Consider the following 72089-nt stretch of genomic DNA (forward strand, 5'->3'; position numbering starts at 1 on the left):
TACATGAGAAACTTTTTTCATATGATTGTAATTACCAACATAACCAGTCTTTTAGAGTATAGCATTATTCCCCGGCTGTCATGTTGCCTAAGGTGATTTGTTAAAAAGAGAGAGAGAAAGAGTGCTATAGATGAATGAACCATAAGAATTCCATAGGCAGTAACTTGGAATTGGACAGTGATTTGATTTGACAGCACAGTCTCAAGTCCACTCACTTGGCTCAGCTCAGGTATCAGTAATTGGAGGAGAGCAGAGAACAGTGTAACCAATTCAGACTCCTCATGGCTGGTCAGTTCTAAGATCATGACAAGTGATGTGTATTTAAGTCCTTGTGGAGAGGGAGCAAGAAATGAGAGGAGCCCAGTGGTGGGAAAAGTCAACTGAAACTCCCAGTTATAAGTGCAAGCTGAGGGCAAGGGGGGTGGTGGGGAAGGAAAGAGATTGTACACAACTATTGATGATGCAGTCAGAAGTTCTCATTTCTATTTCAATAGTCAGTATTTTACATATTTGCTTTATTAGTTAGATATACAACTAATTTTCCTGCACACGGACTCAGGTACTAGTATCTCTAATCCATGAACTCTAGCTCCACTGAGTTCTTGGTTAAATACTATGATCTGGAATGGTTTGCTTTTTGCCACTAGCTACCACCTGTTGATGCTGTACCTACTGGATGGTCTCATGGTACTTCTACACTTGTCCTAATAAAGCATAGATTTTCTACTCTCTTTTGGACACTAAATATGGGGGTCAATGCCTCCCTTCCAAATAGGCCAAATTAATTTCTCAACCCAAGCAAACTTCATTATTTTCTTTCTGTCCTTTCATGTGGGCCTATGAAAGAAAAACTATGAAGTGTTCCTATGGGCTTTGGTTGAGGAATCATTGGACAGAACACAGACTGAGTGCCTAATACATAGCCACTTCTTCAAATATATATATTAATAAACGTATTGACACATTTATTTGACAAAGTCAAGCTGCTAAGTTACTCGAACACGCACACAGAACATGTGGTTGTGATAGCAACAATCTCCATGCGTCAAGATGCAACAGGAAGCAATCTGCTACCATTTCCCCCAAATTCATTGAGAATGGGCTAAATAGCATCTTTTTTTTTTTTCAAATGGGAAATAAAGTTTATTTAGAATATTGTAAGGCCCCAAATGTCCATAAATGGGAGATTGGTTAAATTAGCTATAGTACACCCAAACAATAACAAAAATAGGAAGATGCACTGGCACAGATGTTTATGTACAAAATATTGTAGAGTGAAGAAAACAAATTGCACACTAGGGTATACAGAATGACACAATATCAAAAAGTAAGTGTCACTTTTTCCATGGTGGTATTCTGAGGGAATCCTTTTTTAAAAAACAAATTCTATTGGGTGTTTGGAAAAGTCATGGCATATTTTTCTGGTTTTCTATGCAAAAATGCTTCATGACTTTATTTATTTATATTTAAATTTATTTATTTACATTCATTCTCTGTACATCATCACAACATACCAAATGAGGTTTACCATCCAGAGTACACTGTATATTGGCTCAATCAAGCATGAACATACATGTTATTGTCAATAAATAATTTTCCATTTCTTCTTTCTTGTATGTTTTGCTTTTTTTTCCCCACCCTTGATTCCCTTTCTCTTACCCTCTGCCATTTCCCACTCTCCTCCCACACCGTCTCTGGTATCTATGTTTGCGTTCTATACTTCCCCCCTCCTCACATTCTATTGAGTCATTAAAGATTTTAATTAATCTAAATATTTTCATAGCAAGCACAGCTGATATATACATGGACTTGGACTTGTATTCATGGAAATGTATATATCAGCTAAATAGCTTCTAATAATAACCACTTTCTCAGCCTGCCTATGGGGAGGAAAGAGTATGTAGAAAGAACCAGGCATTTCACCTCTGGGCCACATGACTATATACATGACTAGGATTCGTGTTACTTGATATATGGACTTAACTTTCCCATCATCATATTAGTTGTCTGAGAACATTAAAATATTAAAAAAAATTATAAACTGGAAAACTGTAACTATTGTAATTTATTTTTATGAAATAAAATAGAAAGTATAGTCTTGATAATTCCATTAAATGTCACCAAGGAGATGATACTTCTTTGTTTTCGAGGGTATCCGTAAAAAGATGGAAGGTAAATTGGTATAAGAAAATAATAGGTGTTTATTCTGGAGTGATTTTTGCTACAGGGTGCAGATGTTCACCAAAGAGACAGAGAAAGAGAGACAGAAAGCAAGATATCCATCCTCCAGGGTCAACAGCCACACTACAATCTCTTCTCTTCTATTCTCCTCTTGGGATTTTGGACATACACGCACATGCCCAGCATGAGCTTTCAAGCCTCCAGGTCTGGGACTTGAATCATGGCTGGTTACATGTGAGTCTAGCACTTTAAACATTACACCACCTTTCAGTCCCAACAATAGGTGTTTATTAAATTGAGAAAATTGAATTAGATAACATTCAAGAGAGGTCACAATTCAATTACATATTTTGAAAATTACTGATGTTAAACTTGAGTAATCTAGCTGATAATCTCAATTTGGTCACTTATTAATCTGTAATCTTGAAATGTCCTTTAGTCTTTCCTTAACTTCCCTGTGTTTCAATTTTTCATTTATAAAATTAACATGACTAAATCAAACCTAAGATACATTCTAGTTTAGGAATTCCATGATTATTGATTAAGACCCTGTTATATTCTTATAAATTATTTGGAATTTTTTGTCTGTACGATTAAGCTAGAACTTTAAATAGATACCTGTTCCTCCTCCTTTGTCTAATTTTTAACATGTAATCTAATTATCATATGATTTTAATTTGTTGGATTTGAATACATTAAGCCAAATTATTTCACAATAAAGCTGGCTGTATTAAATTTAATTCTGATAGTAATATTAGGGGCCTATTATATGCTAATCAGCCCTGTCTGTGAAAATGGAGTCATATATCTGTGCCTTACTCAGGAATAGTATTTTTCTCTGTGATAGATAACATGATCTATTGATGAAGTGAGTTAGAAACATTCTGGGTTTCAGTGAGAGTGGTTTAAGAAGAATATGTAATCTATGTATGGAACATCTTCCCTTATTTCCTACCAAAGTGAAACTGGATGGTGATGGTGGTATTTGGAGCTATGGAAAAACATGTGCTCTCTGATAAAAAATGGAGCAGGAACTTATCATAAAAACCCATTTATACTGGCACCTGGATCATAGTAATTTTTGTCCATGACCCTTTACTATTTGTTGGGTTGATTAGTTGACAAAAGGAGGGTGTTCTAAACAACCAGATGGAAAATCACAAGCTTGATGAAACCTGAGAATTATCTGAACAGATGTCATTTGCACCAAGGTAACGGAACCAAAAATCGATTGAAATTCTCCAAACCACAAAACTGCCATCTATATATTATAGGGTAGAGGTGAAAGATTTTTTAAATGTATATAATTATATATATATATATGTATATCAGTTTATGCATTTATATTACATATATATATTACATGGAATATATATATATATATATGTGTGTGTGTGTGTATGTGTGTATATGTGTGTGTATGTGTATGTCTGTGTATGTTAGTCTAACAATTATACTAATTCCATGCTAATGATTCTAGGTCTAACAATGAGAAATCACCATTAAACCCAGTAAGTCAAACAAAACAGTAATATATCCAGTTGTGCTTCTTTTGGTCTTTACTTTAGTTAGATGATCATCCATAAATTATGTTCCCTCTTATAATCTTTTTGAGTTTCCTCTGTCCTGAGTTTTTTTTTTTTTTTTTTTTTTTTTTTTTTTAAAAAAAAGTTTTTTCCTTGGCTTAAAGAAAAGCTTATCTCATGTCAAAGGAATAGAAAGTAGGTTTTTTCAGTATATCCATATTTTTCCCCAAATAGATATAAATGCATTACTGCCATCTAGTTAAGAGCGAATCAATTTGGGGAAGGGGGGGAAGGATCCAAAGGGCAATAACCCTCTGGAACTATTAATAGCAGCTATCTACTATGTAGCATTGCTAAGGGTCAGGCGGTAAACCAAATGCTTTAAGTATGTTAGCTTCCTTAATCCTTATAACCTTGTGAGTCATCATAAAATTATCACTCCTGTTTTACAAATAAAAATATGAGCCTACAGAAGTTAACTTCAAGGTCACATAGTGGGGGTTCATGTCTTCATCACTGGCCTTTGTCCCTTTCCCATTCTTTTCCGTAAGGTAAAGTACTTAAGGCAGGCTAGAAGATGACCTTGTCAGGTCCCTGTAATCTAAGTGAGGAATTTCCTCTTGACTTAAAACCAATTTCTTCTTTGTGTTCTACAAGAAGGAGAGTAGGGGTCAGTAGGTGCCATACTGGTTGTGGCATTGGACACCCACATGGCCAGTTGTGATTTGAGTCTCAGGCTCCATGGCTTGAAACTCACACCAGGCATGCATGCATGCGTGCCCCAAATCCCAAGAGGATAATGGAGAAGAAGAGATTATGGCATGACTATTTTTTTCTGAGGGGCGATTTCTCACTTTCTCTCTCTGTCTCTGGTAAGAGCATGCGCCCTATAGCAAAAATCTCTAAAATTAAAAAAAGAAGGAAAATAAACATTGGCAGAGTACACCTGTTGATTGAAATTGTTTGGGATGTTGCAATTATCTTCAAAATAAAGAAGCAGCAGCATACGCCAAACTTCCTTTCAGGTTTATCTTCACCATGAGTGGGCTGATGTCACCTTTCTTGAATTCCACCGTTTCATTAACAATCCTTGTTTTCCTCTGAGTATTGGAATAAGATTTACATTGTTCACAGAAGTGATTCTCAAAGTTGTCATGAGGAAGTACCAAGCTAAGACCAGGAGCACTCACTGGAGTTCAGATCGGGTACTTCATTCATTTTCATCTGTTTCCTGGAGTCACTCTGAGCCCTTGAAACTGATACTGATCTGGAAGTTCCCGATGTTCTGAACACCCAAACCACAGAGAAAGTCACGAACTGGTGTTATGGCATTACCCTAGTGGGATTTTCATTTGACACTGTAATGAGTAAGTTGAAATTCAATAACTTGAAAAGATCTCAATAAAGATGAAGAATTATAGGACTGGAAAGGGTATGCTCATTCTCACTTCAGAATCTGCAGAGGGAGTTATTCGGCATCATTGATTCCTTAACTATATCTTAATGTTTAACAATTTTTTTTATAGTGATGCCTCCAGAGGCTTACTTCCAAGCAAACAATATGTATTTTCAATTTTAATTCTCAGTGGAATGTTTACTTTGGCATAATATTTTTGAAGCTATGCTACTTTATATAATTGTACCCATGGGTGAAATGACCAGAATTTATGGGGGGGGGAATAAGAATATACTTCTGATTTATGAATTTCTTTCTTTCTTTTTTTTTTTTTTTTTTGGAGAGGTTTTTGGATATAGGGCGTGTGCGTTTGCCAGATAGACAGAGAGATAGAGAGACAGAAAGCGAGAAATCACCCCCCAGGGGGGATGGCCACGCCGCAATCCTTTCTCCTTCATTAAAAAGAATATACTTCTGATTTTTGAATTTTTTTTTTTTTTTTTTTTTTTTTTTTTTGGAGAGGTTTTTGGATATAGGGCGTGTGCGTTTGCCAGATAGACAGAGAGATAGAGAGACAGAAAGCGAGAAATCACCCCCCAGGGGGGATGGCCACGCCGCAATCCTTTCTCCTTCATTCTCCTCTTGGGATCTTGGGCATGCACACACACGTGCCCGGCGGAGTTTAAGCCACCGGGTCTGGGACTCGAACCGTGGTCTACTACATGGGAGTCCAGTGACATAGCCATTACGCTAACTGCTGGTCCCTTATGAGTTTATTTCTAAATAAATACAATTTAGTGATCCTTTAATTAATTAATTTATTAAAAATCATATGAAGTTGCATTAAAAAAAAAATGGCCATAGAAAATCTGTTTTCATGGTCCTGGAGTATCTTTCCTAATCATAGAACAAAAATGTCACCTTCTTGAAAAACTTTAAAGGCTCAACAATCTCAATATCCTAACATTAAGAAAGAGAAAAGGAAAGAAAGAAGGAAGCAAGGGCCTGATTATTACTCATATGTAATGAACACATTACACATTTAATATTGACATTATAAGTTCAGGTAGTTAAATGAGTTCAGATAGATGTGATATTATTTTTAACATTGATTTTAATATCTGAAAATCCATGTATCAACTTTACTTTAAAAATACAAAGGATTCTTATATAGTAGCTCATTAACACACATGACAGACACCTACAAATTGATGTCTTTGCAAATTCTGCCGATGATCTGCCATCTGTTTTTCAGGATCATCAGTGTGGACTGTCAGGAATCCAAAGGCTAAATTTTGTCCCAGCTACCAGTTAGTTGGTGTAATCTGGTTTTACTCTAAATGCTTTTATTTTCTTTTTAAATCCAATGCCTTAACCATGACACCACCTGCTAGCCCCTGTACTTTTTAGAGAAAGATTTTTGCTGTAGGGTGTGTGCATGTTCACCAGAGAGAAAGAGAGACAGAAAACAGGAAATTACCCCCAAGAAGGGATGGATACACCGCAATCCGTTCTCTTCTTAGGATTTTGGGCACACACGCACACATGCCCAGCATGAGTTTAAAGCTGCCAATTCCAGGACTTGAACAGCAGTCGACTACATGGGATTCCAGTGACATAACCATTTTGTCTACTGCTGGTCCCTTTAAGTGCTTTTCTATTTTGTTCTAGACTTCCTTGAAGTACTTTGGACAATGGTATCACAAGAAGGTGGGTTCCACAAATCATCAGTACAAACTAAAAAGCTGAGTAGGAAAAAAACTGCTCTGTGTTAGAAAACTGTCCTCCTTCTCCCTCTCCTTCTTGTCTTGTCTTCTCCTGCCCAGTAATTCCTTCTAAACTTTCCAAACTCCTGATGGAGGCCTAGATAGAATTGTAGAACACACACATCAGTGTAACAGCAGCCAGTGAGGTGAGAATCTCTATCCCTTTACAAAGAAACATTTATAATAAGATGAGGAAATTATGGGTACAATTGTGTTAAACTGTAAGTCGGAGCTGTTTCCAGAGCAATCTTTGGTTCTTCTTATTCCCCCTAGATGGCCAATTTCATTTGGTTCACCAGGGAGCAGAATTTATGAAGCATTAGAAATTAGAGGCACGGAGTCCCATACAACCTACTGCTCCCTAGTTTTAAATTTCCAAAACTTCTTCATCGGCACTTGAGTCAATGAAAAGAATGAGTAGATCATCGGTAATAGAACATACCTATAGTATGAATATATCTGGACAAGACATTTTGTGACTCATACACATGGAATATTTCATTTCTCCATTGAGAAAGTATAAAGCCTAAAATAGCTATTTGTCCTGTATTAGTGACTTAAGAGAGGGTTATGCACCTTTGATAAGTCATTCCATTCCCCTTCTTTCCAGGCAAAAATGTGTGTTTCCATAATGCATCATTGAAGGCTCTGTGATCACTTGCATAGTTACAGGCTTGGATGACTTACTGACACATCTCTCTTTGCCCCATCACACTGTGAACTTTTCAAGGCTTTGTCTCCATGATCTTGAAACTCACCACCTACCCTCCTCTGACTCTCTGACTCTTCATGGTAATGAAATAAATCAGGCATTTGATGTGTGATTTTAAAGTAAATATTAAAGCAAATGAATAAAGAATCTTTGGTTGTCCATGTGAATTAATGCCCTATTTCTACAGAAAAACATGGCAGACGTTATTTTGCAACTATCTTTTGTCAGAAAGCAGGTAGGCACCATGAGATGTGAATTACTTCCTCAGTATGACCCTATTTCATCTTCATAGCATAAGGAAAGCTTCTTGTTTGCAGAAGGCAAACCTCCTGCCTGGGACTGCATTTTCTAGCTTGCCATCTGTTTGCTTTTTATTTTTAAAGAATTATTTAATTTTATTTATTTATTCATTCATTCATTTTACTTTGACCAGAGAGATAGAGAGAAGAAAAAAATGAGAAAGCAAGCCACCAGGTCCAGGACTCGAACCATGGTCAGCTATGCATGAGTGTCTAGCACCTCAACCACCATGTCACCTGCTGGCCCCACCATCTGTTTCTTAATGAATCCCTTCACATAGAAATACAGTTTCATACTTTGGTTGCACTTCTACAAGAGAATCCCCATTTTCTAGCCTGTTAAAAATGATCTTTATTCTTTATTGATCATATTCGAAATTAATGTTTTAAAGACCTATTAAGTTGATTTTGGGACTCAAACAGAAAAAAGAGAATGAAATTGAAATCAATGGTTATTCGTGGTGATTAGATACCTGTTTATAATTTTATTTATTTATTTTATGAGAGGTTTTTTCGCTATAGGGCGCGTGCGCTCGCCAGACAGACAGAGACAGAGAGACAGAAAGCGAGAAATCACCCCCCAGGGGGGATGGTCACGCCGCAATCCCTTCTCCTCCATTCTCCTCTCAGGATCTTGGGCACGCACGCACACGCGCCCAGCGTGAGTTTTAAGCCACCGGGTCCGGGACGCAAACCGTGGTCGACTACATGGGAGTCCAGCGACATAGCCATTATGCTAACTGCTGGTTCCCTATAATTTTTAAGATTTTAAAAAAATTAAATAAAAACTAAATTTTCTATAGAATTCACGTTGATATATCCTGGATAAAGTTTCCTATTACAACCACGATTTGTGTCAGAAATAAAATGGCTAAATTGTATACTGTGAATGTGCAAAGTCAATCGCTTCCATTTTTATAGGAATGCCAAGGGAAGATAATGCTGCAAAGGTCTGAGGGTTTATGGCAAGAGGGGAAAGTTTATGGATCCAGTTTCAAAGTGTTCCCCTATGAATATAGCATCCAGAATCAAGAAAGCTACCTCTAGGGAAGGAACAGGCTTCTAAAGGATTGGCTAAGAAAGAGAAACAAAGCTCAAAAATGAAATTGCCCCAGGGACCAGCAGATAGCAAAATGGTACGTCACTGGACTCCTACATAGTTGACTATGGTTCGAGTCCCGGACCTGGTGACTTTAAACTCATATCAGTCACATGTATATGACCAAGATCCCAAGAGGAGAATGGAGGAGAAGGGATGGCATCATGGCTACTCCCCCTGGGGGGGGGGTTATTTCTCACTTTCTACCTGTTTCTCTCTGTCTCTCCAGGGAGTACATGCTCCCTCTTTCTGTAAAAAAAAAAAAAAAAAAAAAAAAAAAAAAAAAAAAGATAAAAGTAAAAGAAATAGATCCTATGTCTTTGAGGCTTAGGTAATAATAGCTGAGTGTTTTTACATGTCTTTGGTAAGTTTGGGTGGAAGGATATTATGAAGCTGTATTTTCAATTTTCTCCAAATGCAAAAGAAAATGTAATCACTGACTTGTAAAACAGGGTTACAGTACTGCCAAGAGCTGTGAGAGTAATGTAAAAAGAGGTTAGCTTCTGTACATGACCCAGCAATTCCAGCAGTGTAACTTAGCATTGGTAAATCTCCTAATAGCTGAAGAAATTTGCCTCTGGTCAGGAAAAGGCAGCACTTGACAGATGCACTCCTGCTGATGTGCTGTATTGAGCCAAAAAAATTCCAAGAATTTGCTCAGGTAAATGGGTCTCCCAGATTTAGAGAAAGCAATGGATCACAGAGCTTAACACTCCAGAAACTTTTTGAAAAGGAAAACGCACTTCTAGAGTTAAGAGAGGCAAACTACCTGAGCTCTGTTCTTACCAGCACAATAACATCACCAAGTTTTCTGCAGATAAGAATTAAAAGGACAAAAGATATTATCTGAACTACTTCAGAGGAATTAGATTCTGCACACTTGAAAACCATAATAGTAATGGTAAATTCACAAAAGAGAACTAAACAAAGCAGCTCCACAGACCTCATTTACTGAAGTTGGCAGATTATCCTCTGACTCTTTAAATGTAACTCCATTCATTTTCTTTAAATCCCTCTTGAAAAGTGTATTTGTGACAGAGGAGATAAAACGTTAACATTGGGGGAGGCTTCAGCCTTCACGGGAAGGGAGAAGATTCACACGCAATCAGAAAATTAACACAAATCACAGGAAGAGTCTCTTCATTAAATTGAATTTGAACTTTTAATTCAAGTATATCTAGGTTGTAAATTAATCATTTAAACTTGGCTTGAAGTTTGAGGTAGACTTTCTGGTTCTTTTTGATGAGAAAATTTATTTAGTATGCTGTAATGATACACTGATTGATTGTAAAGAAAATTTTTAAATAAATTTTAAAAAATAACAAAATGGTCATAACACATGAATTAAAAATACTTAAAAGTTCTTATTTTTCAACTACATTGTGATCATTGTGATTAGGATTTTTTTTTTTTTTGAGAGAGAGATTTTTGCTATAGGGCGTGTGCACTTGCCGAAGAGACAGACAGAACATGAGAAATCACTGCACCCCAGGGGAAGGATGGCCACATCACAATCCCTCCCTTCCTTGCTCATGGAAGAAAGAAAGAAATAAATTTTAATTACAGTGTAGCTCAACTTGAAGTAAATTAATATAAAAATAATGAATAATCAGAAATAATTCTTATTAATATCCATTTTGAAGATCCTATCATAGGCAAAATACTTATGACAGAAGCATCTAGAACAAAGCCCATAACACTAACTTAATATAATAGGTAGAAAAGGAAATCTTTTCTATTATTATTACAAAATGCTGAAGTTTAAAGCTTTTACTTACCTGTTCCCAGGCTTAAAACTTCTTACTTAGCTCTTTCTTTAAGCTTCTCTGGTTACCTCTGACTCAGGCCAAACAAAGCACTTTTCCTACTCCGGCTAATCTCTGTTATCTCCTTTTATCAGAATCTTGGTCTGCTATTCAGTCCAGCTGGTCTCCTAGGACACTCAGATATCTGGGAAATTCTGAAGCCAATATTATGCTGACACAATGTTGAGCAAACTTTCTTCCCTTCAGCCAAATCATCAAATATTTGAGGAGAAACTCACATGAGATGGAAGCTTTTAAAAAAATTTTTTTAAATATAAAGTTCAGAGCATCTTGTAACTTCATCATTGGCTTGCTCTGGAGATTCACACCCCTATTGCCAACATGGCCTGGGGACAATTGTGTAACTTCCAGAGATCTTACTGTCCATTTTAAGTGGCCTCTGAGCCTTTGCTTGGCTTACAAGTTGAGGTATGTGTACTTTACAGGGTCCCAGAGTCATGAAGAATCATAGCCTATATTTTTGATACCCTCAAGCCTCTCACATTCAAATCTCATAAAGCTCATTATCAGTCTGTAATTCTAGAAAAGTCTCATTCATTATTCTGTGCTTGGGTTCATCATCATCTCTTCTAGAAGACTTACCCCGTAGTATAGTTTTTCCTCATATGATTTTATGTGGAGACTTCAAAAGTTTGTGGGGAAATGGATTGAAATTACAAGCATATTTTGCTGTAAAATCTTTGAACTCCGTGAATAGATTTTCTTCATGACATACATTTTCTGCGAGCTTTTAGAAGATGCCTTGTGGGCCAGCTGTTTGTTCTTATGATATTTTACTTTCACATCTGTCCTGTTGCAATGGAATGAAATCTTTACAGGTTAGTCTCTCCTCAGAGGCTAGATGATCCACACTGATACAATGCATAACTTCAGCTTTCTCAAACCCTGCATGAAACCTAATAGATAGAGTCTCTGGTATATAAGAAGTCAAGACACAATTTTTCTGGAGTTATCAAATGCATCTAAATGCTAATTTATCATTAAATCACTCTGCTTAAAGTAAAGAGGTCATTCATTTGTGGTATCCACTTGACATATATTTATTGTACACCTACTGTGAGTTACAAGCTCTTCTAGGCTCTGGTGATCTATCTAAAAAAGAAAAAAATAATAATAATTTGCTCTGTGGAGGATTACATTTTAGAGGGGAGAGATAAATAACACAAGAAAAACGAAAGTATGGTACGAGTGAAAAATTGTATTAGAGAAGCAGGAAAGGGAAGTGCCAGATGTGGAGAGGAAGGCAGCCACACTAAGTAGGATAGTCACTAGACTGCACTGATAATAACATCCTAGAAAAAGGAGAAGAGGAGGAGGAATGGGAAAGAAAGGAAGAAAGGGATAGTTAAAGGAAAGGAGAAAGAAGAGAAGGAAAGGAGAGGAGGAGGAAGGGGAAGATTACCCTTTCCATTACTTAGAGAATTATCACTGGTGGGATTTCACAAGCTGTTTCAAATATAGTATTCCTTTTCTCAAGCGAAGCCAAGGAATTCTGTTGTAAAACTTTAATCAGTCTTCCCCCAGTTTTCAAAAACAGGATTCAACATTAATAAAATCAAATTTGTTAGTGAAACTATCTTATTTTTAGTATAATTTCCTTTTTTTTCTCGATATAAAATCTGAAGCCAAGTTTCTGTTTTTCATTGAGTCTTTCCAAGTTCATTTTCATGAATTATTACCTTACATCAAAATAGACAATAATTTTTATCTCTCTATTAGCATTAACCAATTAAAAGAAATATTTTGGGAAAAATAATGTATCACAATCATAAAGATATAACATCTGTATTTTTCCAACTATTAAATGTATGTGACACATCAGAGCATATAGAATGTGGGTTCTTAGAGGCAGGATCTGACCTGACTTTGGACCTCAATAATCAGGGAGAAATGATCCAATCTGTGAGTGCCTCAGTTTCAACACTGTCAAAAGGAAATAATGACAAACCTTCCTTTAATAGTCCTGAGAGCTAAACGTGTTCATGTCCATACATGTAAAGAATTTAGAGTGTTAACTTGCGTAGAATTAGTTTGCAATAGATGCTGTGGGTTTGTTTTGTTTGTTTTTGTTTTTCTTTGTTTTTGCCATAGGGCCTGTGCACTCGCTGTAGAGAGATGAAAACAGAGAGAGATGAGAGTGAGAAATCACCCCCCAGGGGGAATGGCCACACCCCAATTCCCTTTCCTCTCAGGATTTTGGGCACATACACACAGACACCTAGTGTTTCAAGTTGCCAGGTCTGAGATTTGAACTGTGGGATACAGTGCCTTAACCACCATGCCATGTGCTGGCTCTGAAGCCATCTATTTTTAATGCAGAAAGTCACAAGAATTAGTTGCAAAATCTAAAAGAGGAATTAATAGAATGAGGACACATATATGACCCGGTATGGGAAAAATGCTATTATTAGAGGTGTCAGTTCTCCAGGTATTCTGCATTATTTACTCATTTAAAAAACTAATTATTGATTTAATTGTATTTAGTATTATTATTTAATTTGCTACAGAGCATGTACACTCACTAGAGAGAGATAGAGAGGGAGGGACAGTGAGAAAGCAAGACGCCAGGTCCAGAACTTGAACTGTGGTCGACCAGATGGGAATCCAGCACCTTGACCACCAAGCCACCTACTCGCCCCAGGCATCATTTACTTACAATTCAATTTCAGATAACTATCCATTTAGAAAATCAGCAACACGACTAAAACATTCAAATTGAAGAATAATTATGTATGAGAACTTCTAAGAAAGAATAGAAAATTTGAGTAATGCAGGTAAACTGTATTACTGGGTATTGAAGTATTATGAAAACACAATAATTAAGTTACTAATGAAGGAGCCATAATGTATCAGCAGATAAATTCATGAACTAGATTTACCAGAAGCATATCTTAAAAAGTATGATAGCAAAATATTTTATAAATATCATACCACAAATAATGAGGAAAGGATGTACTATTCCACAGAAATTAATGGATTAATTGCCTAGCTATTAGGAAAATAAATCAGTTTAGAGATTGTCTCTAAGCCATATACCAAAATAACATTCATGAAATTTTTTCATATTAAATCATAATAAAATCCCCCCCAAAATAGTTGTAAAAATATATTTGATTACCAGGTATATAATGACTATTTTATTAATGAGAGAATGTTGTCTTCATGATCATTGTTATAGGTAGTATTATTGAATATTTTCTGTGTTTCAGGCAATATGTCAGGCATTTTTTGTTTATTTGTTTAGTATTTGCTGAAGGGCATGTACACTAGCTGGAAAGAGACAGAGAGAAAGAAAAGAGAATGAGAGAAAGTGAGAAATCACCCCTTAAAGGGGAGGGCCATGTGGCAATCCCTCCTCTTCCTTTCTCCTCTCAGTATTTCGGGCAAGCACACACATGTGCCTGATGTGTTTTTCAAGTCATTGGGTCTGAGACTTGAACTGTGAAGTCTGCCATGTGGAATCCAGTCACCTGAACCACCACACCATCTGGCTGGCCCATGTAAAGCTTTTATAAGTTGTGTAAAAACATGGGACCAACTCCATTTTGTGAGGACTAATGCCCTTCATTTGTCCTGCCCCTGCTATCGTTGATTAAGATAAAGACCTAGTTTACTCACAGACACAGCTGGCCTTCGCTCAGAGTAGATGGAGGATTTGCAAGTCCAAGGGACAATCACAGATCCAAATCAAGTGCAGCCCCTATGCTTTCCCTTTAAAAACTCCAGCTCACTTTTTTAAGAAAATTATTTTATTATTATTATTTATACATTCAATCACTATACATTATTTAGTTTGTAGAGAATATCTACCCAACATGAAATAAACCTCAGACCAGTACAGTTGAGAAGACTATACACATCATCATCAACAGGTAATAAACCATGTCTGTGTCTCCCAGATGTGTTACTTCACTGTTTTTCTCCCTAATATCCTTTCCTACACTCCTCTCCTCAACTCACTTTAAAGCAGAGTGAAGTGAAGAAGAATGTTGCCTGCTTCAAGGCAGTGCAGAGTTGAAGCTGCAAATGGTCTAGGTAACTGTCCACCTGACACTGCCCATCCACAGGTTATCCTCTAATAAGCACTTGTTAAGGGTTTCACGGAGTGGCTTGCTTTGGTTTTTGGTCTCCAAGTTTCATCCTTCAGCACAAGTTTTTCTCATAGGACCTGCAAAGGAATGATATGGTGTAGCTGCTCCTACTGACAACTCTTAGAAACGTGGAAGTTGAAGCACTGGGAGTTTTAGTACCACTGAAGTCACACAGCCACAAAGTGACAGAATTACTGTGTGGATCTAGATAGTTTGATTCAGAAACCATGCTCTTAATTTTTTTTTTAACCACCTTAATCTGTTACTGCACTGCTAACAAAAATATCTGAGATTGGGTGGTGTGGAAAGAAATCAGGATTTAATGACTTGCAATGGAGAGAGAGAGAGCAAACTATCCACAGCTCTCTTTTTTATAGCAACCACCTCTCATGAGAATTAAACAACTTCTCGCGAGAGCTAGAACTCACTGGGTCTCGTGACACAACATCAATCTGTTCATGAGAGTGCTGTCTCAATGCAATCACCATAAAACAATCACCACCCACGAGGGCCTCAACACCTCCCAACATCAAATTCCAAATGAAACTTTGGGGAACAAAATGTTATCCAAACCATAACATCACTAAAATATATATATAGGAAAGCGAAAGGTAAAATATAATTGGAAAGCAAAAGGTAAAATGGTAGGGGAAAAAAACAAAACAAGTATATGGGACTAGATACAAGCAGAAACTTCGGAAGTACAAAAGGATAATAAAAATGAAACGATGTTAAACTTCTGTACTCAGCCACATGCACACAAATCTAAAACACTGAGATACCCCTGCAAAAATATACACATATATAAAGTCTGTGCTGATTCTTTGTCTTCCTTGACAAATTTACACTTCTTTTCCTTTACAAAAGATCATACCTAGACCTAGTAAAATTTTGGTAAGGGTAATCAGGCATTATCAAACTGCTTTTCACATACAGACAAACCCAGTACACTGAGAAAGCTTTTCAAATAAATAAATAAATATTATGAAGTTTTCTGGTTTGTTTGTTTTCCTTTATAAAGGATCATTCTTAGATGTTGGGGAAGGATCATTTAGGCATTGCCAAACTGCTTTTCAAAAACGACACAGTAGTTTATGCTCTCAAGTGGCAAAAGAAGTCTTAAAAATATTTGTAACTTTTGAACTAGAAAGTCCTGGGACCAACAGATTGTGTAAAGGTTATGTCGCTGGATTCCCACATAGTTTACTACAGTTAGAGCCCCAGATCAGGAAGCTTAAACTCACGCCAGATGCATGCCCGTGCGTGCCCAAGATCCTTAAAGGAGAATGGAGGAGAAGGGATTGCAGCATGGCCATCTCCCCTGGGGGGTGATTTCTCACTTTCTGTCTCTGTTTTTCTGGCAAGCTCACGCACCTTATAGCACAAAAAACGTCTCTTAAGGAAAAAAAAAATTCCTGAATCTAGTTAACGGATATTTTGAAAATGCGAAGTGTTAATCACAGAGACGTTTGTTAAAATTGTTATTAAGATAAAATATTTTTGGAATAATTTAAATGTCCAGCAATCAGAAAATGGTTTAGTTAATGAAAGGATATCCATCAGAGATTATATGAATATAAATACTATAGCCCAGGGGTCAGCAAACTGTGGCCTGGGACTAAAGTCCACTCACTATATGTTTATTTATTTTTCCTGCTTTTGTGAATAAATTTTTATTGGAACGCAACCCCACTCCTCCTTTACATGAGGCCCATGGTTGTTTTCACAATACAAAGGCAGAGCTGAGCAGTTGTTGCCGAGATTGTGTGACTTGCGGTCTACATTATATATTATTTGGTTCTTTACAGAAAAATTTTGCTGATCCCTATTATAGCTACTCAATTAAGTCATGTATATAGGGATTATTGAAAGGCAAGATCGAGTGTAAAATTTGTCATCTACTTTCTTTTCTGGGTATAACAGTTTATTTATCCAGTCATCTTTCTTTTTCACTCCTTTAAAATTAATATTTAATCACTGTACTTCTGTACAGCATACAAACTGATTTTTCCAAGCATGAACACAGGGCATATTAGTCAAATAATGTACATGGTAATCACCATGTGCATTATTGTGAACATATAACATTTCTTTTTTAAAAAAGAGTTATTGTAGTTAACTTTACTTATTTATTTATTTATTTACTTTTAATTTGACCAGGGAGGCACAGAATGAGAAGGAGAGAGAAAGAGAGAAAGGGAAAGTGAGAAAACAAGCCACCAGGTCTGGGACTCGAACCACAGTTGGCCATGTGGGAGTCCAACCCCTTTAACCACCATACCACCTATCAGCTCCCAGATAGTTTTTCTTAAATGAGATAGAAGCAGATATTTATTTTGATCTAGTACCATAATTATTTACCATTAATGATGCTAACAGTATTAAATGTATGATACCAGAACAGTGCCTTGATACTTCACTGTAGTCAGTCTTACAGCAGAGTAAATGACTTTAGGCTCATTTAAGCTGAAATATCTTTTTTTTTTCTTTTTTTGTTTTTTTGCGAATTCTTTCCTAGTACTAGTTATTTCTACAATGTGCATCATATCTTTCTGCCTCTTCACAGCCAGTGCTGCACAAACATTGATCCATGATAATTTACGAAAATATAAGTCTCCCAAGTTCAGCAAGCCCACTGCCGATAATGATGTCATCCGTCTTACACTTAAAGGGCAACTTTCACCCCCAGCTGACTTCCTGATCCAAGAACCATTCTTTTTCACAATGCATCAAAAATCTGAAATCAGCTGACTGACCTATTGAGTCACCAATGACTAGAAAATTAGGTCACTGTACTACTATGTCTGTTTTTAGAATGTTAAGAAATTGCAAAGATGTGTGTAGACTGTCCCTAGCTGCCCTGCCTTTGAAAACAAACAGTGCTTTTCAGTGAATAAGTTATTAGGAAGGAGCTGACAGCACAGTGATCTGCATTTTTATCTCAGTTGTTTTTGTCTGGTTTAAAATCATTAGCACCTGACAGTAGTTCCAATGCTAACACAATGAGAAAGGGCAATTCTCCCAGATGAGGTTCCTGTCCAATAGGAGACAATCTGTGTGGACACACTATCTTAGGAACAAAGAGATTTGCAAATTTTCAGAGCATACCCTAGTGCCTTAACAGACAGAATGGCTAATAAGGCTTTTGTGATAGAAATTATGTAATAACAGAACTTCTTAAAAGTGACAACTATTATTTTTTTAATTTAGAGAATAAGTTTAGAATAAAGTGGCTAAATTCAAGAGTTTCTATTGAAAGATTACCTGTTTCAAAAATTCCCTGGTTCAAAAGCTGTCTGTGGAATTTACAATTGCTTTCATTAACTAAACTATAAAATAGAAAATCAAAATTGGCTATGAATTCAGATAATTCTGATACAAAATTTAGCCATTGTACTTTTTTTTTTTTTAATGGAAACATCACTTTTATTGACAGTTTAGGACCACAACGACAGTTTCAAAGAATAGAAATAAGACAATCCCAACACAAGAGAATATAAACTGCATCGACAAGTCGATACTCTCTTTTCACTCTTAGCCTCTCCCTCAACATTGTCTGCTCCAACATCCTCACAATTCTTCTCAAGGGCAGCTGTGTCCTCTTGGGCCTCAGAAAACTTTCCTTCATCCATTCCTCAACCATGTATCAGTGAACAAAGGCATATTTGGCAACCATCAGGTCTAACTGTGGTCCAGGCCTCAGCAAGGGCTGTGGTATTCAGGCATATAGCCCAATGAACCGTGGCCAGGTCTCCACTCAGCACCACAGTGGGAAGCTGGTAACTAATGTCAACCTTGAAGCAAATAGGGCACCCATGTACAAACTGCTTGGGGTGCTTGGTCTTGATGGTGGCAATGGCAACACAGCACTGACATCTTTGGGAACCACATCACCACAGTACAACAGGCAGCAAGCCATGTATTTAAAGGATCACATTTCACCGTCTGGTTGGAGGGCTCAAAGCAAGCTTTGGTGACCTCTGCTATAGTAAGCTGTTCATAGTAGGCTTTCTGATGATGAGGGACAGAACTAGATGCAGGGATAGGGCACCAGGTTGATCTGGAATTCTGTCAGATCAACATTCAAAGCTCCATCGAATCTGAGGGAAGCAGTGATACTTGAGATTAGTGTAGGCTGGGCATTCAATGTCAAGGTTTCTACAACAGTTGTCATAGATGGCCTTATTGCCTACCACGAAGACACAGTCAAAGTGCTCCAGGGTGGTATAGGCTGTGGAGATGGAGTTGTAGGGCTCAACTAAGGCTGTTGAAACCTGGGGGGCTGGGTCGATGAAAAACTCTAGCTTGGATTTCTTGTCAGAATCCACTGAGAGCCATTCTATCAGAAGGGAGGTAAGCCCAGAACTGGTTCCCCCACTAAAGCTGTGGACAGCCAGGAAGCCCTGCAGACCTGTGTACTGGTCAGCCAGCTTTGCAAACTCGGTCCAAGATGAGGTCAATGATCTCCTTGCCAATGGTGTTGTATTCATGGGCATAGTTATTGGCAGAATCTTCCTTGCTTGTGATGAGCCATTGTACTTTGAAATATATGTCAAAATTGTTTAAGCAATTGATGTGTCTCAGACATGGTTCCTACTCAAGTAAAATAAGGACAACACTGAATGTTTACTTTATATTGTTGCCATGGTTTTATTTGCTTGCTTATTTTTTCTAAAATATAAGCCACAAGTGTATACTTCTTTTACATTTTTTTTCTTTTTGTGATGTATCATTTGATATAAATATTGTAAAACAAGTTAAGCTTGACTTATAAGCAAAAGTTAACAGGAGAGGTGGAGAAAACACAGGTAACATAAGGTGGTTCTGAGGATAAAGTGGGAATTCTTTGGGTAGATAGGACGAGAGAGGTTATTTCAGGTAGAGGAAAACCATGCACAAAAGATTAGATGTATGAAAAAGCTCTGAGTAGTCAGACTCTGGGAATTCAAGAGTACAAAAAAAGCTTCAAGACATTTGAAAGGTGTGATCACAAAGAGCAATCTGTACCAATAGAAGGAAACTGGATTTATTTTTCAGATAGTGGGAAGTTAATTGAAGCTTTTTTTTTTTCTTCTAACATATTAAAAGAACTAATCAGGACACAGTGTAAAGGCTAGATTAAAAATTTGGAAGGGAATCAGGGGCAGAATCATCCAATTTCAACACAGGAATTTAGGTGAGCACATTCAATCAATATAAATTGCATATAATAATGCCCAATTGGAAGCAAAACCAATTTCAAAAATAGAAAATTAGTGAAACAAATTAAGGTACACCTTTATTAGTAAAGTAGGCACAATTCTTGTAAGCTACTATGCAGGTATAAAAAAATATTTTCTCAGCTTAATTTTTATTCTTCAAGAATAAGTAGAAACATTCTGGGAATTTACAAAAGTTGGTGAGAATGATCATCTCTAGACATTGGCACTGTGGTTGTGCTTTCTTTTCCTTTTCTTATTCCTACACCTCTTTGCTCTGAGCATTGTAACTTCTAAGTTTTTATAATTTGCATTTCTTTCCTTTGTATTAAAAATGCCCTTAGTTTTTATTTTGTTCAAAGCTGTGGAGGGCAGAAGAGTAAGAGATGGCAGCTGGAAAAAGATACAAGGTCAAAGAAGGATTTGTTTGGAATGGAAGAAATTTGTTCATGTTTATAATTGAAAGGAAGGAGCCAGTAGAGAAGGAAAGACAGAAGATATGGGGAGAAAGGGGTCATTGTTGGGGCAAGATCTTAGAGAAAAACAGGAGTGAAATCTAGCATCAAGGATATGGTTAGAGGAATTGCCACAATCCAGAAAAGAAATACTTCTTTTGTTCAAGGAAAAAGATGTGTTTTACATCTAAACATTTATAGAAGAGCAGAAACAGGGCCAGGGAGAAGATGAGGATGGTGATGTGAGTACATCTTCCTGGGGACAGGCATTGGTCTCTACAAATGCTTGAGACAAATGGTGTGCATCGCTGTTACAAGAATAGAGGCTCTAACTGAAGATATGGAAATTGCCATATGGCATTGAATAGCCAGTTGAGGCTAAGCAACACATTTGTAAACGTTTCTCTGGTTGCGTTATGAGTAGAGATAGATTCAAGTTCCAAATTTTGAGAGAAACAGAGGCAAAAGGTTTGAATCTACCAGGATTTCAGAAATTTAGTAATTGCCAAAAAATACACATGAAACTTTCACAGGATGATAAACCAACAGATGGTTCAAAGGTATTTGTCTCCTACTTCAATGACTGAGGTCACATCTTTTCGGAATCACCGAAATTACCAATAACCCACTGTGTTTTCTCTATGACCTCATCTGAGCAGCATAATGTTGGATTCTTGCTTTTCAAAGAAGACAATCATCCTTTCTAGAAATTTAGAGTAATCAATAAAATAATATTTCTTCCTTTCAGCATCAAAGGAAAAGACCTCCCAATCAGGTTATGACCTTCCTAATCAGAATAAACAATGCCTTCCTTTGCAGCAGAAGCTTATAAATCTCCCACTACACTTTCCTGTAGCCGGTTGTGATTTGTACATATTTAATCTCCCCATGATCTTGCCTTTTTGTTGGGGCTTCCAGCTTTATTTTTCTCGGAGATAACAACAGAGTCTAGAAGCTATCTAATTCCTTAGCTGTTGTGTTTTTCCCTTCTCAGTCCTAGAGCCGTTCCGAAACATAGCTCTACTCAAAAGGAATATTTACAGCCAGCAATTTACATATTTGCTGAGAAAAAGCAGCTGCAGATAGATACTGCAGTGCCTTTCACATTTGTAGAGAGGATCTTAATAAAAATAAAATAGCTCCTTAAAGACACAAACAGATGTGAAGAAACCCATAAAATCATGTTCAAATTCAAAACCACAGTCTTTGCTTGCACTCATCAATGGCAGGCCCTATCAATTTATGTTAAAATACATACATCAATACTACATTTAAATATATATATATATATATTCCCTAATGGTAGTTACCAGGAATTGGGGTTGGGGTAGGGTGAGGAAATCTTGCCAGTAGAACATCAAAGTTTAGTTAGATAGGAAGAAGAAATTCCAAGAGCGCTATAGAACATGGTGACTGTAGTTAGTAACAATAGTTATCTTAGTAATAATAATTTTCTTGAAAATGACTGAAAGAGTAGACATGAAATGATCTCACTCCCAAAAAAATTATACACATGGAAAATGACACATGTGTTAATTAGCTCAGGTTAGCAATTCAACAATACATATATTTCAAAACAACTTGTACATAGTACATACACACAATTTTTATTTATTAATTGGAATACATTAATTAAATAAACCCCAAATTTTTTAATTTTTAAAAAAACCTAGACTCCATGACTACTGTAGAGATTAAGATGGAAATCATAAGATTCATGGAAACTAATGATAATGAGTACAGAAATTTCCTTAATCTACGGGATACTTCAAAAGCAGTCATAAGAGGGACATTCATAGCAATTAGTGTGCATAAGAAAAAGATAGAAAGGTAACAAAGAACAATCTAAAATGATACCTCAGGAAATTGGAAAAAGAACAACAAAATAATCAAAAAAAATGCCAGAAGAAAAGAAATAATAAAGACTCAAGGAGAAATAAATGAAATAGAAAATAAGCAAACTATACAGAAAACAAATGAAAGCAAAAGTTGGCTCTTTGAAAAGATAAACAAAACTGCTACACTGTTAGCCATACTAGTTAAGAAAAAGAGAGAAAGGAACTAGATAAGTCAAATTTGCAACAAGTTGTGCAATATTACAACAGATATAACAGAAATACAAAATATCATTAGAGGATACTATGAGCAACTCTATGCCAACAAAGAAGAAAACCAGGATGAGATGGACAAATTCCTGGACACATATAATGGACACATATAACCTACCAAGATTGACTTAGGAAGACATAGAAAGTCTGAGAAGGCCTATAACAAGCAATGAGATTGAATCAGCAATAAATAACCTCCCAACAAAGAAAAGTCCAGGCCCTGATGGCTTCACTGCCGAATTTTACAAAACTTTTAAAGAAGAGGTAACCCCCATTCTACTCATACTGTTTCTAGAGATCCAAAAGGAAGGAACCCTTCCAAATTCATTCTATGAAGCCTCCATAACCCTCATTTCCAAAACAGATAACAGTATGACAAAAAAAGGAACACTACAGACCTATATTCCTGATGAAAAATGCAAAAATTCTCAACAAGATACTTGCTAACCATATTCTACAGCATATAAAAAAGATTATTAATCATGACCAGGTAGGCTCTATTCCAGGGATCCAAGGGTGGTTCAATATATGCAAACCCATAAATATAATACACCATATTAACAGAAAGAAAGGTAAAAACAATATGATCATTTCAGTGGGTGTAGAAAAAGCATTCAACGAAGCATTTGACAAAATATAACATTCCTTTATGATTAAGACTCTCAGGAAAATTGTCATAGAAGGATTGTTTCTCAGCATAATAAAAGCCATCTAGGAAAAACCTATAGCTAACATTACACTGAATGGGGAAAAGCTGAAAGCTTTTCCACTAAAAACTGGTACAAGACAAGGTTGCCCACTTTCTCCACTCCTATTCAATATAGTACTGGAATCCTAGTCAACGCAATCAGACAAGAGAAGGAAATAAAAGACATTCCAAGAGGGAAAGAAGTCCTGAAATTATCTGTTTGCTGATGACATCATTGAATGCATAGAAGATCCAATAGTATCCATGAAAAAACTTCTCAAAGTAATAAATGCATACAGTAAAGTGGCAGGATACAAAGTTAACTTACAAAAAGCTATAGCATTTCTATATACAAACAAAAAGCAGACAGAGACAGAACTGAAGAAAGTTATTCCATTTTCCATAACCACAAGAAGCATAAGACACTTTGTAATAAAGCTAACCAAGGAAGTCAAAGACCTCTACAAGGAAAACTATGACAATCTTAAAAAAGGAAATTGAAAAGAACACTAAAAAGTGAAGGGCAACCCATGTTCCTGAATTGGCAGAATCAATATATTCAAAATGGCAATTCTACCCAAAATAATCTATATGCAATCCCTATAAAATTACAAGAGACATTCTTTACAGATCTAGAAAAGATAATCAAAGAATTTGTCTGGAACCATAAAAGACCCCGTATTGCTAAAGTCATCCTGTGCAAGAAGACTGGAGTAGGTGGCATCTCATTTTCTGACACCAAAATATATTACAAAGCTGTGATAATAAAAACAGCATGGTATTGGCACAAAAACAGATATGAGGACCAATGGAACAGAGTAGAAACTCCAGAAATAAACCCCAAAACATACAGCCAATTCATATTTGACAAAGGGTACCTGTCAATCCAGTGGGAAAAGAGAAACCTCTTTAGCAAATGGTGCTGGAAAAACTGGATATCCACCTGCAGAAAGATTCATCTAAACCCCTATCTGTCACCATTAACAAAAATAAAATCAAAGCAAATAAAAAATCTAAACCCAAGACTGCTAACTATAAAACTACTGGTAGAAAACACTGGGGAAACTCTGGGAGACACTGGGTAGGCAAAGACTTCTTAAGCAAGATGTCCAAAGCACAGGCAATAATCCCCAAAATAGACAGGTGTGATTACATCAGATTAAGAAGTTTCTGCACAGCAAAGGACACAGTAATTAGTGTGAATGGGAGAGAGTTTTTGATAAGTGTGCCTCAGATAAGGGACTGATAACCAGAATGCACAGAGAACTCAAGCAGCTTACCCAGAAGAAAATGATTAACCCAATTAAAAGATGGGAACATGGGCTAAATAAATAACACTCTAAGGAACACATATGAACAGCCAAAAAGCATGAAAAATACTGAACATCCCTCATTATAAGGGAGATGTAGATCAAAACCACAATGAGATACCACCTAACCCCAGTCAGAATGACAAAGAGAGAAAGAAAGAAAGAAAGAAAGAAAGAAAGAAAGAAAGAAAGAAAGAAAGAAAGAAAGAAAGAAAGAAAGAAAGAAAGAAAGAAAGAAAGAAAGAAAGGTAAGTGCTGGAGAGGATGTGGTAAAAGGGTGACATTCCTCCACTGTTGGTAGAAATTTAAATTGGTCCAGCCACTGTAGAAAACAATATGGAGGTTCCTCAAAGACCTTCACATAGAACTACCATAATATCCATCAATTCCACTCCTGGGTATCTACCCAAAGGACAGAAGAGCACTCAGTCAGAAAAGCACTTGCACAACTATTTCCGTTGCAGCATTATTCATGATTGCTAAGACATGGAACCAACCCGAATGTCCACAAACATATGAATGGATTGAAAAATTGTGGCATATATATTCCACAGAATACTATTCAGCCATAAAAAAAACAACAGGGCCCTGAAATTCTATTGAAAGTGCACGAATATGGAAGATTTGTTGCTGAATGAAGCAAGTCAGGCTTTGAAAGAGAGACATTGTATGTCTCCACTTAATATATACTGACTGTCCACACTCTATGGTAGAGACTGAAAGACTCGAGAACATAAAAGCATTAAAAATTGTAATGGACACTAGAGAAGAAGTGGAAAGAGAGTGTAGGAGGGGAAGAGTGTAGGAAAGGAATTTTTGGGGGGAAAATGTGGAGGTAAGACTTGTGGAACACAAATAAGGTTTTCTATCTATTGATGAGGATGTGTATGATAGTCTCAACTGGGCTGGACTGAGGTGTACATCATGCTGGGTAAAATCTCTTCACAATCTAAATGATGTACAGTGATTTAATGTATAAATAATAATTTTAAAATTTAATAAAAATGAAAAATAAACCTAGGCTATTAATCATTATAGTGAAAAAAAAAATACACATTCCCAGAATCTTATGCCAAGAGTGTAGAAATCTATAATCCATGCTAGTGCCTTCTCAATGTTAATGTACATATGAATCATCCAGGAAAATTACTGAGTATGGAGATTCTGATTCAGTAGGTCAAGAATGGGATGGATCCTACACTTCTAACAAGTTTGCAGGCTATGCCTGGGGCCGTAAGGAAAGGAAGAGACTAGGAGGAAAGAAGCCATATCACTATCTTCTGAATGATTTTTGCACAGTCGGCTCAGGAGCAATAGGTTGATAAGCATTTAGGGATTATCACTCACTGTTCTCTGGCTATTAGCTTGTGCTCTCTTGTTTTATAGCAGTGATTTATCTGTGCAAACATTCAATTTGTACCTTCTACTAACTAGTAAATCAGTGAAAAGAACCACAATATTTCATATTTGCACCCTGCAGAGACAACACCCAAGACATTATGATGATAAGGAATTAAAAAAAAAAAAAGAATGAAGCTGCTGCTGTAATACTGAATTGTCATAGAGAAGTGATTAAAAATTTGCTGCTGTAATAAATGCTCAGTGGAAAGGAAGGGTGATTTGGGGGAACCAGCAGTTAGCTAATGGCTATGTCGCTGGACTCCCACGTACTCGACCGTGGTTCGCGTCCCGGACCCAGTGGCTTAAAACTCACGCTGGGCGCGTGTGCGTGCATGCCCAAGATCCTGAGAGGAGAATGGAGGAGAAGGGATTGTGGCGTGACCATCCCCCCTGGGGGGTGAGTTCTTGCTTTCTGTCTCTATGTCTCTGTCTGTCTGGCGAGCGCACGCACCCTATAGTGAAAAAACCTCTCCAAAAAAAGGAAAAAAGAAAGAAAGAGCAATTTTAATTTTTGAGTTTTTATTTGCATGTCAACATATGCAGTTTTCATTAAGTACGACAGGATACACATTAAAAGCCACGGCTTGGCCCCTCTGGTGACACTTCCTTGATGTTTCTCTGTCGTATTTATTATTCATCTGGCTTTGGCTTTGCGTTTATTACCAGGTGTCTTGCTTTCTTCTGCCCACACCTGATTTCAGGACACCACGGTCAAATGCTCTGCTTGTCCAACTCTCTGCATCCCACTGCACCCTATTTTGAACACCTGAAATGTATAAAATCTAAGGTTAACAGGTATGTTGTTCTTTGGGGCAGGAAAATATAAAACCTGAGCTCTAGGAACGTAGGTTATTTCCTGTTTTTATTGGTTATAAAGCTTTCCAAATGGGAGCAGGTGGTACACACAGAGAGACAGAATTAACTAATCCCTAGCACGCCTCTTTCCTAGATGAGGACTAGTCTCCCCTTTCATGGAGAAACCACATGACAGCACCTGCACAGAAACTCACTGCAGTGCTCGAAACCATTGTAGCTGTACAATTCAATGATTTTAATAAATGTATCCACTTTTGCATTTGCCACTATAATCCAGATTTACAACATTTCTACTACTCCAGTAAGATTCCCTTCCTCATGCTCCTTTACCGTTAATCCCTCTTTGCACTTCAAACAGGAAAATCACTCATTTATTTTCTATCTTTATAGATTTTATTCCCTAGATATTTTGAGTAAGTGGAATAACTCAATTATGTGCCCATCTGTACCAACCTGGCTTATTTTACTTGGTATAATGGAATCAAGATTTGTTTACGTTAGAACCTGTGTCAATACTTTATTTTCGCCGAAGAGTATTTCATTGCATTGACATCCCAGATTTTATTTATTTCTTCACTAGTTAATGGACATTTTAGTAGTTCCCACTTTTTGGCTATTGTGCCAAATGCCGCTTTGAACATATATAGACAAACATTTTTGTTTATTGGGTTAATGCCCAGGAGTGAAATTATCAGGTTGTATGGTGAATTTATGTTTGTCTTACTGAGACAGTTCCAAAGGGTTTTCAACAGTAGCTATACCATTTTACATTCCAGCCAGCAATGGATGAAAGTTCTCTTTTCTTTCCATCCTCAACAATTGTCATTGTCATCTTCTGTTTATTATCACCATCCTCACGGGGGTGAGATAGTATCTGGCTGAGGCTTAAACTTGCCTTTTTCTAAGAACTGATTTGAGCATCTGTTGGTGTGCTTGCTGGCTATTTCTGGATCTTTGCTGAATGTTTCATTTGAGGTGTTTTTTTTTAATGCAAAATGGACATAATACTTCTCTCTCCAAATCTATCTTATTTACACATGTGACGACAACATAAAACTTTTTTTTTTTTGGAGAGGTTTTTGCTATGGGCCATGTGCATTTTCCAGAAAGTCAGAGAGAGACAGAGAGTCAGAAAGCAAGATTGGCCACACCTCAATCCCTTCACCTCCATTCTCCTCTCGAGATCTTAGACACGCACGCACATGTGTCCAAAGTGAGCTTAAGCCACCAGGTCCAGGACTCAAACCGTGGTCGACTACATGGGAGTCCAGCGACATAGCCATTACGTCAACTGCTGGTCCTGATAACATGAAACTTTTAATCTTCAGCCACTTTGCAAATAGAAAAAAGATTTATCATAGTAGTGTTAAATATAACAATAAATACTTTTAAAAGAAATCTGTGCTTTATTTTACAGTGTGCAATAAAAATGCTTTATTAATCTGGAAGTTTTCCACTAATTAACTTGAATTTCAATTGGCATATTTTTTTTTCTTTACTCTTTTTGCTATCCTCCCTTATACTCCCCTTCTTCATAAGCCTAAACTTCATGACCTTCTATAATGGCATTGGGAACAGATGGTGCAGTGTCTATAAAAGAGAAAGGGAAACAGACCTGTCAGAAGTGAGGTAAGTAAACAGAGTACATGAATGGTGAGAACTGAAATGAAGTGTTAAGTACAAATTAAAAATAGAAAGTGTGACTATGAAACCTGTTTTGGAAACAGAAAATCTCTTTAGAATAGGACTGATAAAATTGTGTGTAAGCCAAGGAATATTTTTATTTACTTTTGGAACATGGCCATACAAAATTATTGAGGACAATAGACACAATATTCACCAACAATGAAATTAAATAGAAGTTATTTAGATTATTTAGTAACAGTCCAGAATTTTATATGGGAATATTTTATTTCCTGTTTTGTCTTTGTGAAATTAAAAAAATGGTCATTTACATGATAAAACCAAAGCATAATTATCTTCACCAATTCTCTTTTTAAGTATAGTCACAACTTGCAAAGAAGCCAGATGGTGCCATTTTTTAGTTCCATGTGTTTCTTCTATTGGTAAGAGAATATGCAGAATAATTACCGTTGCTACCTATAATATGTATTATTGCTTTGAATTGAGCTAGAAGACTCCTAGCTCAAGTTGTTATTGTTGTGGTTTTTATGCTTCATTTGTTCCTTACTTGGTTTTCTATTTTCCTATCTATATTTGAAAAAAAAATTCTTAAGATTTACTCAAATTCCCATTTCTTCTTCACAACAGAATAGGGAGGAAAACATAAACTATTTTTATTATGATGGGAGAAAATTCATTTCTTAGTTTATAAAAAAATTCTTGAGGGCATGTGTGCTCCCCAGAGAGAAGGGAGGGGGGAGAAGAGAGCGAGAAAGAGAAAGTATCTCAGAGTAGGGCATAGTCATGCCACAACCCCTCCTCCTCTGTTTTTTCATCGAAACAGGATGCTGGGCACACATGCATGTGCACCTGGCATGTTTTTTAAGCCACTCAAGTTAGGAGTCAAGCCATGGTCAGCCATGAGGTATTCAACTTCCTTAACCACTAGGCTATATGTCTGGCTTCAAAACTATTGTTATTTTTTTAATCTTTGGGTTCATGTGTTATTTGTGTAGAAATTCAAAGTGGCTCCACCTGTGCAGCTACTCACAATGAATGTGACACAGAAGAAAACGCCAGAGAAAACAAACATGTCAGACGTGCTCACAAAAGTGTCTCCAATGCCTGGAGCAGTCTTTCATACAAAGTTGAAAAGCCATAAATGTTTGTTAACTGATTATATGACTAAGTAAGAGTTAGAAGACCAAGATAAAGTATCCTGCAAATTTAAATAAATTAGTTCTTGTGTGATGTGAAAACACTCTAATTTTCAAGAAAGTTAAATCACGGAGGAAAAAGAGAAAAACAACACAACTCAAATTTGAAACTTGACCAGAAGACCTAGAAAATCAGTTGAATGTCATCAGTCTTGGTGCTGTGATTCGAGGTCCTTCATGTTAGGAGATAACTGTCCATTAGATAGAAGTTGCAAAAATCATGCACATTTTGACCTTCCTAGCCCTCCAATCCCCAGCCTCACCTCTACATACCTGCAAGAGAACATAGTGGTTTACGACAGTTGAGTGCAATGTTGAGTGGAGAGCGCACAGAAAACAGGCAGCTGACAATTTGCAACTTGGCTGTATCTTCCAAGGGTCATTTCTTCTTTCTTCAAATCTATCCCTGCCTGAAACACCAGTTATTGATATTTATAATAAAAAGTAATTGTAAAAGTTTATAGATTTCTCTGTTCACCGTCAAACAACAGCTAATAATGACATATACTAATCCTATAAATAAACCATACTGGAACCAGCACTTGGCATAATGGCTATGTCACTGGACTCCCATATAGTTGACCATGGTTCAAGTCCCAGACCTGGTGGCTTAAGCTCCCACCAAGCGTGTGTGCTTGCATCCCCAGGATCCTGAGAAGACAATGGAGGAGAAGGGATTGCGGCATGGCCATCCCCCTAGGGGATGATTTCTTGCTTTCTGTTTCTCTGTCTCTGTCTTTCTGGCGAGTGCAAAAAACTCGCAAAATAATAAATAATAATAATAGTAGTAATAATAATTCCATGCTTATATTATGCCCAGTATCCTGCTAAATTTGATTTTCTAAAGCTCGGGTTAACTACCAACATGAGTCTAATATCCATTCATGCAGATCAATATTTATTTACTCCAAGAACTATAAGAAGTAGTAAATAATTCTTAAAATAAAAAATCTTTTTAAATGTATGTTTGGCCTTGCTTTAAGGTTTTCTTTTGAAACCTGGAAAGTGTCCTAAGTTATTTAATTAAGCTTATGTTAAGAAAGAGCACATAATTGATGTAGGAAGGGAAGAGATAAAAGTATAATAAAAGTGGTAAAAACTGGCCTTGGATTTTAGGGTTGCTCTTTTCATCCTAGTGTGGACAATGGCAAGCTTTCTAGAATGATTCTATGTAAGTATCATGCATAGATAGCATTCAATGGTGATTACTAATAATACCTTTGCAGGTTTTCTGATGTACCAAACTTTCGTACACCTTACATTTCATATTAATACACACCTCAGAGGGCTGGCCCATGGGCTAGCAGTGAGGAAGACAGATTCCACATGGTCAGCCCTGTGGTTCAAATACTAGACCCAGCAGCTTGAAAAACATGCTGGGTAAGTGTGTATACATGCCCACAATTCTGACGGGATAGAGAAATACAGGAGAAAGCACTGTGGCATGACAACACCCACTGGGGATGCTTTCTCCCTCTCTGTCTTTCTCTCTCTCCCTATGGCAAGTAAATGCACCCCCAAGTTAAAAAAAATACATATCTCACAGCTTAATTATGAAAGTTATTATACCCATTTACAAATGATAAAATTGACACACAACACTTAACTTAGTCAAGGAAATACAAGTAAGTGGGAAAGCCAAGGTGTAAACCTGCTTTATCTGACTCCAAATGTTACATGCTTTTGAGATGTATCTTTGATTCACAGGTGGGAGAGTTCTTATGAAGAGGCTTTAGAATAATAAAATCAATATGAATTAGTTGTTTTAATAATTTATAGTTGCATAAAACAAATAATTACATCTCTAAGAAGTATGAATGGAGAGATATGTTTTATTGCTATTTTTCTTCATTAAAATTTCTTAGATGTTGACAGAATATTTTGAAACCAAGACTCTAAGAAAGACAGTGAAGCAATATTTTTTGTCCCAAAACTTAACAGGCCTTACTCCCATTTCTTTATTTATTTCAGCATATTGTTTCTCTCCGGTAATACGTAAATTAAAAGTGGCTAGCAAGCATACAGTAAATAGATTAGGGATAGTTTATACAGTAAATAAGGATAGATTGTTTAACCTTTAACTTCAGACACAGTATAAAGGCCCTGAAATTCCACTCTTTAGCTTGTTTATTTTTGTCTTATTGGAGGAAGATTTCTCAAGGCCATTCTTGACCACAACACTTTCACCTGTGAGTGAGAACCACGTGACTTGAAAGAACATCTCACTTTGGATACATAAATGATGCTACTTAACAATAGACACATGTATGATGCATTCATTTTCTATCGTATTGTATGGGAGAGATTTAGTTGTTTTGTCCTTTGTGGATGATCAAACAGGAAAGTTTCTGTCAATGAAATGCAATTCTGGAATGCAGAGGGAGCCAATTTTTGTACTGAGCTAAACTTCTTGGATAGATGTCATCTTCACCACAATCTAGAAAGGTCAATTCTAGTATATTACTGCAGAATTTTCTCCATGACAGACTACAAAGACTGTGAGGATCTCATAGGAAGGTTGGACACAACTGGAAGATTGTGTTGTGGCTTTGTGTTGTGAGTCTAAGTAAATCTTTTGATAGAAGTGCAAAGTCCACCCACTGCATTTTTTTTTTTTAATGGTGGAAAAATGTGTATTTAGAATTAGCTAGCTGGACTTGCTTTAGATGATCCCAATTTTGTTGGCAACATCCAGAGCTTCATAATCGGGAGCCAGTCACACATACGCCTTCTTCTCTCCGTCAGGCCTGAGTAGAGTGTTGACCTTGGCCACATCGGTATCATAGAGCTTCTTCACAGCCTGTTTGATCTGGTGCTTGTTGGCCTTGACATACACAATGAACACAGTGTGTTGCTGTCTTCTGTCTTCCTCATGGCAGACTCAGTTGTCAGGGGGAACTTGATGATGGCATAGTGATCAATCTTGTATCTCCTGGGGGGCACTCTTTCGAGGATATTTAGGCTGCTTCCGCAGCCTGAGTGTCTTGTGCCTCCCCAGAAGGTGGGTGATGTACAGATCTTCTTTTTTTGAAAATTCATTTCTTAGTTTATAAAAAAATTCTTGAGGGCATGTGTGCTCCCCAGAGAGAAGGGAGGGGGGAGAAGAGAGCGAGAAAGAGAAAGTATCTCAGAGTAGGGCATAGTCATGCCACAACCCCTCCTCCTCTGTTTTTTCATCGAAACAGGATGCTGGGCACACATGCATGTGCACCTGGCATGTTTTTTAAGCCACTCAAGTTAGGAGTCAAGCCATGGTCAGCCATGAGGTATTCAACTTCCTTAACCACTAGGCTATATGTCTGGCTTCAAAACTATTGTTATTTTTTTAATCTTTGGGTTCATGTGTTATTTGTGTAGAAATTCAAAGTGGCTCCACCTGTGCAGCTACTCACAATGAATGTGACACAGAAGAAAACGCCAGAGAAAACAAACATGTCAGACGTGCTCACAAAAGTGTCTCCAATGCCTGGAGCAGTCTTTCATACAAAGTTGGCAAGCCATAAATGTTTGTTAACTGATTATATGACTAAGTAAGAGTTAGAAGACCAAGATAAAGTATCCTGCAAATTTAAATAAATTAGTTCTTGTGTGATGTGAAAACACTCTAATTTTCAAGAAAGTTAAATCACGGAGGAAAAAGAGAAAAACAACACAACTCAAATTTGAAACTTGACCAGAAGACCTAGAAAATCAGTTGAATGTCATCAGTCTTGGTGCTGTGATTCGAGGTCCTTCATGTTAGGAGATAACTGTCCATTAGATAGAAGTTGCAAAAATCATGCACATTTTGACCTTCCTAGCCCTCCAATCCCCAGCCTCACCTCTACATACCTGCAAGAGAACATAGTGGTTTACGACAGTTGAGTGCAATGTTGAGTGGAGAGCGCACAGAAAACAGGCAGCTGACAATTTGCAACTTGGCTGTATCTTCCAAGGGTCATTTCTTCTTTCTTCAAATCTATCCCTGCCTGAAACACCAGTTATTGATATTTATAATAAAAAGTAATTGTAAAAGTTTATAGATTTCTCTGTTCACCGTCAAACAACAGCTAATAATGACATATACTAATCCTATAAATAAACCATACTGGAACCAGCACTTGGCATAATGGCTATGTCACTGGACTCCCATATAGTTGACCATGGTTCAAGTCCCAGACCTGGTGGCTTAAGCTCCCACCAAGCGTGTGTGCTTGCATCCCCAGGATCCTGAGAAGACAATGGAGGAGAAGGGATTGCGGCATGGCCATCCCCCTAGGGGATGATTTCTTGCTTTCTGTTTCTCTGTCTCTGTCTTTCTGGCGAGTGCAAAAAACTCGCAAAATAATAAATAATAATAATAGTAGTAATAATAATTCCATGCTTATATTATGCCCAGTATCCTGCTAAATTTGATTTTCTAAAGCTCGGGTTATCTACCAACATGAGTCTAATATCCATTCATGCAGATCAATATTTATTTACTCCAAGAACTATAAGAAGTAGTAAATAATTCTTAAAATAAAAAATCTTTTTAAATGTATGTTTGGCCTTGCTTTAAGGTTTTCTTTTGAAACCTGGAAAGTGTCCTAAGTTATTTAATTAAGCTTATGTTAAGAAAGAGCACATAATTGATGTAGGAAGGGAAGAGATAAAAGTATAATAAAAGTGGTAAAAACTGGCCTTGGATTTTAGGGTTGCTCTTTTCATCCTAGTGTGGACAATGGCAAGCTTTCTAGAATGATTCTATGTAAGTATCATGCATAGATAGCATTCAATGGTGATTACTAATAATACCTTTGCAGGTTTTCTGATGTACCAAACTTTCGTACACCTTACATTTCATATTAATACACACCTCAGAGGGCTGGCCCATGGGCTAGCAGTGAGGAAGACAGATTCCACATGGTCAGCCCTGTGGTTCAAATACTAGACCCAGCAGCTTGAAAAACATGCTGGGTAAGTGTGTATACATGCCCACAATTCTGACGGGATAGAGAAATACAGGAGAAAGCACTGTGGCATGACAACACCCACTGGGGATGCTTTCTCCCTCTCTGTCTTTCTCTCTCTCCCTATGGCAAGTAAATGCACCCCCAAGTTAAAAAAAATACATATCTCACAGCTTAATTATGAAAGTTATTATACCCATTTACAAATGATAAAATTGACACACAACACTTAACTTAGTCAAGGAAATACAAGTAAGTGGGAAAGCCAAGGTGTAAACCTGCTTTATCTGACTCCAAATGTTACATGCTTTTGAGATGTATCTTTGATTCACAGGTGGGAGAGTTCTTATGAAGAGGCTTTAGAATAATAAAATCAATATGAATTAGTTGTTTTAATAATTTATAGTTGCATAAAACAAATAATTACATCTCTAAGAAGTATGAATGGAGAGATATGTTTTATTGCTATTTTTCTTCATTAAAATTTCTTAGATGTTGACAGAATATTTTGAAACCAAGACTCTAAGAAAGACAGTGAAGCAATATTTTTTGTCCCAAAACTTAACAGGCCTTACTCCCATTTCTTTATTTATTTCAGCATATTGTTTCTCTCCGGTAATACGTAAATTAAAAGTGGCTAGCAAGCATACAGTAAATAGATTAGGGATAGTTTATACAGTAAATAAGGATAGATTGTTTAACCTTTAACTTCAGACACAGTATAAAGGCCCTGAAATTCCACTCTTTAGCTTGTTTATTTTTGTCTTATTGGAGGAAGATTTCTCAAGGCCATTCTTGACCACAACACTTTCACCTGTGAGTGAGAACCACGTGACTTGAAAGAACATCTCACTTTGGATACATAAATGATGCTACTTAACAATAGACACATGTATGATGCATTCATTTTCTATCGTATTGTATGGGAGAGATTTAGTTGTTTTGTCCTTTGTGGATGATCAAACAGGAAAGTTTCTGTCAATGAAATGCAATTCTGGAATGCAGAGGGAGCCAATTTTTGTACTGAGCTAAACTTCTTGGATAGATGTCATCTTCACCACAATCTAGAAAGGTCAATTCTAGTATATTACTGCAGAATTTTCTCCATGACAGACTACAAAGACTGTGAGGATCTCATAGGAAGGTTGGACACAACTGGAAGATTGTGTTGTGGCTTTGTGTTGTGAGTCTAAGTAAATCTTTTGATAGAAGTGCAAAGTCCACCCACTGCATTTTTTTTTTTTAATGGTGGAAAAATGTGTATTTAGAATTAGCTAGCTGGACTTGCTTTAGATGATCCCAATTTTGTTGGCAACATCCAGAGCTTCATAATCGGGAGCCAGTCACACATACGCCTTCTTCTCTCCGTCAGGCCTGAGTAGAGTGTTGACCTTGGCCACATCGGTATCATAGAGCTTCTTCACAGCCTGTTTGATCTGGTGCTTGTTGGCCTTGACATACACAATGAACACAGTGTGTTGCTGTCTTCTGTCTTCCTCATGGCAGACTCAGTTGTCAGGGGGAACTTGATGATGGCATAGTGATCAATCTTGTATCTCCTGGGGGGCACTGGAAGGTGGGTGATTTACGGATCTTCTTTTTTTTTTTTGTGGCTGTGGACGCCTTTCAGCACTGCCTTCTTGGCCTTCAAAGCCTTCGCTTTAGCTTCAGCTTTGGGAGGGGCAGGAGCTTCCTTCTTCGCTTTTGGCGCCATCTTGGCGAAAAGCACCCACTGCATTTTTCAGATGAGATGGAGAAAACTCTTCATCACTTGAGCCATGGAGCATCTAAATGGCAGTGTGTCAGAGTAAGAAGAACATAGACTTTCTCTCTTTTAAATTTTTAAATGTTTCTTATTAAAGCATTCTTTTAAAAAATTTTGCCAAAAGTCAAATGTGTTTTCCAGAGAGGTACAGAGAAAGACAGAGAGAGGAAAAGTGATAAAGTACCCTTCATGGGGTGTCAGCAGGTGGTGTGGTAGTTAAGGCTGTCAGACACTCACATGGCCAACTGCAGTTTGAGTCCTGAACCTGGTGGCTTGCTTTCCCACTTTCTCTCTCTGTCCCTCTCTCCCTTTCTCTCTCTCCCTTTCACTCTCACTCCCACTCTGTCCTTCTATGGTCAAATTAAAAATAAATAAAGTTAAATAAAAACAATTAAAAAAAAAACCTTTGTCAAATAAAGTACCCTTCGTGGAGGGTGATCATGACACAAGCACTTCCCCTCTGTCTCTTCTCCAAGTCATTGTGTCCAAGACTTGAATGCCTTCTCAACCCAAACATAGACTTTTCCCTCAGTCTTAACATGGAATTCCAGCCCACTCACTTACTAGATCTGACCATTACTTAGCTTGAACCCCAACCCTGAAAGTGATCTGAAAGGTCAAATGGAAATATTCTTGGTGCAGTGATTCACATTATCCATCAATGTTGGGTCTTTTTCATTTCTGTAGAAACCAGGTAGAAAATAAAACTTCATGTGTAGTGCATTTGGCAGGGAATGAGAAAGAGGGAAAGGAGATAGAGGAGGCAGTTGCTGTGATATGGAAGTTGGTGGTGTATAGGCTATATATATATATATTTATATATATATATATTCATTTAGAATAAAATCCAGTGATCTTAGCAAAGCCAGCATGAGTATGTGGTCTAGTCCCCGCTAACCTTCTTACCTCTTCTCCCATTACACATCCTTCCTGCCTGAACACCTTGGCTTTTCTTGGAAGAGGATATTTTTCAGGACAGCATGTTGAAAGATTTCTATGTCTGAAAACATCTACTCTCATTTATGTGCATGATCTCTCTCACTTAATCTATATCTGACCTCACTTAGGTCATATAGCATCTCCACGGAACAACTTCTCTGTATATTCATTCCATTTAATATACAAATTCCTGACTTTCTTTTTTTTATTTAACTTTATTTTATACATTCAATCACTATGTATTAACTGGTAAAGTAAATTTACTCAACATGAAATATACTTCACTCCAGTCCAGTTGAAGATGCTATACATGTTATCATCAATAGGTAATAAACTATTTGTGTCCCACAGATGTCTTTTCTTTCCTGTAACTTAGAAATTCTTGACTTTACTGATTGTGTCCTATACCTCTCTTTTTTTTTTCATGTATTTCAATGCACTTATAAGGAACAGATATTATATATTTATATTATAATATCTTATATTTTATATTTATTTATTATCTCTCTCAACCCTAACCTTTTTCTGTGGCTTTAATATTCCAGGACTGGAAAAGAACAATATTTTGTTTATTTCTGCATCTATGGACCTTAGAACAATGCCTCACACATAGTAGACTCAATAAATATTTGTTAAGCAAATGAGCAAATACCTAATTCTTCATTTTAGACTCAGAGCTAGGGAAAGTGAATACTTGCATCTTAAGTACAAACCACTCTGTCTTGAAGTATAAGTGAAGGCCATAGTGTAACACATATTGCAATTCTTTCTTAAAAGCAATTTCATGAAATCAGGTAAATATAAGGGAATATGGTACCCCATAATTGGCCACAGAATCCTGGCACAAAACTAACATTGTGTTTCCATGTTGAAAGCCTTCCTGTGTGGTCACCAGTTTCTATGTTATCAGTTTATAGGAGTCTACACCTTTTTCCTTTGAGTCACTTCCTATGAGTTGCACACTTGATTACGATAATTAAAGAAAAGTCTTCCTATGTGAAATAAGGTGTGAAAAAAACAATAAAAAAAGTAAAATGGTGAGAACATTTCTTTTAGCAAAAGCAATTTCCCTTTTGAAAGAGCTCACCTATTATGATCTCTGTGGAGGCATCTATTTTCGGTCTATTACTTCTCCAGGAAGAAGAATAAACTCATCTCAAGGAACTAAAATACCAGGTTAAGTCACAATGGCCACAATTTTTAGTCCTTTTCAATCAAAACTCACAAGGTATAATGTCACTAAAATAAATTTAGAACAATAACGTCTAGAGGGTCAGTAGGTTCTTTGGGGAGAAGAACGCTCCTCCCTGTTGTGTTATATTAGCTGCATAACATATAAATGAATCTCCCAAAGTTTCTGTTCTATTTTTTGGTGGAACTTAGCTTATGATATTCTAAGGACTCTACATCTAGTATCTCCAGAAATGTACGTAATTTCTAAATGGTTCTTTATATTCAGAACTGTGTTTAATCATTCAACACACATTTTGAGCCTTTATTATGTGCATAACATTGTATGTTGTTCAACTTGAATTACAGTGTTTTAAGTGATTTTTTTTACATTCTTTGGATTCAAATCACCATGTCAGTTGCAATTGAAGAAACAAAGATGATCAAGGTATGATTTCCTTGTAAAGAATATACAATGTAAGTGATCTAGACTATCAAAGTATATATCATTTTGGGCTGACCCCATGGCCTCATGCTTAAGGGAGCCCTATCTCAGATGGCCAACTGCAGTTTGAACCTCAGCCCGAGTGGCAGTGCATGCCTTGTATGATTTTTCAGTACATGCCTTGCCTGCATGCACGAACTCAAAATTCTGAAAGAAATAGGTAATGGAGGAAAAGGGATTGTTGTGTGACCATGCCTCATAGCAGGGTGTTTTCTCCCTTTCCTTCTCTCTATGTCTTTCTGGGGAGCACAAGTATCCTCCAACAAATTTTTAAAAAGCATTTGTCATTTAGATGGGGAGAAGGGATAATTATACTACCAGAAATTGGGTGATAAATGTCCATGAATGTTTCAGACAAAATGGATTAGAAAAATAGGGAGAAGGGGTGTTATTTCAGGCTATGGTGTGATCAGTGGTTCATCTTTGAGTGCAGGAAAAGAAATGCCTTTTACTTTCTGATTCCGCTTGAATCACCATAGCATAAAACATAATACTCTAGCTTCTATTTTTAGAAAACTTTCTCATCTGGCCACATTTTACTTTGGGCATACAGATGATGATACTTAACCATAGACATGTTTGAAGCATCCATCTTAGAAGATATTGTATGTGAAGGCTTAGTTGTTCTCGGCCTTTGTGGCTTATCAATAAAGTGTCTATTAATGGGATATATTGCTGGAATGTAATGGTAGCCAATTTTTGTGTTTATATACTTTTCGTTCTGCTCAAAGTGGTTAAAGTTGAAGGTACCCCAAGAGTTAGTGATGCACAAAAGCATGTCTCCATTCTCATTTCTTTGGGCAAAATAGGGAGGAGATATCAGTTGTACTTCATATCTTGCTTGGGACAAGGGATATAAATTCACATTTCCCAGCATCCTTTCAATATTGGAAGAGGAATCCTATGATGGGCAGGATAAGTGTATCATTTATCATTCAAGCTAAATGCATTTTAGAATAAAGGGAATGTTAATACTCATTACATCTAAATAAGGAGCTTAAATTCAACTATTAGAGCAAAGCAGGATGTATGATCACTCAGATGGTAGACAGAGATGAAATTCTTTATACTATAAAGTAAAAGGAGCATCAAATGTACCCAACTTTTTCCTCAGGGAGGCTAAACTCTAGACAGAGTACCTAGCTCAGTCAGGCAGATGCTGTGACCTGCATTTCACTACTGAGAGGAAAACAAAAAGAAGGTGTAAGTGTAGAGTCAGGAAATGTTCACTGTAATGTGGGAATTTCTGGGGGGTAGCAGCAAACATTCAGAGATGGCAGAGTGTGGCAGAGCACCCACCAGAGTCCAGGGGTGAAGGCACCAGTGGCAGCAGTAACCAAGGTCAGCTGATAAACCCTGAGGTCCACTGGGGTTTGTCTTGACTGCAATTTCTTTTCTTGATTTCTTCTTGAGCCTGGTTTCCCAGCTTGAATTTGAGATTTCTTACAGATCTGATGAGCTATCACTCCTCTGCTTATATTAACCAGGGTTGGCTTGTTGGTTTCTGTTTCAATCAGTCTTACTAGAGCTGCTACTGCCTTACAATAGATTCTTCAAATGATGAAGAAGATGGTTTTCTCTTGACCACTTTAAGTTGAATACCTCAGTTTTATTAATTAAGGATTGTATTGACAAAATAGTGGCATGACAGAAATCTCTAATGTCATCTTTTGATTTATGAATACTTTTCTAAAAATAGCCAAAGATTTTGTAATCTAAATCCTTTCCTTTTCTAGTCTCATGGAAAAAAAAATCAATAGGGACATTCATATAAGCTCTATGAAAGAAAAAGCCAGAGATATTTTAGGAAGTCACACACTGCTCAAACTGCTCTATTGAAAGAAAATATCCAAGGCTTTTGAGGCCCTTGTCATATTATTTACCTTCATTTTTAGAAATAGCAGCTGAAGTACTGAAATAAACAAATATTCATTTGGAAGATTACAGATGGTGAATATTAATTGTTGCATATATCAACTTGTAATGGGGCTTTGTAAGTGTAGTTCATGAATTCATAATTGCTGTAGGCCTAAGGAAGGGGAGAAATGTAAAGAATGAGAGTGAACAAGGAAGATGAAGAGTTGTTGGGATGGAAATGTATGAAGCACTCACTGAAGCTGTTTAGTTTAGCTGAATAAAGAGAGCCTGTTGTTCTCTCTCTGAATTGCAGATACCATAACAATAAAGCAAAAGTCACAACCATATGCCAGAAAGAAATTGGCAGAATGCCTCAATTATACTACTAAGAGTCAGTGCTTACTTCTAGTAATTTAGTTTATAAATTAATAAATTATTGTAACCACTTGATACTGCTGCAGAAAGCATGCAAGAAACTGGAGTACTATGAGTGGCTTCATTTTAAAGACAGGAGCTAGCTAACAGCACAATAGAACCTGCGTTTGGATTTGAATCACTTTAAGATAAATCCTGCCTTATTCAGAGGACAACTTGGGATCCAACTTATCCTATCGCAAATAGCTACTGGAGACCACAATACATGTATTGATGAATGATAAGTCTATAATAAGGGCATAATACCACTGATTTTACAGGATTGTATAAGAACCAAATCAAATAATGTAGATAAGAATGGATGGAAGTTTGGAGAGTCCAAGGTCCAAAGGCCAACTTCCATAAAATGGTAGAGGTCAGGATCTTAAGCAGAGAGACTGTCCAGCAATTTCCTCCTGTTTGGGTCTTCTATACTCTCTTATATACCTGGCAGAATTCAGTCACAGGGTTCTCATTCTAATGACCTCATCACACTCAAAGGCCCATCCTAGGACACCATAAGGGATTAAATTTTCGCTGAACACCTTTAACACAGAAAGTCTCAACACATAACTGTCTGGTGGGAATCTAAATTATTGCAGTACTATGAAACAGAACACAAGGGAAATAAAGACCAAGATGTGACCAGGTGTCAGTGGACTAAAGGAGCCAAACAATGAATGAGTAATAGAAGTCATTTGCCTGATGATACCTTTCTTACTGCGAAATATATGAAAATCTAGAATGATGAAAATTAAATCTTCTATATAGTACTACAGAGTGAACCAAGAAATGTAGGAGGTGAGAAAAGGACATTTTTATCCAAGAAAATTGTCCTTGAACAATCAATTCCTTCCATTTAAAAATGGTAAGAATAAAATAAATCATGCCAAGGGAAGCTACTACTCTGATGCTGTTTTGATCTTTAACAAGCTTATTTATGAAATCAAAGTCCAAAGAACAAGGCCAATATTTTTCTCAGTGATATGAAAAGAATCATTTCCCAGTTTAATTGACCACTGAAAGTTGAATTCTTTCCATTTCCAATATCAAATTCAAGAAGCCTCTCCATCCCTCATACCATGCCAAACAAGCAAGAAGCTGATTACAAATGGTTTAGAGGCCGGAGAACATTCTGACAGTATGTTTTATAAGGCATAGTTTGTTATACTAAGTGAAAATAGACCTTAGGAAATCAGTGCTGGGATTCTGCATAATTTGTAAAGTATCCATAAAGTTTGGCTCTCCCAGATCAAGAACCAGGATTCTTCAGTTGGTTTTTGGAATATTTGAGACAATATGAGGGAAATACTACTTTATTAATGCCCTTCTCACAAGTATACCTGAGCTCACAGTTTTAAAGATCTTCAGTGTAAAAGATCTTCCAGTTTTCTCTCACACCTCAGCCTCCCCTTGCTCCAGAGAAAAAGTCTAATACCAAGCAGGCTGATTTGAGGCCAGATCCAGTGTTCAGACCCAAAGTTGTTGGTGTACTGGTAAATATTTAACTACTCCTCAGGGGAGAAAAATGGATTTTCGGTGTTTGCCAATTTCTTTGGTGTAAATTTTCCCATGATAAATTCCAAACTCAATGACTGAATATGGACATGAGAAGATATGTGCCTCACAGTCTCATTGAACCTGTAGAAGAAAGCTCCAATGCTCAAAGTTCCCCTTCAGTACCTAGCTCTGGTATGGGGACCAACTCTTACACCTATATATTTTGTTCTATTGGAGATCTTGAGCCACTTCACCTCTCTTTGACACTGAATATTAATCATGGCCACCCATGTTGGTTCGACCTGGCTAGTTTCACTAATTGGGAATTTCAGAAGGGAGTTAAGTTACCAATACTTTTGTTTCCACTATGCTCCCAAGTTTCTCCTGCACATTTCCTTCAGAGCCCCACTCAACTCATAGTGCTTCATCAGACTCATGTTATAAAAAAGATCAAGGCCCCTGACAGCTTAGATCCTGTTTAATAGAAATTCAGTTGTTTCTTGTGAATCAATAAAATGTGTGTGGGGGGGGAAGAAATGGAAAACAAGTGTAGACACCTGAGATAGTGTGGGAGATGGGTGGGAAGTGGCAGAGGGTGAGAAATAGGGATATATATATATATATATATATATATATATATATATATGATTATTGACAATAACATGTATGATTAAACCACTATGCAGTATATTCTGGATTGGAAATCACATTTTGTATGCTGTGACGATGCTCAGGGAAGGAATTTAAATTAATTAATTAATTTTAAAAAGAAGAAAATTACAGAACACTTGTGACTAGATTCTAGCTTTACCCATATTTTTAGTTTAAGATATTTTGTGAATCAATAAAATGTAGAAAAAAAGTTCAGTATGGAAGGGAGAGATCGGAAAGGAGCAGGAAAAAAAAACAAGTAAAAGTATGCTTAATTGACAAAAAAATGAGAAACTATTTGCTGGTAAGTTATAGAGTAATATCTTTGGCTTGACTGACATGCATGGTATTTGTGCTAAAAAAAGAAATATTGTACACTGTAAAGATGTGATTAAATGTAAATAAATTAATTAATTAAAAAAAAGAAATTCAGTTGTTTCTCCCCATCAAATACAATAGATTATTACCTGCATTTTTATTAAGCACCTTCCTAAAGAAACTCAGACCAACAGGCATCATGTCTAAAGACAGAATCTTACAGAAATTTCATATGATTGTTACCTTATTTAAAAATATCACTATTCATATCTATTTTGGAGATGAGAGCAGGGGAACAGATACTTAAGATTTACAAAGTTATATAGTTTTCTGAGATTATTCAACTTATAGGAGGAAGAGCAAGAATATAAATGTAAGTATAATCTAAGACCAGTGTTTCTACTAAAACATGCCATACAATGGTTTATCTTCCTTAGAAACTCAAAAACTATGGAAGTTTTAGTCTCTCTAAGAGAGTTTAGACGCATATTGCCTTGCTCAAAATTAAGGGAAAGATAAAATAAACTTTAACCATTTCCTTTTTTCCAGGATTTCATTACACAACTGGGAATTCACCTAAAAAATGGGAAATTCTTATATGGCCATGTCTTGGATATTTGTAAGAAAATCATATACTCTCATCTGTAATATAGAGGTTTTAACAGTATCTGTCATTATTTTCTAACAAAAAAAGTCATATATTGATTCCCAACTTATTAAAGAGAACTCCATTGTAAATAAGAACCATTTATAACAGCATGATGTTAATAGAGTTGTAAATAGATCTATTGGTATGGAAACGTTGCTTTAAAAAAATGACAGAATATAGATAAAACAAACTATTTTTATGTGAGTGGTAACACATAATGAGAGAACAATATCCATTCAGCGTCTGATCTCATATATCTACTGCGAAAAGAGATGATGTTTTATTTGGCCTGTTTAGTTTCAAATTAGTAGACTTTGGGAGGTTGTTGTTTGATTTTCTTGAGGGCACATGTGCCTGCCACAGAGAGACAGAGAGGGAGAGAGAGAAAGCACTGCCAGTGGGGTTTATTTACTTCACAGTCACTTCTCCATTTCTCCATCCTGGGGGTATTTGGGGTATGCACACACATGTCCAGGGGCATCCCTGAGTACATTAGATACGTGTGTGCCCATGATCTGGGATTGGCTGAGACCGGGTGTGGATCGCGATATCAGCCCTGTGGAAGATACTTGTTTCTGTCTCCTCATCTCTCTCTCTTTCTCTTTGTTTTTCTAACTCATGGAAGAAGTAAACCAATACCAAACACACACACACACACACACACACAACCAGAAAACATTTATTTAAAAAAAGAGAGAGAGAGAAAGAGAATAAGGGCCAGCAGGTGGTGTAGTGGCTATGGCACTAGACTCCCATGTAGTCAACCACAGTTCGGGTCCCAGACCTGGCAATTTGAAACTCAGGCTGGTCACGTGTATGTGTGTGTGTGTGTGTGTGTGTGTGTGTGCGTGTGTGCTCAAAATACCAAGGGGAGAATGAAGGAGAAGGAATTGTGGCAAGGCCATCCCCCTTGAGAGGTGATTTCTCGTTTTCTGTTTCTCCGTCTCTGTCTCTCCAGCAAGTACATGTGCCATATAGCAAAAATTTCCCTCTCTCTCTCAAAAAAGAGAGACTATTCCTAAAACAAGAAAAGTGTTTCTTTTGTTTTCTGTAACTACACTGTTCGCTTACAAATTGAAAATAGAGTTGAAAGACACAACTCTAAAAAGGGCATTTTAAGGACTAACTACTCTCTACTGAAGGCAATAAAACAGGCAGACCAAGCTGGAAATCCCTAAGTGTTTTTAAATCTGTTCAATTTGGGGTCAAGTGGATGCTAAGAACCCTGCTTTCAGAAAACTCATCATTTCTGCCAAGAATTACACTTCTTGTCTGGCTCATTGCTCCTTTATCGGGGCAATTATGGCAGACTGATTATTTTCTGAGTGACGCTGAAACGTTTAGGCTCTTATTGCACCATGTAAAACTCTCTTACTATCTCAGGTGATAAAAGGATGATGCAATTTCTATTGGATAAATTCAGCATCCTGTGGCCATACATTTATATAGTACTATCCGTAAAACAAAGGCATATCAAAGTAAAGCTTTCTTTTAAAAAGGCACTTTAAAAGGATTCCTACACATGCTATTTAAGGACACAAACCAACTTGGATAGTTATTGAATTAGTTGATCCAGACTGCTCAGTAAATTTTTACTTGGAATACTAATTTAAAAGCAAAATAAAACAAAAACTCAGAAGTCATCTAGCCCAGCTTCTTTATTCTTTATTCTGTGAAGGAACTAATAGCATGTAGAGAGGTCAATCACCTTATTCAAAGTCATAGTCAATCTAAGCTGTAGTCACGTTCTCCTTTATCCACACAGATCCTGTCAACATACAAATGTGACATGAGATGAGAATAAGGGGGAAGTGAAATTGTATGCAAAATACCCCTTTTCTAATTTGGGATGTTCTGCAGAATTCCTAAACATAAAATCAGCTTTTGTTAGCTTCAAGCTAATTCCTCAATTCACTGATTCAAGAAGGAACTGAAAATACGTGATTCCTCAAATGAATTTTGGAAATAGATATGCAGTAAATAAAATAGTAAAGGAAATTCACAAAATGTCCTCAAGGGGATATCAAGCTCTCTGTCAGATATATTTGTAGGTAGCTCCCCAGATGCCATTCTAAGACTTCTAGAATGGGATCAGAGATTAGAGAAAATGTTTTATGAGAAAATATCCTTCTGTAAGGTGTTATTAGGAAGATAAGTTATCAGGGATCTGTGCCAGAAAGAATCAGATTTAAAAAACAGAGATTCAAATACATTTGCAGTAAAGGATTTTTGTTATCTACTCTAACTACAGGATCAGCACACAGCAATTTCAAACCAGCCTGTGGCTATAGTTTTCCAGGCTAGTCATAATTAAATTGTAAATCATTTAATATTAAAACATGATGGACAAAATAGATGTGAGGAAATTAATCCAAAGCTTCATGAAAGTCAAGATAGATCACACATATCTTTTGTCTTGCAGCAAGTGTGTCTGTCAGTCAGTCGCAAAGGATTAGAATCATGAATCTACAGAAACTCTGAGCTGGCAGAGACTCAGAGATTAGTCTGGATGGTTTGAACTTATTCACTGCAAAGAGAGAAGGCAAATGCCATATCTGTCAATGGAGCTGCTGTTGAAGCAGACTTGGGAATTCTAGCACTAAGTTAGGGAACAAGGCAACTTTATAAGAAAGAATTCATTATGCCATGATTCATAGTCACTGGCTGTACTATAAATACTTTTATGGAAGTGTTTTTCTTTTCCTTTTTCCTTCCCTTTTTTCCAGAGAGGCTGTGTGGATGAGCATTGCTTCCAGGACTCACTTAATTGTGTTTAAATCAGAGAATGTTAGAGCTGGAGGAATCCTTAGAGTTTGCCCAAGATCCTTTACCAGGATTTTGCAGGTGAAGAAACTGGAGCCCGAGAAGATTAAGGAACTTTCTGGAGGTCACAGAATTAGTCCCTGGCAGACGGTGCACCGAATCCCTGAACCGAGAGCAGAATACATTCCTCTACACCTTGTCATTTTCCAGTGTGGGCAAGGAGAACGTCCTGGATAGGACCCTATTTCCTGCAATTAGACCTCAGCCCCAGAGCTGTACATAGCTGGAGAACCTGAACAATTTCTCTTCCCAAAGTTCCCTGGTATTTCTGATCATTACTTTAATGAGAAGGTATTTTTAGCTCTTCTCATCCCATGAGCATTCTTTCAAGTCACTTTCAGAGCTGCCAGGTTCAAGTTTTGGGGGCAGAATAACTTGGTTATTTATTATAGTAGTATTTATAAAAAGCATTTCAATAATCCTATAGTAAATGTCTTTAGTGCATGAAGGACTGAACTAAGTGTTTTGTGGATATGGATAGGAATAAAATAGAATCCCTCTTTCTAAGTAGTTTCCAAGCTATTACAGAATTGAGAGTGCTGGGTTTCCAGAAAGGTGGTGTCAGAAACATGTAGGAAGCTAGAAAAACAAGGCATTAGCATCATACCCTTTTAAGATTCAGACAGTTGCAGGTCCAAAGTATTGCTTGTCCACTTACTATTGTGTCATCAGGAAAGTCAGGACTCCTTTTTTCATAGAAAAATAAGGTATTACTTTTCCAATGATCGAATGGCTATGGGAGAATAAAAAAGTTACTTTAATATTATGTTCCTCAATGTCTTCTTCTGTAAAGTGGGATGACTAATATCTAACCTCTTAGACTGTCATTAAAGTTAAATAAGGCAATTTATGAAATTCACTTGGACAGGGCACATGGTAGGAACGTAGTAAATGGTTATATTATAGTGCAATTATTTGTATGCATCTAGAATTCAAACTTAACTGGAAAAAGTACAGACAGTGAAGCAAAAGATAGAAATCGACTGACTATTTGGGAAAGCTCAATAGAGGTGGTGACCTTGTATGATAGTGAGGATATCAACATAGAGAGGCAATGGAAAGACACCCAGAATGGATTTAATGGCAAAAGGTTAGCAATGAGTTAGGACTACAATGGACACCTGCATTGCAAAACATGAAACAAACAGAGAGAAAGGCTGAGAAGGTAGGCTGGGGTCAGAATCTAGTCACAGAGACTCTTCATGTGCTTGGGAACCTTTCGTATAGTTATGAAATTCCATTTGTTTCCACGTTAGAGATAACTAATCAAATTCCAGTTATCTAGCACTCCCCTTATGTACATACAGTGGCAAAACTCATCCATAATCGTTAGTGCTCTGACCTGGGTTTACCCGGTGCCCGTTGATTTAGGAACCTAGGATGTTAAATGGATACTATAAACAGTCACATTTGAGAGTTGCCTAAGGAGACATGATGGCTAAATATAATATAGTGCCCTGGATGGGATCCTGGGACAAAAAAAGGACATCAGGGAAAAAACAGAGATGTTTAAATAAAGTATAGATTTTAGTTAACCATTAACTATCAATATTGTGTCATTAATTGTGCCAAGTGTACTATGATAATGTCAGAGGTGAACAATAAGGATAACTCAGTTCAGGGGAAACTTTTGTACCATCGTCACAATTTTTATACAAAACCTAAAATTCTTCTGAAATAAAATAAGTTTATTTTTAAAACATGTAGCATTTGAAAGGGAAAACATTGTTCCTGGACAGACTTACATTATCTTCATTAATTTGCTTGTCTGGCGTATGCTTACCAAGGGAAACATTGTGAAGGACTCTTTAAATTGTTCCTTTTAAAAATGAGGACCATTTTAACATGGAGAAAAACACATAAAAAATATTTTTAAACATAACTCATTGTAGCAAACTATTTGAGTACTCCCTTTATCCTTTTTTTTTTTCAAAAGATTCTTTTATTTAACTGATCTTAATTACATCCATTTGCACTGGCTCAATCAAGCTGCTTTTAATAGCACTTCCAGTAAACAGAGCTGCAGAGAAGAATCTTGGTTGGTACAGGTCACTGAGAAGGAGGCGTGAGTCACAGATATGAGCTGCTTGTGTATGGACCAGGTGGACAGTTGTGAGGTCATCGGCTGTGGGTTGAGGGCAGAGAAAAAATCGCAGCAGGAGACGACACATCTCAATTCTATGGAATCAGTAGTTCTCAGGGCAACCATCCCTTGGAGGTAGTTGGCAATGTCTGGGGATATTTTTGGTTGTCACAACTTGCAAGGGGATGAGAGTGAGGAAAAATTGCTACTGACACCTAATAATAGAGGCCAGAGGTACTGCTAAACTCTCTACAGTGAACAAGAAAGCCCACCCCCTCAAACAAGAACTTATATCCAGTTCAAAATTAATAGTATCAAAGCTGAAACACCTGCATCCAAACTAAGAAAGAAGTTAATGTGTTTGCCTCCACTTCCTATCCTTCCCAATACTAATGGTTATCTGAATCTACAAGCATTTATATCCTATTTAATCCTACTAAAAGATGACTATTAATCCATTGTTACTATAGTAGAAGACATGCTCCTGGAGAAATTCAGTCTTATCTTGAGCTGGACCTCATGCCCTCTTGACCTTTTCACTAGAACCAGGGGCAGCTAGAAAACACCAGTGTAAAATGATAGCCTCTTGCTTCAGTTGTGATGAGTATCTTTTCGTTTCTGCCCTGGGGCCTCTCTCATACCCTCACAGTGAGATGATTACAACAACCCTCCTGGTACTCACATGTACATCCTGGAAGCTCAAAGGAATTCCTATAATAGTGAATAAATGACACCCCCCAACCTCCTTTTTCAGAAGGGCAGTTATAAGCCACATTACACTCACTTCTTAAAAAGCACACTACAGGATAGGCAATGAAGCATTATCTCAATTGAATGTTTCTCTTAAGTGGCTTTCCCTCCATCTTTGATTTATTTTCCCCAGTCCGCCACTCCTGGCACCTGAGATTTCTTCCAAAAATGAACTACCCACTCACAGCTCTTGGCTCAGACCGTGCCTTCTACGAGTCTAGGCTAAGAAGTTACTCTTTTAGATTTTCATCTCATATTTTTCCCTAGTGGTAGATGGGGATTACAATAGGTTCCTCAGACTCTCTCCGCTATAGTTTCAAGTAATAATACAAAAACAAAAACAAAAACAAAAACCAATAAAAATGTAGTTATTTTTACAGACAAGGAAACTGAGTTTCAAGTGGCTAAAACGTGACCTTTTAGAAAGCCAGAATTTGATTCCAATCTGCCTGAGCTCAAAATTATTACCACCCACAATAGCTAGAAGTTTCCTAGAAGCAGTAAAATGTATGAGTAGAATGTCTGAGAACAAGATATTTTATTCTGAAAACAAGCTTATTTCCATATACTAACTCATTGAACTCATCATGAATACAATGTAAAGTCTAATGGAACATGATAATTGCCATCATGGTGGAATTTCAACTGTGACACATCTACCTATAGTTAACATAGTTAATATAGATTAGGAGTGGACTATCTACAATCATTGTAGGGCCCACAAATGGGTCTAAGAGAAATTAGATCAATACAGGGAAAGTTGTGCATACATGTCTTATGGCTGTGTGAGTGTGAGCATGCATTTGTGAGAAAGAAAGATAAATTTGAACCTCAAGCCCTGAAGCCAAAAGCCAAATTGTAATTAGTTTTTGTAGTTCATTGTTTTATATTTTCAAAGCTGTCAGATTTCATTTGTGTGAACACTCAAGAGCTTCCTCCAGCGCCTGGTTCCAAGCCAACTGCACAGTGAGTGAAACTGTACAGAAAGGGAAATGGCTTTGCCCTTAAAAAATTATGAGATGTCAATGCCCTGACATTCCCTCCTGTCTTATGATGATAGTACTTGTCTACAAATAATGGTGGTTTTTTTGGTTTTGTTTTGCTTTGTTTTGTTTTGTTTTGCTTCATCACAGTTTAAGGCTGCCAGAGCACACCAATCTATGAATCAGAAAACTTAAGTTTAAATTGACTCAATTGCTTAATGCAGCCCTGAATAATGGTAATAATGGAGCTCGTAGTAGCAATAATTATAATAAACAAATGTTCATTGACCATGTATCACATGCCAATCATCCTGCTAAATGTACTATGTACATTGCCTCATTTAAATTACTTCAACAAACTCTCTATCTAAATACTATTATTATTAACATTTATGAGATGATTTATTGACCAAAATAGAGAAGTTAACTCATCCACAGTGACTTAGTCAACATTTGGGATACTCAGAACCCAAATTAGATGTCTCCATGCTCCTGGCTGTTTTCTTTTTTTCATTCTGCAGCCCTATAGAATTATTTGGACTTCAGGTTTTCTTACTCATAAAATGAAGCTCGTAGTACTTTCTACATGTAGATATTGTTGTAGCTTGGGTATTTATAGAGAGTAAAGAAAGAAATGTTACCAAGTGCTTGACTGGAAACCATCTTGAGACTTCATAAGCCTGACTGACATTTTAGAATGTCAGCTCAACAGATAAATATGTCAATAAAAGATATATATAAAGCATAGCAGGTTATGGTCAAATATATAAACTTCCATTCCACTTGGGAAAAACTAACTCTCTAGATGACCTAAAAGGCCCTGTGTGTTCTGGCTCCTGCTGTTCTCTGCACTTCACCTGATGTCACTCTCCTCCTTGTTCATGCTATCTGAGCATAGTGGCCTTCTGATTTTTCTGAAACATTCCAATCTCAATCACAGCATGAGAGCTTTACATTGTGAAGCAATGGACCCATCACTCAACATAAGAAGATAAGGAAGACTTTCTACAAGGTCGAACTGGTCGAAAAATACTGAAACAGAATTTTACCTGCCCACCTCTAGGTGAGTTATACTCAATGTTCCCCGACCAAAAAAAAAAAAAAAAAAAAATCCTCTTCAATCTGGTTCATTACCATGCAAGAGGAGCTCCTGCCTAACCCTTCTGTTTTTACTTCAGCTTCACTCCACCTCGCAGCACTAGGAATGTCAAGAGGGTCAAAAGAACATGTCCCTGTTAATATCCTTACTCCTCCCTCTAGACCACAGCATGGCCCGCCACGCCCAGGAACATGTGAGCCTGATGGCAGAGCCTGCATCAGCCTCTTACCAAGGCATCACCCCACAGGCATGTGCTCTGTCTAGGCCAGGAGGTTGTCAAGGGGTGGGTGAGAGTAGGATATAAACAGAGCTTATGGTGTTCAGACTTGAGTATCCAGATGAACACAGGAAGTTTCTCACATTGTGGGGTGGATGCAGGAATAGGAAGAGAATAGGTCTAGGCTTAGGGATAGAATTGACTCCTCACACTGCCATGTATCAACAAAGCATTTTGAGGAACCCAAGAATTCTAAATTCAAAGTAGTCTTTCCAGTATTTTGCAAAGGTTTATTTGTCAAGGAGGGAGAATAGAAAATATTCTACTGATAGTTTGTTAGCTTGCCTTAGAACTTTTAAATATTTAGATGTGGGGTATACAAACCACCATTTGTACTATTGTGCTGGGACCCACAAATGTTGGGTTTATTTGCTGGTAATGCTTGCTCTCAATCTTCAAACAAGAGGGTCTTTTTTGTCCTTCAGTTGTCAGCATAAATGATATCTTCTGAGAAAGGCCATCTCTTGCCATTGTGTCTTAAATAGATCTTCTAATAGAAGTCAGTTACTCTCGGGACCAGCAGTTAGCATAATGGCTATGTCGCTGGACTCCCACGTAGTCGACCGTGGTTTGAGTTCCGGACCCGGTGGTTTAAACTTACGCCGGGCACGTGTGCGTGCATGCCCAAGATCCCGAGAGGAGAATGGAGGAGAAGGGATTGTGGCGTGGCCATCCCCCCTGGGGGGTGATTTCTCGCTTTCTATTTCTCTGTCTCTGTCTGGCTGGCAAACGCACGTGCCCTGTAACAAAAACCTCTCCAAGAAAAAAAAAAAAAAAAACGAAGTCAGTTACTCTCTTTTCTCTCTCTTTTTGTCATAGAGCATACACACTCACCAGAGAGAGAGAGAGACAGAGAGAGGGAAAGTGGAAAATCACTCTGTTGGGGGGATGACCATGTTGCAATCCCTTCTCCTTCATTCTTCTCTTAGGATTTTGAGCATATATGTACATGTGCCTGACATGATTTTCAGGCTGCCAGGTCTGGACTCGAACTGTAGTTAGCCATGTGGGAGTCCAGTGCTTCAACTACCTAGCTACCTGCTTACCCCATCTCTTTTTTACTCATTGAACATATATTATTTTTCATGTTGATTATATCTTTATGCCAGAATGTATGCTTCTTAGAAACAAAGATCTTATTCCTCTTCTTCATTGCTGCATTCCTATTGCCCAAAACAGAAAAATAATGGATCATAAATATTTCATTGATGGAAGACTAGTAGAATACTAACTACAATAGTTTATAAATAAAGCATATTTATTTAATTTACATAGACTTTGCTTTCGATTATATAATAAAGAGTTGTATTGTGTCTGATACTTTTCTGATGTCAGTGCACACTACCTCCCTTTTTCCTTTGGACCTAATGGGGAGCTAGCTAACTATGGGGTTGAATAATGATTGGGCTAGCCCTTGGTGTGGTAGTTAGGGCAGCTGGATTTCACATGGCCAATTGTGCTGCTCAAATCCTGGGCTCAGCAGCTTGAAAAATATGTCAACGTGTGTGAATGCATGTGTGCACCCCAATTCCAAAATGAGAGTTGGAGGAAATGGGATCACACCATGACCATGACCCATGAGGAGTGCTTCTTACCCTCCCTCTCTTTGTCTTTGTCTCTCTGTGGTGAGTGCATGCATCCTCTGGAAAAAGTTTTTAAAGAAAAATTATTGTGAGAATAAAACAGAAGAGAAAAGCAGTAGATACAGGGTTCATTCCTTTGTATTATGTTAAACAAAATGGTAATGTCACAATGGGGATACCTGAAAAAGTTCATGAAAAATGAAATTAAAGTATGAGTTTATTCTGGTAAAAAAAAATTAAAATCCATTCATAGGTTTTCCATAATATACATTTTCCATAAGCTTTTTGAATATCTCTGGTATCTTACTCAGACTCCTCCTAGTTAATTCTGAATCCACAACAAAAAAGAAAAAATACTATGGCTAAGTGAAACAAACCAGACCATGAAAGAGAGACATTGTATATCCCCACTTAACAAATACTGAATGTAAACACTTTTTGGAATAAACTGAAAGACTGGAAGATATAAAAGCATGGAGAACAATTGTGGATACTAGAGACAGGGTAAGAAATAAGAAATAAGGTGAAAGGAAGAGAATCAAGGGGAAAAGAAAGAAGCAAAACATTTCAGGATACAAAAATGGAAAACTATCTGTTGATGATAATGTGCATGATAATATCTTTAACTGGACTAATATACAGTGTATTCATGCTGGGAAAATTCATTTTACAAGCTGTAATGATATAAAGTGATTGGTTGCATAAAAATAAATAAATAAATAAATAAATAAATAAATAAATAAATAAACTATTTTTAAAAAGTACCACAGCACAGAAGTCACACGTAATTTCTTCTTGGCCCAGAAAGATTGTTCATGTGACACCTGGTACAAGTATTACAGTTATATCCACTTTTCACTAAAACTGAAGAAATTATGACACAGTCAAGGACAGATGTCCTTATATTAATACTTTGAAGATAATTTTATGATAAAATACAGACATTGTTGAAGATCTTAAAGAAGTTTATATGTTTTGATAACTTCATAATTATTGAATTATTTTTAAATGCCATTAATTATTCTTATAGTATTAACACCAATAGTCCTAAAATTATATTTAAGTAAATAAAACTTTTTGAACAAAAGAGACTCAGGATGAGGCATAAGTTTAATAATCAATTTGTTTTTGTCATTGTTAATGCAAAAATCTTTCATGTTAAAATTTTTGTTAAAGCATACACATGAGGAACCAGCAAATGGTGTGATGATTACATCACTGGACTCCCACTTAGTTGACTATGGTTCAAGTCTCAAGACCAATGACTTAAAATTCACACAGGGTGCATGTGTGTGTATGCCCAAAATCCCAAGAGGAGAATTGAGGAGAAGGGACTGTGGCATGGCCAGCTCTCCTCCCTGGAGGGTGATATTTCTAATTTTCTGTCTCTCTAGCAAGTGCATGTACCCTATAGCAAAAAAATCTCTCTTACAAAAAAAAGCATACACATAAAGTAATCATTAATTTATTCCTCAGTCATAATTGAAACTGGTACATAATAACCATATCTTTAATTTTTATAAAACAAAGGTTAAGAGCACAGAGGTTAAACACTATGCATTGAGAACCTGACCCTACATGGCTGACTACAGTTCAAATCCAGGCCTAGGTGGCTTGAAAAACATGCCAGTTGCATATGGGTGTGTGTCTCAAATCCTAACAAGGTAGAGAAATGGAAGAAAAAGGATTGCAGTATGACCACACTCCACTGAAGAGTGCTTTGTCTCTCTCTCTCTTTCTCTCTGGTGATTACACATGCTCTCTGGAAATTAAGTAAGTAAGTAAATAAATAAATAAATAAATCAGAGTTCTACACATATATGGATATTCTTTTGTTAACAAATGAAATTGAGATTCAGTAAAAACAGCTTTCTTCTCATTAAGTTACATCCATAGTTTTAAACACACCAGTTTATGTGTGTTCACTATTCCCCTCCTACCTACTTCACTCAGCTTCTCACTCTTTCTGAACTGCTGACCCGAATTAGTAGCCGAACATAATAATACAGTGTTTGATTCTCTGGAAACCCATAAAATTACAAACCAGCAACCACCAGGATGTTGGCAGAGTTTCCATGGACAGCAACCAGCATGGTAATTTTTTTCTTTTTGAAATGAAGCGGTACACTGCAATTGTTGATACATTAGTAAGGAAGGTAATCCTACCACCACGCTCCACCCCCACACTTAGCTCTTCTAACTACTTGAGGTGGAGAGAATTCATCTACATGAAGTACTAATGGTCTCTTTCTTGCAATGTTTATTATTTAAAACTGCCTCTTTTATTCATTATTAAATGCAGTCTACCTATTTTTATTAAGCACTAAAGGAGTTTAATAGCCATGTGCTAAATAAAACAGAAGATAAACATATAAATAAAACATACCTCTATACTTAAAAAATAAAACCTAATGAACTCTCAAATTAAATAGAGAGTAGGGACTCTCTTCTCATTACAATGAGAATATTTGATTAATCAAATAGTTGAACTTAATTGAAGGGGGGATTAAAAAAAGGAGAGAAATTCCTAGAATCTCAAAATAAAAAGCAACCCAACTCTGAGAGGTAAGCTTACAAATTGATGCTCAAGGAACCCCAGAAACTAAGACCAGCACTATCAGGTTGTCAGAAAAGTCATGATGCATTTTTGCATAGAAAAACTATGTCATGACTTTTCCGACAGCCCAGTAGATTATGAAGACAAGCAAATGATACTTTAACTTATTTACAGGGACAGAAAAGGTTGCTTGGAACAAAAGTTGAGACTGATAATTAGAGCTAAGACCCTTATATCAGGCTAGGATTGCTGTACCTGTGACCCTCTGTAAAGAGAGGCCAGATACATAAAGTCCATTTGTTGATCTTAACTATGGCAATGAGAATGAACATCTCTGCCCGTGCTCCTCTTAAAAGGAAGAAACAAAAACTCCTGTAAAAAAAATGAAACATCTCAAACCATTACCTCATATTGGAATGGAGCAAAGTTTGTGTTACCCACAAGGTGTTTGAATCCCTAACATAAGACAGGGTGCAAGACCTTAGAAGGGGTCAAGAATGTGTCTCTTCTAGAAAGTTCCACTCATATATCCCAGGCTAGAACTTTGTTACTGGGACACACTAACTGCAAGGGAATCTTTTGGAAATTAAATTCTGTAAGAAAAAGCAAACAAACAAACTGATGTGGGGTGGTGCCCTGATAGTCATGTATTTGTTCGACTGTAGAAAAACATGCTTCAAAACTGGTCTTCCTCAGTGGTCGTCTCCAGTCTTGTTTCTTCAGAGTCATTCCATTTTGACAAGCCCTTTCTTTCCTTTTTGTTGAATCATGAATATTTATTTCAATCTGTACCTTTCAGCTCCATGTATACTTAGCACATGAAAATATTTATGGTGACAAAGATAAGGGAAAACCCAAGCCGTTTGATGTCTAAAAAACCTTGAGTTAATTTAACAATCATTTTTCAACTTACTTCAAGCATGAAATCATTCTCCCAATGCTCTTTTGTTGTTGTTACCAAGTTAAAAGGACCCAACACACTTTTAAGGCCCTCCTTTCTGCTAAGAGAGACTGGTAATTGGTTAAGAAATCCACTTTAAATTTAAATTATTCAAATTTTACTAAGGACTCTGTATCTTTTTAAAACTTCTAACCAGGTAAAATAGCAAGATGCTCATGGTTCTTTCTTATTCATGGTGTTGTAAATCACTATTTGGAAAAAGAAAAAAAAAAGATCAAAGCTAAATCTGGTCAAAATGTCCACAAATCAGGAAATTCCAAGTGGGAGTGAAACACATATGCCCTGCAAAACATGTTTTATCTCAAACCTGGAGCTTCTTGAAATTCCTGCAAGGAAAGTAAGAAAGACTACTTTATCAGTGTCAATACAAAGAAATTGGTATTTAGTCCCAGATATGAACAACTCCATCACGTGGCTTTGAATGAGGACAAAATAAAAAGGGAAGGTGATGATCTCGTTCTAGTTTCTTAGGATGAGCAGGCTGGGAAGGATGAAAGAAAGCTCCCTGCATTCCTGTTTTCTTCTGGCTCTTTACTTCTTTGAATGTTGACCTTCATAAGAAGTGTCTGACTTTTTTACTGCTTTGAAAGGTGACCATGGGATGTATCCAATGATCCGTGATGCAATGTTAAATAAATAAAATAGAAGATTCTCATAGACCCAGTCGGCACTCAGACATCATTTTCAAATTTATTTATGGCTACAGTTAAGACCTTAAAAGGAGCAACAGTTCCTGGTGTGTGTGGGGGGAGGGGGCGCTACCCCACTAGTGGTAGGCAAACTAATGTATTCCCAATGATGTCCATGTTCCAATACCTAGAATTAGAATTAGTGTCTCTTGGGGCCACCGGGTGGTGTGGTGGGTAAGAGCACTGGATTCCCACATGGCCGGCCATGGTTTGAGTCCCGAACCTCGGGACTTGCTTTCTGGTTTTCCCTTTCTCTCTCTGTCTCAATCTTGTTCAAATTAAAAAATAATAATAACAAATGGAGGGACCAGCAGTTAGTGTAATGGCTATGTCGCTGGACTCCCATGTAGTCGACCACGGTTTGCATCCCGGACCCGGTGGCTTAAAACTCACGCTGGGCCTGTGTGCATGCATGCCCAAGATCCCAAGAGGAAAATGGAGGAGAAGGGATTGTGACGTGGCCATCCCCCCTGGGGGTGATTTCTCACTTTCTGTCTCTCTGTTTCTCTCTGTCTGTCTGGCGAGCGTATGCGCCCTATGGCAAAAACCTCTCAAAAAAAAAATGGAATTAAATAAATAAATTATTACTTTTTTAAAAAATTAATGTCTATCACATGGCAAATGACAATCAAGACAGAAGGTAGGATTAAGGTACCCAGTCAGCTAATTATCCTGAACTATCCAGTTGTATTCATTATAATCACAGTGCTCTTAGGTGTGGTTGATGAAGGTGGAGGAGTCAGTATCAGAGTGATGTAATGTGGGAAAGACTTGATTAGACATTGCAGGCTTTGAATATGGAATATGAAGTCATCCAGGAGCCAAAGAACGTGCAGCAACTGAAAAGGGGAGAAATCAGGTAGCCTCCAGAAAAGAATGCAACCCTGACAACACCTTGATTTTAGCCCAGTGAAACTCAGTGTAGACTTCTGACCTCCAGAAATATAAGGTAGCAAATCTGTGTTGTTCTTAGCCCCTGTGGTTGTGGTAATTTGATACAGCAGCAGTAGGAAATTATTAACAATACACCTTACTCTTTTTATCTATTCCAGAGCATGTTTTTATCTAGGATGGAAAGATTACTCCTCTTTTTTCTTTAAATAATTATTTAATTTTATTTAGTATTATTATTACTTGTATTTGCTATAGGGCATGCGGACTCCCTAGAAACACACACACACACACACACAGAGGGAAAGTGAGAAAGCAAGCTGCTAGGTTCAGGACTCAAACCATAATCAGCCATGTGGTAGTCTAGCACCTTAACCACCAGGCTACCCAATGAGCCTGAAAGATTACTTCTTGTTACTACAGGTCCTTTCTCAAAATTGCAGAGAACTCCTAAATCTAGTACATTCAGAATAATGACTTAACAAGCAGCTCTTTTCATTTGTATTTATTTTTATTTTCAAATGAACAGATTAATGTTTATTATTTAAAATTTTAGAGTTAAGTGGAAATGTCAATTTGTTCTCAGAATTTCAACTCACAGGGCATGCGAGTTCTTTTGAGTTATGAATTAAACCAACAACTCTGAAAATGACTAAGGCCACCAAACTGATACTTTAAAAAATATTGCTCGTTTATGCTTCCAAGATCAGCTTAAATTACTAGTTCAAATTCGGCCCTATTTGTATGTTTACAATCATTGTTTAATAAACAAGTCCAAGGTGAAAATGTATGGCCTCAGAATACTACAAATAGTACTAAGTTAAAGCTTCAGAGTAGAGGCTGAATTCTACACATTTCAGTGCTTAGAAGAGTGCTAGGAACATGGCGACACTGAATAGCTATTTGTTGAACCGATAACAGGTATAACTCTTCTCTCCTGTGACTGTGACTCATTGATCATTCAAGTTGAAGTGGTGAAGCATTTGGAGGTACTTAGGGTATATGCAGCAGGAAGTAAAGCAAACCAAAGACCAGCATAAATACACAGGAAAGTCCTCCCCACCAAGTTATTTTTTCTCAAATATATTTAGTGAAGAGGCAAGCCTGGTGTTTCTCTGCTCTTCCCAGTATCAATTTCCCCTCAGGGTTCATAAAAATGACTGTACATGAGGACCAACAGATGGCAAGGTGGTTAAGGTGCTGGACTCCCACATGGATGACTGGGATTCAAGTCCCAAACCCAGTGACTTGAAAAATCACTCTGGGTGCATGTGTATGTGTGTGTGTCCAAAATCCCAAGAGGAGAATGGAAGAAAAGGGATTGATGCATGCCTATCCCTCCTAGGGGAGTGGATTTCTCATGTTCCCTCTCACTGTCACTCTCTGGCTCCCTCTAGCAAGTGCAGATGCCCTATGTCAAAAACCTGAAAAAGAAAAAAAAGAAAGAAATGACTATACATGTGAGTTCAGTTATTTTTCTGGATTCATTTCCAGTTTCAAAGTGAAATATTGTAAAAGAAGTCTACAGTATTGCCTTTTATAGTTTTAAAATTTATGTATAATAAAATTCAATCTTTGTGATATATAGTTTTATGGGATTGATGCACAAAAGTGTCAACATTCTGAAAACTCCCTCATACTGCTCCCTTGTAGTTAGCTCTTACCCCACTCATAACCACGGGCAACCACCAGTCTGCTCTCTTCCCTTATAATTTTACCTTTTTCATACACTATTTCTGTATCGTTTTAGGTCTGGATTCTTTCACTTAGCAAAGATACATTTGGGGCTCATCCCTGTTATTAGTGAATCAATTTAATTGCATGGATGGATGTGCCATGGTCAGTGCATCCATCGGACAACCAAAAAACATCTGAATTGTTTCCAGGTTTGGGCGTTTATGGATAAAGTTCCTACAACCATTCATGCACAGATTTTTATGATAGCCTAATTTTTCTTTTTTTCTTGGGTAAAAACCAAGAAGTAAAATTTCTAGATCATATGGCAAGTACATGTTTGACTCTACAAGAAACTGCCAACCTATTTCCCACAGTGACCATACCATTTTATATTCCTTTTTTTTTTTTAAGAGGTTTTTGCCATGGGGCACATGCGCTTGCCAGAAAGACAGAGAGAGACAGAGAAACAGAAAGTGAGAAATCATCCCCCAGGAGGGATGGCCACACTACAATCCCTTCTCCTCCATTCTCCTCTCGGGATCTTGGGCACGCACACACACACGCTTGGCATGAGTTTAAGTCACCGGGTCTAGGACTCGAATCTCAGTTAACTACATGGGAGTCCAGCAACATTACCATTATGCTAACTGCTGGTCCCCACTATTTTATATTCCTATGAGCAGTATGTGAGAATTGTTATTGCTTCACATGCTCACCCTATTCCTTCCCATTCAGTGTTTGCATGTTTGTTTTAACTATTCAAATGGCTGGAGAGTAGTTAGGGTTTCTATGTATAATAATCCAAAGAAAAATGATTTAGCTGATTCTCAGATGCCTTGCAAGATCATCCAGGTTCAGATTCTGTGAGAAAGCATATGAGGGGTTTCATAAAGCTTGTGCAAAAGTGAAATTAAAGTGAGAATTATTCTTGGTGCAAAAAGCTTTTAAATCCAATGCATAGCTTTTTATAATATGGATTTTTTCAATTGCTAGAGTGCATGTGCACTCTCCTAAGAGAGAGACAGAGAGAGGGAGAAAGTAGAAAAACACCACCCATTGAGAACACTCATGCCACAATCCTTTCTTCTCCATTCCTCTTTTCTGGATTTTGGGCATGCCCATGCACTCAGCTTGTTTTTCAAACTGCTAGGTCCTGAACTCGAACTATACATGCAGCCATGTGGGATCCAGCTGCCCTAACCAGCACACCATCAGTTTGCCTATATAATACACATTTTCCATGAGATTTTGGAAGACCCCTTGTATCTCAAAGCTATGCCTCAAATAACAGTTATTGCTTTATAATAATGGTTGAAGCGTTATCCTAAACTGTTTTCAAGACACAGAAAATGTTTTCTTATTTTAGTAACAAGTACAAGTAGCACTTAACTGTCCCGGTTGAACAGGTTTCCTGAGGGAAGGAGTGAGAGATGGGACAAACAGCACGGAGACAACACAGTGTTACTGCTCTTCAGGATCATCTGTTTATTGTGGGCCAGGGATCATGATTATATGAACGTTGGTGAGCGGTGATTGGCTGCTCTATATGCCAATCATAAGGTAGCCAATCGTGGCCTTTGGCATTGTGTAATTGTTTGCTTTCTGAGACCTAAGATGGCGGTAGTAAGAGACTCATGAAAATGGCCTCTCAAACTCGCTGATGTGCAGTTTCCCACACTTCCCTGGTGATTAAAATCAAGGACTTGATTCTTCACTTGGCAACCACCATCTCATCCTTTGGCACAGCCCTGAACTCAGTACACTTGGCCAACACATCTTTTTTTGTTATCAGAGGCAAGAGTCAGTCGATAGTTTATGGAAATTCAGTCCATTATTTGAAAAAAATAAACTCAAGGTTACTTTAGTGGCATTCATATACGAAGTGCAGCAACACTCAAAATGAGGACAGTGAAGACGTTAAGGAGATGGAACACTTCTTAATTGCCGAACGTGGTCACAGAATGTTTAGGGCATTTAAATTTCCACACAATACAATTCATTTAATACTACTCAGTCCTTGCCACATGAATTTCCCTTCAGTTCTTTTTCTTATAAGTCTTATCTGAAGGCTTTTTCTCCTAGCTTTGCACTTTTGAGGCAAAAGAAAAGATAAAAATCTGTGGGTTACTTTTGTAACAAGTAGTGTTCTTTCTCAGTGAATTTTCCATGACAACTGTTTAGGAAAATCTCAGAATATACCAAAATGAGATAATGATGGGGTTTTAGATTTATCAAAGGCTGCCTTACCCCCATGCACAAATAAGCTAACTCCCCATTGCACGGAAGGACACTTTTGCATGCCCAAAGGCGCAGTCAGTGAGAGGAAACTGGTTCTAATGAAAGAGACCTCCCAGTATCCTCACCCAAAGCTGGGTTCCTCTGAACTTGGTCTTTTTTATATTTCTGTCAATATAATTAAAAACACATTTTAGAGAAGTTCTTAGTGATAAGGTATTTTCGGAGAATTTCCGTTTATCTTTTTTATTATTATTTTAAAGTTAATTTATTTCTTGGGAAGGGAAAGACAAGTATGTTCAATAGGGCTTTACACTGTGATCTCCTTCATTATAATTTGAATATGACCCCACTTCATGTGTTCAGTCATTGAACAAACAGGATTAAAAAGGTTAAAAACTTGGGTCCAGCAGATGGTATGGTGGTTAAGATGATGGAGTCTCACATGACTGACCATGGTTCAAATCCTGGTCCTGATGGTTTGCTTTCTCTCTCTCTCTCTCTCTCTCTCTCTGTGTCTCTCTGGGGAGCACAAGTGGCCTATAGCAAATTTTCAACTAATAATAAATCAAGTAAACTAGTAATTTTTTAAGAAAGGGTAAAAACTTATCCCAATTATAGTGTCTCAAAAGGTTGAGAAGAGGTTAGTGATTGGATAGTTAAGGCAGAGCCTTCATGGCTAAGGTCTGGTTGTGTATTTAAAGAGAGAAAATGAAGCAGGCATTAATGAAATGGCCAGTCTCAGGTGTTTCTGTTAGTGATGAAATGATAAACTAAGACATTCCGTACCCTGTGAGCCTTCCAGTCAGGATCATGGTGTGCCTGTATGTACAAGCTGACTAGAAATTGAACCTGTGATCTTCCATATAGATTCCACATCACTTGAGCAGTATGTTACCACTGCACCACTGAGCTGACCTGAGACTTTACTTCTGAGTGTTTCATACTTGGTCCCAAGTAGCGTCTGATTCAGGCAGAGCTCGTTACTATCAGTCAGAATGTACTGAGAATGCTTCAAGTCAAGAGTGGTATGTTTGACACCGGGAATCAATTAATTTTGATCAGCTGTATATGTGCTTTGCTCTCCAGATATTTTCAAATGCTAGTTAATTTATTATTTTACAGAGAATCTAAAAATCTGAATGTATACTCTAAAGAGTGATGATTGAGAGTCATAAAATCCACTTCCAACTTCATGATTACCAGGGAATTATTTAATCTTGATTTTAACTATACTCTGGAAATTCTCCAGAAAGTGGTACTGGCCACTGTTAATCTTCTGAGACATTTGTGTGTGTATGAGAGGCCCTTCAAAACTTCTTGGAAAACATATATTACAAAAATACAATGTATGGATTTTGAAAGTTTTTTACATGAAAATAAACTCAGTTTAACTCAACTTTCCATGATTTTTCTTTTGAATTTCCTTCATATTTATCTCCCTTCTATTTGAGATGAAAATCTACTTAAGAGTAACTTTAGGTTACAATTTTATCTAACTCCTCTTGATAAAAAAAGTTTATTTTCCCCTCAAGCTTATCTCCACAATATCAATGAAGGTTTTCCCCAGGTGCCTCGCTGTGTCTGTGTCTATAATCCTCTAATGTCCTCACTTGTTCCTTCCCTTCAAAGTTCTCTTTTTAACACCCAACATATCTAAGTCTGTGCCTCAAGCTGTGACATCTTACCTTTAATTGTGTCTTGAATTCCCAATTGCCCATGGAACCCAATGATCTGGGTGTCTTGGTGGCACTACAAATACTTATAAAAGTGAACTCTCCACCATCTTCCATTAAACTAGAACTCTTTCAGATTCAATTCTTCCAGTAAATCTTGGTTTATTATTCTAGGCCCTCAGAGAACCAAGCCCCTATCTTTAGGACTCCTCTCTCCACATCTATATCAAGGAAATTTTTTAATAGAATTTATTTTGTTTTGTTTCTCCACAATGTATTTTACTTTAATTCTTTCTTTTCTGAGTATTCAGTATTTCCAAGTAATAGTTCTTATATTACTTAATTCAGGCATTAAATAAGAGCATCATTAAAATAAGTTCTTGCCAATCTATCCCATCCATCTAATGACTACTAGAATAGCTTGCCGAGAATTCTCCTCTTCTTGGTGATTTTCCTATCCAAAAAGTAAAAATAAAAATAAAAATAAAAACAATCAAATGAATTCATTAAAATGAAGTCCTAAAAATGTTACTCAAGACTTGGGACCAGCAGTAGGTGTAATGGCTATGTCGCTGGACTCCCATATATTCAACCGTGGTTCAATTCCCGGACACAGTGGCTTAAACTCTCACCAGGCGCGTGTGCGTGTGTGTTCAAGATCCCAAGAGGAGAAAGGAGGAGAAGGGACTGTGGTGTGGCCATCCCCTCCGGGGGTGATTTCTCACTTTCTGTCTCTCTGTCTCTGTCTTTCTGGTGAGCGCATGCACTCTATAGCAAAAACCTCTCCAAAAAAAAAAAAAAAAGGTTACTCAAGACTTAATACAGATTGAGCTATACTTTTTCAAGGGATGTAGGTTGCTATTTTCTTATCTATGTTCTACACACAAGATAAATATTTGCTTCCAAACCCCCTTCACTCATGGTCTTTCCACCAGCTATTGTCCAACTTATCTACCCATCGAAATCTAAGATTCACCTTTAGAATTTGTTTGCTATTTTCTTGTACATCAGAAAAAGCCAAAATAATTATTAAACATTCTGAATTTTCTATTCAACTTCAAAATTTTTATTTAATATTAGGATCTAAAGTTCTCTCTTTCTTTTTAGGTTTTTGCCATAGTGCATGTGTGCTCACCAATGGGAGGGAGGAAGAGAGAGACAGAGATACAGAGCAAGAAATCACTACCCAGAAGGGATGGCCCTGCAGCAATTCTTTCTCCTCCATTCTCCTCTTAGGACTTTGGGCACACACATGTGTTGAATGTGATTTTCAAGCCCCTGGTTCTGGGATTGAAATGCAGTCTGCCATGTGGGAATCCAGCACCTTAACCACCATGCCACCGGCTACCCAGGTTCTCTATTCTTAATGAATTCACCCAAATTAGTCATTGATGCAGATGATCTTAGAACCAAAAACCTGTGAAAAACACTGTAAAACTCAAAAAAATACAAAATATATAAAACATTTCTTAGATGTCAGTTGCTGAAAATTATTTAACTTTTGTTGAAATCCATCAAGCATTATGATCATAGTGGGAAAAAACGTGGGTTCGCTGAGATAGCAGCCTGAATTAGGATCCCAATTCTGTCACTATCTAGCTCACTGGCATCAGGCAAACTAAATGCCTGTGACACCCTTTTCTAATATGCAAACTGAGATAAATATTAGAACCTCCCTAATAACATTGTTATGATCTGTGAGAAAAGTACTTGGCCCAGAGTCTGGCACAGAGAAAATATCACATATTTGCTATCCTTGTTTTCTTACCATGGTTCCTAGACATAAAAATATTTTGTATGACTTTGGGTTCTACTTTTGTCACCCTTGACAGTCATAGTCAGGTATCAGGTTTATTCATAAGCATAGTCTTTCTTTTAACAGATTATAAATTCCTTAAATGTAGTAATCATATTTATAGATAAACATTTTAAGCTTCATAACTATGTTATTTGGCTGTTTTGTTAATATTACCACACTTAATTCTCTAAACAGAGCAAATGTTAATAAATGCTTTGAATGGGTTCATGCCAATGTTTTGTGAAAATCAACTCTTAGGCTTACATGTGTTTTGAGCAAATTAAAAATCAGAGTATGCATTAGAAAACCTTAGCACTGTAAGGATGGCAGTGATTTGCATGCAAACTTTGGACTTTTGTATGTTAAGTTTTCAAAAGATCAAAATAAAACTCAGACCTGTAAAGTGATCTGTAGTCAATTAGGGCAGAGCCAGGTCTGGAACACAAGTCTCTAGACTATGGGCCCAACACTAGACCTATTGTATTTCTGCCATTACTACCACCAGAACCTGGGACTTTCAACCAAGATCACAGAAATAGAAATAAAGAAGTAGTGAAAGACCTCAAAAAATATGTGTAAATAGAATAAACTGTGAACACTTCTAGGCTGTTCTGTGTAGCTAATTGAGTTCTGATCAAGATAAGCAGACAAATGAATTTCCTATAAAATGCCTTTATGAAATATACATAAAGCCAAGTGAATAAAAACCAGCATAAGCCCCAAAGAATCGTACCTAAGCTGACTCCTTACGGTAAAACTCAGACTCCTTGCCTATAGAGAAGCGAAGTCGTAGTCTTTACATGCTGTGTCCTACTTTCACAGTAGTACAGGAAGTGGGCTAAGGAAAAGAAACTAACTCTACGAGGCCCGTGAGCTGGCGAACAAACAAACAAAATGACTCTATGTCTAGAAATGGGTTTCAAACTCCAAAATCCTCAGTCTCTCCAGGATATCGTGTGTCTGTAATGTCAAAAGCAATAAGAGAAAAGAATGTAGATAAAGTCCAGAAGGCTGTCAGCCTCCCATTTCGTATTTGAAACTATAAGTTGTATCTGTGTGCTTAAAACAAATGTTTGAGACATCTCAGTGATATCTCTCTTTTTTTTTTTTTTGAGAGGTTTTTGCTATAGAGTGCATGTGCTCTCCAGAAAGACAGAGAGAGACAGAAAGACAGAGAGAGACAGAGAGACAGAAAGTGAGAAATCATCCCCCCAGACAGGATGGCCCCACTGTAATGCCTTATCCTCCATTCTCCTCTCAGGATTTTGGGCACACACGTACACACACCCAGCCTGAGTTTTAAAGCCACCCGGTCCGGGACTCAGGCCATGGTTGACTACATGGGAGTCCAGCGACATAGCCATTACGCCAACTGCTGGTCCCATGAGACATCTCAGTGATATCTCATTGATCAGACATCAGTGAACAGTTACTTATACTAAAACATCATCAAACAGTCCCATATACCAACCATTCTAAGACCTCAAAATTATCAATTTCAGCTTATATTTTTTTCAAGTTTCATCCACAGGCTATAGTGGATATCTAGTCAAATGTTCTTTTAATTATCTTTAAAAATCAAATACTTCACACATCTGCAAACTTTTATTCTATAATTGCTCACATTCTTAGATTTTCCTAGTAGAATGCCTATTTTTTTCTTATCTTTATCTTTAGTAGTCATACTTGTTTTATCTTTTTCAAACATAATTATAGTAATTCTTCCTTAGAATTATAAATTTTGCTTCTGTACATTGCTTCTTCCACCATGTATTCTGCCATCATTAAATACAGAAATCAATGTTAAGATCCTGTTGCAAATATAGACAGCTTGCATTTTTTTTCTTTCCTGTACTCATACCCAGGCTAAGAATAAGAAAGAAAGCATAGAACTATTGCTCTGATCAGTTCTGGAATAAGCAGTATGCATAATCTCAGATCTCTAGTAAGAGATTTTCAGGAAATGTGGATCATAGCCTTTGCACTCTTTATCAACACTGTAGAAGGTGAGGAAGCTCTTCAATCTACATTGAATTGTCAGGTGGAAGAAGGCTATCTTCACTGGTAAGGAGCCTTTTTCCCCTTATCCATTCCTCAATATTGTTTTGGTTACCCCTTATGTACAAACTCTGGTGCTCATAGAATATTCATCATTTGAATGATATCTGTATCTCAGCTAGAAAAAAGAAATGTCACACCTTATTTACTTGAGGAATATTTAATAAAATTACTCTTAGAAAGCTGTGGGAAGGGTTCAGAGAAACCACAAGACAGAAGCAAAAATAAAAACAAGATAATATCTCAGGACTAAAAGCTTCCAAATTGTTATCCCCTTAAACAGAGGAAGGAAGAGAGCAGTGACTAATCCTGATAGGAGAGACTCATATAGAGGGACTGCCATGAGAAAAGGACAATGCCCAAGAGAGAGACAGGAACAGGCTAAGCAGGTCCAACAGAAAGTGGACTGAGGGTTACAGTGACCCTACCCACCCTTCGTTCCTCTCTTCAGGGGTGATTTTCCATTTGCAAAACACAATTGGAATTCACAGGAGTTGACAGGGCACAGAGCTAGACTGAGAGCGAGACCAAAGAGTAGATACACAAGGGCAGTCAAAAGCTAGCTAGCCCAGCTGGAAACACTGTGACCACTCAACCTCAGTGAAATTTAAAGAAAACTCTTCTTGATTTTTGTTGTTGTTGTTTGTTTTTTGTTTTTGTTGTGTGTGTATAACCTTGGTATAAAATTGGTTTTATTTTATCTTTAATTTACATGTAGTTACTATTTACTTTTACAGTATACAACATGTTTTTCCCACCATGAATACAGTGCATATTAGTCAAGTCAGAGATATTACCATATACACTATCATCAACAGATAAGTTTTCATTTTAATGTCTATTAAATGTTTTGTTTCTTTCCCTGATCCCCTCCCTCTCACCCCCTCTTATAGACTCCCTTCTACTGTCTCTAGTGTATACAGTTGCCCTGCCTGCTATTATACCTTCCAACCTTTTACTTTCTGCTGTGGAGTGCAGACATTTGGTATGTATTAAGCAGGGATGTACAACGCCTGTCTTTCATAATCTGGCTTGATTCACTTAGCAGTATCTCCCATATTCGTCCACATTGTAGCATGATATTGGCATAAAAACAGGCAGGTAGACCAATGGAACAGAAATGATAACCCAGAAATAAATCCCAAAACCTACAGCCAACTGATTTTTGATAAAGAGCACAAGGCAACCCAGTGGGGAAAAGAAAATTTCTTCAGCAAATAGTGCTGGAAAAACTGGATATCCACTTCCAGAAAAATAAAATTGAACCTCTGTCTCTCACCAATAACAAAATCCATCTTGCTTTAAAGGAGAGTAATAAGGTCAGATATTGAGTTTTGGCTGATAAGTAGAAAACTCTGCATATTTTGCATATTGCTGGGATGTGGCATAGTTTATTTTTATATCAGGTGCTAGATTCTATAGTAGGATCTGTTGAAAAAAGAAAAGAGAGGTATGCCTGAAGTCGTATTTTATGAACTGAAAAAATGCTCCAATTGTATATTTAACTTCCAGAGACCTAGAAATGACTACAGTGGTGGACAGACTTTTCTGGACCTGGTGGCTTAAACTCATGCCCAGTGCATGTGTGTGCGTGCCCTATAGCAAAAATCTCTCAAAAAAAAATAAATAAATAAGAAAAGCTTTTAAGATAAACGCTCTTAGCAAATTTCAAGTGTACAATATAGTATTGTTACTATAGTCACCATGCTATACATTAGATCCCTAGAACTTATTCATCTTCTATTTAAAAGTTTGTGTCCTTTGACCCACACCTCGACATTTCTCCCAGCTCCACTCAAGCCCCTGACTGCCATCATTCTAGTCTTTGTTTCTGAGTTTGACTTTTTAAAATTCAATATGAAAGTAAGAGTATGCAGTGTTCGCATTCTCTTTCCAATTTATTTGCCTTAGCAAGTGTTTCAAAGTTCATCCACGTTTTGAAAAATGTCAGGATTTTCTATCCTTTAATTTAGTTGACTGTTTTGACAAGTTTTTGACATAGGGCATGTGTACTAGCCAGAGAGTGAGAGACAGTAAGAGAGAAAGTGATAAATCCCCTTCCCCTGGAAGGGGTGGCCTCGCTGCAATCCTTTCTCCTTCATCCTCCTCCTGGAATTTTGGGCATGCATACATATGCACCTGGTGTGAATTTCATGCTGCCAGGTCCAGGACTGAAACCATAGTCGGTCATGTGGGAGTCCAGTGCCTTAACCATGATGCCACCTGCTGACTCCAAAACTGACATTTTGATTATAGTTAGATCTTCTTTGAGCTAATACATGTCTGGACTTCTGACCCACCGAACGTGTGAGGTAATAAACGTGTGATGTTTTGGGTCATAAGTTTGTAGCAATTCATTATACGACAACAGAAAACTAATACAAATAGCCATTTCATTTTTGCCATATTGTGATATTTATAAATTTCTTATGTTATTCTGCCATATTTCCTGCAACAGCTCCTGTGGTTCAGTCATCATTTCATTCAACATCTATATAGGACTTTACTTACAAAGTAAATGTTTTCATAAGTATTAAAACAATGTTCACTGAGATAAGCCATTGTTATTAGTCTTAGATATAGATGAGAAAACTGAAGCTGTGAATTGTGAATTGAGTTACCCAAGGTTAACCAAGTACTAAATGGCAAATTTGGCTTGGGTCCCTTGACTTCTGACTACAAATCCTAGACTATTCTACCACATTATTTTCTTAGTCTTAGATAAGTAAAGCAGTCTAAATGAGCCACACTTTCTTTTCAAGGGCTGAGTATATTCTTTCTGTCCCCCATGATGGTAAAATGCATATTACTGGCTCCAAGATTCAAAATGTATGTCAGGTCATTGATAGTGGTCCAGGTAATAGGGTGCCACTCTCATACTGGAGACACAGGAGAACCCCTGGTTCGGATCCCAGGTTAACCTGAAACATAGTAGGCATGTTTATGAGTGCCTGTGATCCCTAGCTGAGTGGAAGGCTGCAGGGAGGATCGTGGCAGGCTGAGTCCCTGTCATGGGCCCCTGTCTTTCTCACTAAAACAAATAAACATATGCCAGTCTGAAATATCCCATGGAAAATTCAAAGCCTTTTTTCTGAATGTTGATCAGTGGTTCCATATTTATCTAAAATCAGATTTCAATGGCAAATAAGAATATTATCGGAAGTAGTGAAGGCATAAAGCCAACACTTATATTTTCTTTTCTTTACAATGTCTCCTCGGGCCTAATTTTTTTTTTTTTATTCCTTATGTTAGCTGAAAATAAAAAGATTTCAGTAAAACACTTCCTGATGAAGGCCCAGCCTCCAAACCTTACTAGTAACCAGAGCAGACAGCAATATGAGCTAACAGATTTTCTTAATGTACTCTCTGTTGAGAGAAATAGCTCAACATGATGCAAAAGACTTAAAATGTCCCTTTTTTGTGAATGACCAATAGCAGAACTCTATCCATGAGGTCTGTTGCTGGTGTGAGCCAAAGGCCAATAGACAGCAAAAGGTGTACGTGAGGATTTATCTTGAAATGGGGCAGAGTTTTCTAT

General features: G+C 37.2%; 1 pseudogene; it reads right to left on the reverse strand.

The window, feature by feature from the left end:
- Window positions 1-18333: 18333 nt before the first annotated feature.
- On the reverse strand, window positions 18334-49405 carry LOC102502598 (tubulin alpha-8 chain pseudogene; annotated as a pseudogene).
- Window positions 49406-72089: the final 22684 nt, after the last annotated feature.

This window comes from Tupaia chinensis, unplaced genomic scaffold (assembly GCF_000334495.1).
Source record: "Tupaia chinensis unplaced genomic scaffold, TupChi_1.0 Scaffold000618_1, whole genome shotgun sequence".
Taxonomy (NCBI): domain Eukaryota; kingdom Metazoa; phylum Chordata; class Mammalia; order Scandentia; family Tupaiidae; genus Tupaia; species Tupaia belangeri.